The sequence below is a fragment of the Bacillus rossius genome, chromosome 5 (genome assembly GCF_032445375.1).
Source record: "Bacillus rossius redtenbacheri isolate Brsri chromosome 5, Brsri_v3, whole genome shotgun sequence".
In the NCBI taxonomy this organism is placed as follows: domain Eukaryota; kingdom Metazoa; phylum Arthropoda; class Insecta; order Phasmatodea; family Bacillidae; genus Bacillus; species Bacillus rossius.
Window position 1 is genome coordinate 3,480,495 of NC_086333.1, and position 72,089 is coordinate 3,552,583.

The following is a 72,089-nucleotide window of genomic DNA, read 5'->3' on the forward strand; positions in this document are numbered from 1 at the left end:
ATAATTGAGTGTGACGTGGAGTACCCTCCCGAGCTCCACGAAAGTCACAAAGACCTGCCATTTCTCCCCGTGAATCAATGTCCTCCCGGCTCAAAACAATCAAAGCTGATGACAACGCTGGAAAATAAAGAGCACTACATCGTCCACTATAAAAACCTCCAGCAAGCCGTATCGCATGGACTAAAAATCATAAGAATACATAAAGTTCTTCAGTTTGAGCAGTCGGCATGGTTGGAGCCCTATATTCGACTGAACACCAACAAGCGTAAAGCAGCAGCAAACGAATTCGAGAAGGAGTTCTTCAAGTTGGCTGTGAACTCCACCTTCGGAAAATTGATGGAGAACAAGAGACGAAGGCTCAAAATGGAGTTGGTGTGTTCTGAGAAGAGGTTCAAGAAGTTGGTGTGCCGCCCATCCTTCAAGGATCGCACAATGTACGAGCCGAATTTGTCTCTAGTCCACCTGAACCATGAAACGATAATATTTGACAAGCCGATCTATGCCGGACTGGCCGTACTTGACCTATCAAAGATTCTAATGTATGACTTCCACTACAATACCATGAAGCCTAAATACTCTGAAAATATTCATCTGGCGTACATGGATACAGACAGTTTCGTGTATGAGATCCAGACACAGGACTTCTGCCATGACCTCCAAGCCGACCCTATACTGATGGAGAAGTTCGACACCAGCTGCTACCCTTCCGGCCACCCTTGCTTCTCCCCCACCAACAAGAAAGTTGTTGTCAAATTCAAAGATGAATGTGGGGTAGAAGTGATGGAGGAGTTTGTAAGCTTACGAGCCAAACTCTACGCCTACAGGTGTGGTGGTAAGAGCAAGAAAAAGGCCAAGGGCATCCAGCGGTGCGTGGTCAAAAACCGCATCATATTCAGCGACTACCTGGTTGCCCTGCAAGAACACCGCACAAGGAGGGCGGGTGTAAGAGCCATTCGCTCCCGGCAGCACATACTATACAGCGAATATAGCAATAAGCTGGCCATCACGTGGGAGGACGACAAACGGCTGATCTGCGAAGATGGTATCCGCACGGTCCCCCACGGATATGTTGGCAATGACCTGTAAAATAATCTGTTGTATAGTTTTTCTGCTGTAATTATTTTCCGTTTTGTCGTTTTATTTTTTTGTATATATTTTCCATTTTGGTGTATAGTTACAGTTTAGCAGTATAGTTTTCTGTTTTTGCTGTTATATCTATTTTGTTGCAAATTTTCCATTTGTTGCATGGTTTCCCTTTGCTGTATAGTTCTGTTTTTCTTGTACGTTTTTCTCTTCATGAGATTTTATTTTTAATAAATACAATTTTACCCATATATTGTTTTACTATTTTAATATAAAACATGAATTCTCCTATTATTTTATTTAAAATTGGTTTCGGAAAAGTGAAATGATATTATACGCAAACATTAAAAAATATCTGCTTCCATGCAGCTTTTAAACATGTGTACGCAAACATGAGAAGAGAATATTACTTGTAAGTTAGGAGACTGAAAAATTTCTGGTCCGCTAAGATGGAGTGATAATTTTTTTTTTAATTATCATTACTTTAACTAACGCATCCACAACGATAGTATTGATAACATATATTTTAGTTAAAACCTATAAATGATAAGACTTTAAGAAAAAATTATGGTTACAACAACAAAATGACTGTGGATTTTGTAAATTTCGGTCTATAAGGTTCATAATAATGTTGGTAGAGAATTGAAACGCGACCTTATATACACTAACATACTTTAGAAACCTAAACCCGATGACGACATCCATCAGATGAAATCAAGATGGCGGTCTCCACTTAATAAGATGGCTGCCTCCAGCAGACAACGATGGTATATATATTTTTATTTTGATAATAAATTTATTTTAAAGAATGTGGTGTAACGAAAAAATGTAACAGGGGTTAGTGGGGTGTTCGATGACGATGTCATTGTAACAGGGGGGGGGGGCTAGTTGGTGTACTCGTAATGTAGAGGAGTGGGGTGTTCGATTCGCTGGTTTTTAATTAAAATTTTATTAAGTAATATATTTTTAAATTTTATTTAATTTTTTTATAAATTTTAAAATATATTTCATTAAAATCGTATAATAAATAAAGATTTTCAAAATGGCGGACGAAACTCAAATTGGCGGAATGTTCTAGTAAACAAAATGGCAGATAAAAACAAAATGGCCGCCGGAAGTGATGTAATCCAAGATGGCCGCCGGGGTCAAAGGTCAAGGTCGAATCCAAGATGGCCGCCGGAAGTGACGTAATCCAAGATGGTGGCCGTGGATCCCCGGCTCCCGACCCCCAACCCCCCTGCACCAGGACATACTATATATACCTACTTAATACATATGCGTAACCGCATCAATACGTGCTCATAGTGAACATTCAGTCACACAGTGGCGACACACCAAGAACGTCGTACTGCAAACTGTAAGAGATTCGTCAACAGAACTGACGGCACTGTCGCTTTCGCTACTGCTGTCTTGATGCCCAGGTTCACAATAATCGCCTCAACACTAAAGTGTCCCTCGCTCCTTCTTGCTCCCAGTCGTGAAGAATAGTCTGATGGGTGTGTTCGACAGCTTTGCGCCACTTGTCCGGAGTGATTTCATGAACAGCTTCTTGTAGCAGTTTTAATACTTTTGCCTGGGAAAATGGCGGCAAAGTATTACGTCTTGCAACGAGCCCTTTGACGTGAGCCCAGATAAGTTCTATGGCATTGTAAACAGGGTGGTACGGTGGCAACCTGATGACTCGGTGCCCCGCAATGCGAGCCACTTCATCTACTTTGTAAACAGTGTGTTGCGGTTTGTGATGTTTCACTAATTTTAGTTAGCTCAGCTTTCTTCAAATCACTGGTACATGTAACATTGTGGCGATGTAGCCACTGGATAATGTCATATTTTCTGTTGCATGTTGTTGTAGCTTTATCAACCTGGAACGAATGATAGGGGGCGTTGTCCATGACAATTATAGACGCGGCGGGTATATTTGGCAACAGTTTGCCTTCAAACCACTACATGAAACTGGCGGAATCCAGCTCTTCGTGATAGTCCCTCGTTTTCTTTGACTGGAAAACCCACAGTGCACCATTAACGAATCCATGAACGGAACCTGCATGACACACTGTAACACGACTACCCTTGCCTGTCGGTTGTCGCAGCAGTGCGGATAACGATTCATCGGTTTATGTCTTCGAGACACCATGATTGCTGTTTACCCACGTTTCGTCGATGAATATCACTTTTTCAAAGTCAAAGTTTGACATTTCCCGCAGAAACCTGCACCGCAATGCAATTACGTCTGTTTTTTCCATTAATATCTTAGTTCTGTTGTATTTCTTGTACTTGAACCCCAACGAATATGTTATTATCTTGAATGATGTCTTGCCTCCAGAAAATAAACCTGCCTCAGCCAACGATGCAAGTAGTTTCGTTACGGTTGGTATCTCTCCACGTGTGTAGTACTGATATATGTGCCGTCGAATAGCATCTTGATCGAAGTTGTCAATGCTGGTCACAGGCTTGCGTCTATTACGATGTTTCCCTGGCGTCGACAGTCTTTGGTTTTGAGTATCGGCATAATCTTTCTCGTTGCAGATCCGTATAACAGTTGTCTTTGCAATTCCAACTGCTTCTGATGTTCTGTTTACTGCTTGCGAAACAGGTAACGACGGCCCATTGTTTCCTTTCTCACGCTCGAAATACTCGCGCACTCGAGTTACCACCTCTCTGCTTTGCAACCGCAAAACGCACCGTTTTCTACCACCTTCCATCCTTGTGTGTCAGCACACAGCAACTGGCCGTACGCCCACGACACTGCATGGAGCGTCACTGCTGGACGCGGCCAGCCAGCGGGTCGTCTCCGGTTGGCTCTGGCACGCGTCACTCTGTCTCTCTCGTTCACTGTTGCAGGCGGAGCCAAGTCCGTTCCTACAACGGCCCAACTATAGTAACCATTATTAAAACAATATGGTGGTGAAGTCTTATAGCGGGTATTGTATTAACTAGCGCTCCTGGTAGCGAGTACTGAAAACATGATGGCGGCTCGGTATTGAACATATTATAATATTTATTATTCCTTCGAATTAAAAAAAAATATTACAAGTCTGAATATGTGTGTTTTCATATTCCTTTTTTTAATTCTCGGTCTGGTAAAGGTATTATAGTCGTTCAGCCAAAGGCGTATGTTTTCTAACCCAGAAGTGACAGCGCTTGCAATGTAGTAAACATAAAACATTAAATTTATAATGTTGATAAGGAACATAACCGCTCAGGTTGGTAATGGGACATCGACCTTTTGTGATGAGACAGAGCGATGCTGGCGCTCTCTAGAAACAAACATAGGAAACAAATATGTGGATATCCAAGATGGCGGCTTCCAGTGGAACAGAAAAAAACAAGATGACGGACCTGTCGTCATCCAATGTGGTCTCCAGCAGACGAAAACAAAATGGTGGATATTATGTCAGAATTAATAATGACGATCATTACGAAAAGAGCAGCATAGTTAAGCGGGGCGCTCGATTTAAATATGGTGGATCCAGTATTGCCGCTGGGGTCAAGGCCGAGCTCAATGGTCCAATGTGAAGGTCAAATGTCAAGTTAGAGGTTAAAGGTCCAGGTCAAAGGTACAAGTTTAAATGTAAAGTTCAAGGTCAAAGGTTAGGTTCAAGGTTATCTAATATTCTCGCCGTGACGACACAATCAAAGATGGCGGACACCGACACCTCACGAGATTCTGTGCTCGGAGGGACAATGTAAACAATCATCAATCAACAGCCAGAAGCCAGAGCTCGGAGACCCATTTGTACACTACTAAAATATATATATTTTTTCTCTGGACTTTGCAAAACTTACAAATCTCAGATTATCATCCATTAGTTTAATTTATTTTATTTTTTCTGTACTTTCGGAAATCATACACTGTTTTTTGTCAAATCGTTACTTCAGGAGTGGGAAATCAGAAAACCGTATTTTAATTTGTCTTGGTCTTTTTATAAAAATGCGTGTATTGTATACAAGATACAACATGATTTTTCCTAACAGCATCAGTTGTGATTCTTTACGACATAATAATGCTGAAACATATTTCACCTTTTTTTCCAAGTGTTTGTATGGTGGTGATTATGAATTTTTAAAACACTGTTGTGCCAATTTATTTAGGAAATAGCTTAAAGTACTTACACTTAAGTAAAAAACATTTAGAACATTTTGTTTCTAAAATCTATAAATTTAATTTGGTTTTAACATATAGGTACATATGCCAATTACTTCTCATTGATTATAGAACTATCTTTAGTGAACTTAATCGCTTTTTTTAAAATTGAAGTAATTTTCTAATCATTGTCAGTAAATACACAAAGCAGGTTCTTTTGTCGGAGGACTCAAAGAAATCGTTTTGGTAGTTGAATTCGTAAGAGACAAAAGCTTAAATTGACTACACATCGTCTTAGAATTCTTAATTCCGTGCATTAGTAATTTTAATGCCTGCATACAAATAACGTTTTATTTATATTAGTTTTCTACAAAATTATTTATAGAATTTATATTTAAAATAAATTATCATCCATTCAAAAATTAGTGCTTTATTTATTTTTTTGTAAACTTTACACAGCGTCTAAGCATTTGTTAACCTTAAAATATTATGTGGCTGACACATATCGGAACTTAGCTACTCCAAGGATAACATATGAAAAAAATCTCTGCTGATTATGAATAATATTATAATAATTGCTTTCAACTCTCGCTATTTACCTTTGAATATTAAATGATATATTACTTGTCATGTTTGCAGTACTATATTTTAACACGAACGGTTCATTGGTTTTAAATAATGACCTAATTAATATTCTATGTTCGGTGTTGGTAGAGAAAGAGAATACTTTTTTGCATTAAAAATCATTACGTTTTATTTAAAATAATTGAGCTGAATCCAAATTATTTTATCCTTAATGCTTTATTAATTTAGTCAATATAAGTAAACATTTATATATTGAAAATTTTCCCTGTGTTTTATTTATCTCGTTTAGCTTTTGAGAATAAAGTATCCTAATATAATGAACTCCACGTGTTCTCATTCTTAGACGACTGCAACAAAAGTATTTGATTGGATTGCATTTGAACCAACATACGTAGCCTTAACGTTGCAGAAATACACAAGTCCCTCAGTAACGGAACGAGACTGAGAGGCCGCCCGTACTGTGACGGATCTTGGCTTTGTTGCGACAGCTCTGCCTCTCTAAAGTTGCCGCGAAGCCGCGCTCACAAGTAGTTGTGCTAGTCACGCCACTCTGCTATTTTAATGCCTATTTATTCAAACTTTACCTATTTATAATATAAGTAACAAAACAATTCTATATTACTTCATTAATAACATTTTAATATTATGTTTTATCTTGTAAGTTGCACGTTAAATTTATATATTTTTTAATATTGTCCTGCAGCTTGCTTTTCCGTGCGCAAGCCACACTGGTGGTTACAAAGGAATACCTGTCTCGCCGATATCGGGCCACGAGACAAGGATTCGTCCCCGACATTCAAAATATGCAAGGATTCCAATATGAGGCGCTGCTCCAAGCCGGCTCGCTGCCATCACTACCCGGCAGGAGCCGCACGTACAGCACACACCGTGTTCCACGAGCGGCAGATGCCTGGTGGCCGTGCAGACCCGGGCAGGAGCCGCACGTACAGCACACACCGTGTTCCACGAGCGGCAGATGCCTGGTGGCCGTGCAGACCCGGGCAGGAGCCGCACGTACAGCACACACCGTGTTCCACGAGCGGCAGATGCCTGGTGGCCGTGCAGACCCGGGCAGGAGCCGCACGTACAGCACACACCGTGTTCCACGAGCGGCAGATGCCTGGTGGCCGTGCAGACCCGGGCAGGAGCCGCACGTACAGCACACACCGTGTTCCACGAGCGGCAGATGCCTGGTGGCCGTGCAGACCCGGGCAGGAGCCGCACGTACAGCACACACCGTGTTCCACGAGCGGCAGATGCCTGGTGGCCGTGCAGACCCGGGCAGGAGCCGCACGTACAGCACACACCGTGTTCCACGAGCGGCAGATGCCTGGTGGCCGTGCAGACCCGGGCAGGAGCCGCACGTACAGCACACACCGTGTTCCACGAGCGGCAGATGCCTGGTGGCCGTGCAGACCCGGGCAGGAGCCGCACGTACAGCACACACCGTGTTCCACGAGCGGCAGATGCCTGGTGGCCGTGCAGACCCGGGCAGGAACCGCACGTACAGCACACACCGTGTTCCACGAGCGGCCGATGCCTGGTGACCGTGCAGACCCGGGCAGGAGCCGCACGTACAGCACACACCGTGTTCCACGAGCGGCCGATGCCTGGTGGCCGTGCAGACCCGGGCAGGAGCCGCACGTACAGCACACACCGTGTTCCACGAGCGGCCGATGCCTGGTGGCCGTGCAGACCCGGGCAGGAGCCGCACGTACAGCACACACCGTGTTCCACGAGCGGCCGATGCCTGGTGACCGTGCAGACCCGGGCAGGAGCCGCACGTACAGCACACACCGTGTTCCACGAGCGGCCGATGCCTGGTGGCCGTGCAGACCCGGGCAGGAGCCGCACGTACAGCACACACCGTGTTCCACGAGCGGCCGATGCCTGGTGACCGTGCAGACCCGGGCAGGAGCCGCACGTACAGCACACACCGTGTTCCACGAGCGGCCGATGCCTGGTGGCCGTGCAGACCCGGGCAGGAGCCGCACGTACAGCACACACCGTGTTCCACGAGCGGCCGATGCCTGGTGGCCGTGCAGACCCGGGCAGGAGCCGCACGTACAGCACACACCGTGTTCCACGAGCGGCCGATGCCTGGTGACCGTGCAGACCCGGGCAGGAGCCGCACGTACAGCACACACCGTGTTCCACGAGCGGCCGATGCCTGGTGGCCGTGCAGACCCGGGCAGGAGCCGCACGTACAGCACACACCGTGTTCCACGAGCGGCCGATGCCTGGTGGCCGTGCAGACCCGGGCAGGAGCCGCACGTACAGCACACACCGTGTTCCACGAGCGGCCGATGCCTGGTGGCCGTGCAGACCCGGGCAGGAGCCGCACGTACAGCACACACCGTGTTCCACGAGCGGCCGATGCCTGGTGGCCGTGCAGACCCGGGCAGGAGCCGCACGTACAGCACACACCGTGTTCCACGAGCGGCCGATGCCTGGTGGCCGTGCAGACCCGGGCAGGAACCGCACGTACAGCACACACCGTGTTCCACGAGCGGCCGATGCCTGGTGGCCGTGCAGACCCGGGCAGGAGCCGCACGTACAGCACACACCGTGTTCCACGAGCGGCCGATGCCTGGTGGCCGTGCAGACCCGGGCAGGAGCCGCACGTACAGCACACACCGTGTTCCACGAGCGGCCGATGCCTGGTGGCCGTGCAGACCCGGGCAGGAGCCGCACGTACAGCACACACCGTGTTCCACGAGCGGCCGATGCCTGGTGGCCGTGCAGACCCGGGCAGGAGCCGCACGTACAGCACACACCGTGTTCCACGAGCGGCCGATGCCTGGTGGCCGTGCAGACCCGGGCAGGAGCCGCACGTACAGCACACACCGTGTTCCACGAGCGGCCGATGCCTGGTGGCCGTGCAGACCCGGGCAGGAGCCGCACGTACAGCACACACCGTGTTCCACGAGCGGCCGATGCCTGGTGACCGTGCAGACCCGGGCAGGAGCCGCACGTACAGCACACACCGTGTTCCACGAGCGGCCGATGCCTGGTGGCCGTGCAGACCCGGGCAGGAGCCGCACGTACAGCACACACCGTGTTCCACGAGCGGCCGATGCCTGGTGGCCGTGCAGACCCGGGCAGGAGCCGCACGTACAGCACACACCGTGTTCCACGAGCGGCCGATGCCTGGTGGCCGTGCAGACCCGGGCAGGAGCCGCACGTACAGCACACACCGTGTTCCACGAGCGGCCGATGCCTGGTGGCCGTGCAGACCCGGGCAGGAGCCGCACGTACAGCACACACCGTGTTCCACGAGCGGCCGATGCCTGGTGGCCGTGCAGACCCCGGCAGGAGCCGCACGTACAGAACACACCGTGTTCCACGAGCGGCCGATGCCTGGTGGCCGTGCAGACCCGGGCAGGAGCCGCACGTACAGCACACACCGTGTTCCACGAGCGGCCGATGCCTGGTGACCGTGCAGACCCGGGCAGGAGCCGCACGTACAGCACACACCGTGTTCCACGAGCGGCCGATGCCTGGTGGCCGTGCAGACCCGGGCAGGAGCCGCACGTACAGCACACACCGTGTTCCACGAGCGGCCGATGCCTGGTGGCCGTGCAGACCCGGGCAGGAGCCGCACGTACAGCACACACCGTGTTCCACGAGCGGCCGATGCCTGGTGGCCGTGCAGACCCGGGCAGGAGCCGCACGTACAGCACACACCGTGTTCCACGAGCGGCCGATGCCTGGTGGCCGTGCAGACCCGGGCAGGAGCCGCACGTACAGCACACACCGTGTTCCACGAGCGGCCGATGCCTGGTGGCCGTGCAGACCCGGGCAGGAGCCGCACGTACAGCACACACCGTGTTCCACGAGCGGCCGATGCCTGGTGGCCGTGCAGACCCGGGCAGGAGCCGCACGTACAGCACACACCGTGTTCCACGAGCGGCCGATGCCTGGTGACCGTGCAGACCCGGGCAGGAACCGCACGTACAGCACACACCGTGTTCCACGAGCGGCCGATGCCTGGTGGCCGTGCAGACCCGGGCAGGAGCCGCACGTACAGCACACACCGTGTTCCACGAGCGGCCGATGCCTGGTGGCCGTGCAGACCCGGGGAGAGGTGCCGTCCACGTCTTCCGATGTTTCATCTGGTTATTAGCGTAGACATGTCGTGTTTGGCATTTTATATACTTAGCAGAAATATTGAGTATCTCGAAAACTTACACTTCACTTGATAGCCTGAATTTTGCAATCGTATAATTACAGAAACCTGGTGACAAAATAAACATTTGAATTTATGATTAGTGTATGAAATATAAAATAAATAATTAAAAAGTTTTTATTATCGCTTAAATGATTCTGATTAGATATGGCACCATGCATGAACAAGTCGGAAATTGCTTTAAAAACGACATCGCAAGAAAAAAATTAAAGGAAAATATGTTATACTTTTTGTAATTATTACAAAAGTATACCAATTAATAACATTTTTAAAACGATTAAAACTGTCTTACACTACCTTTTCATTAAGTACTTAGTTTATTAAATACTTCCCATCTCCCTCAAATAATTTGGGTGGAAGTAGGCAGGCAAACAAAAATAATTTAATTCGTCCTTCTTATTCTATATCATTATATATTATAATTCCAAAAATTGTATTTAATGAAGATTTTTATAAAATCAGAACTTAACCTTTTTAATATTTACTAGCAGTATACCACTTCGTCACACGGGATGATATATGTTGTTACGAGTGGGGAAACAGTTCCGCGAAGGAGAGCACAGTTTGATAAATTTAGTTTTATTCATTAGCCATTTACTACAATTTTCTTTAAGTTATAAAAAATGAACTGTCTTTCCACAAATTAATAACTTTTTTATTAAGTCCACTATTAAATCTCCCTACAGGAGCTAGACACTACAGTAGCTCTCTCTCTCTCTCTCTCTCTCTCTCTCTCTCTCTCTATCACTTGCCCCTTAACACACAACTCTGTCTCAACACACTGCCTCGCATTACTCACTCGTCCGCCGCACGTACCTTCATCACTCGGATTCTTCCGTCGCAGATGCACCAACCAAGCAACACGAAGTCCGTTACTCGCCATCCGCTATGGCTCACAAAGAGGTTTTTCGTCTTCTTCACTTCACTTCACTCGCCAGCCAATCTTTTCTTTTTATACATCCCAAGTCCATCCCTGGAAAGGTCTCACAGAATTATTGGCTAGTGCAAGAATAACATTATAAGAGGTGGATACTAAGAAATTTGAATACCCAGACGAGATATGTTACGAATATACTAGAAATTTATTATACTGAATTGGCCGACATTTGAGAAGACTGTTGGAAGCTAATCGTATGTCAGAAATGTCGTTAAGTGGCGTTAAGCTCTTACATTAAAAAAAGCCTGGACATATTTGTTAAGGTATGGTATATTTAAGGGAAAATGAAATAATACGGAGTGATGTAGCAAAATTTGGCTTCCACTGAGGAAATCTGCCGTTGTAAGGGAACAAACGTCTCGTGATAACGATTTCTTGTTACCCACAGATAGGCTTCAAGGCTTCAACCATACGACGAGTGTTTACGTAATCCCCGCCCACAGCCATCATAGCTACGCTCCAGGTGCTGCCATTCACCTAGTTAAGCAAGGTTTAAGATATCTCGCACTGACTCTCACTGGCACCATGATAACCCCGGGGGAATGGGGGGAATCTTGCAAGAGAACATGGGAAACGGGTGAAGTCAATTTTTATCAGCTAATGGCCTGCACCATGTTCGCTATACGCTCAAAGCATTGGCTCAACTGCATTGAGGAAACAGTTTTAAATGGCTGTATTTTATATAAGTGACTTGTTTAACAACGAATCCATACTTTCTAACCAGTATCAGACACGTTAAAACACCTATTCTGCAATGTTATTTAAGGTGATGACAAGGTAAAAAGTGACTTCAACTACTTTAAAGCATGCCGACTCATGAAAATGGGAGTAATGATTTGGGATAATGATATCCACATTCATCTCATGGTCCCATTTTTTATTGAAAGTTGACTAATATAATTATCACAATAATCTGATAATTTTATACATAAGCTGAACTGCATTTGTCTAACATCGGTATACTCACAAAAACACGTATCTTTATGTTCCAAAGGTGTAAATAGTGTTACGATTTACCGCGGGTTCGTAAATGATAGCCCAATTAAATATTTTATAACACACAGTTTTATTGATGGCCACTACTTATGTCACTTACAATTAATATTATTATATTGCTATATAATCAATTGCATTTAAAAATGTTGCTTCACCAGTCAATCGGTTCTTACAATCCACACACCTCGCTAGGCTGCACCTCTAGCGCAACTCTCGCCTCAGCGCCCCCTGTGGATCTCAGCCGCGGGACTCCATCGCCGCACTCCGCCGCCGACGCACTTGCCTTCGCCGAGATCCCTCTCGACGCCTCGCTCGGAACTTCCCTTTGAACTCCGCCGCGCCCGCGACACTATAACCCGGAACTGAGCTCTTCGCCCTGGAACCTTCGTCCAAGGACTTCGCCACTCTGCCGCACCCGCAGCACTATCGCCCCGGAAACTCCGCCGCGGGAAGGCTCCCGCCTGAACTCTGATCTGACACTGAACTCTCTCTGCTCAGGCCGACGTCCTCTATTTATATATCAGCCGCCATTTCTGGAACTCACGAGCGCGGCCGCGGCCAGTCGCGTCATTCCGCACCGACACGACGGCAGAAATCTCTTGAAACACGTGTCGGCGGCTCGCGTAACTCCGCAGCTGTCAGGTTTCAGTTACATGTCAATGCAGGGCGCCGCCCGGGTAGGGGAGAGAAGGAGGGGGGGAAAGCGACAATCTTTGTTATCTTCCAGGCGCGCGCAGCGCATATCATATTGCGGCAGCCGCCAGCCAGCTCTGCACCTGCACGTATCCCGGCCCTGCTCACGTTCGTAACTATATGTAATCTAATGGAGTGCTCTCGAATTATGAATCATATTTTTCTTTAAAACTAAAAGACTGTAGTGAAACGGAATTACTATTATTAAATAATAATGCTTGTCCCTGCGCAGCTAGAGTGCATGTTCACTTCCCCCCCCCTCCCAAAAAAAGGTCCATCTGCAGAGCCACTGTCGCTCGGGCTACACACAATGTCACGAGCGACCCTCTGGAACCGAGGTGTTGCTATAGTTGCTACAGTTGGTATATAGTTGACAAGCACTGCGACAGTGCCCCACAACAGAGTCATTCCATTCCTATTCATATGACATGCAATACACGCAATGATCACACAATGTACGCGTATGTACATGCTATTGACACGCAATACACGCAATGTTCACGCAATGTATACGCTATACACACAATGTCCACGCAATGTTTATGCAATGTACACGCAATACACGCAATTGACACACAGATCAAGCATTTATAAAAAAAGAAGGTAACATTTAATGAAAAGGAGGTGCATTTCCGTAAACATTCAACTAAGTAAGATCGTATACGATCGTCATTGTTAAGTTAGGATATAATACCACCAACAGTCATTTAAAGCCAACAGTGTTCTGGCTCCAGCAATCAATTACGTCCAAAATATTTGACTCCAAATCGTCTTAGGCCTAGCTGCTATTTAATTACAAGACTAGGAGGCTACGAAGATACGAGACTACAGAACTACTTGACTACATGAGTATTTGACTACGAAGCCGCAGGTCTACAAGGCTCCAATTGCTGCAACTGTCTTCGGTTGCTCCAGCAACATTATGTTATAGGATTGCAATGGTACTTGGTTACGTAGCTACAAGTCTAAGAGGCTCCAATACATCATGACTACGCGACTAGGATTCTACAAGTTTATGAGATGTGCCGTCAATTATAATTTTTTGACACAATTTTAAATTTTAATTTTGAACCATTCTTTTACCAGTCATTTTGCAGCTGAAACTAAAACTTTTTCCGCTCTCTCTACACTCCCATTTAATCATTGTCAGGCTAGCCTTCCCAATCTGTTGCCAGTGCTAGATCTGATTTTTACTGAGACTTCGCGAGCCAGCCTGTGTCTCGTCTTATCCCTGCTTTGATGCACGCCCGTCGCCTGTAAGTCTCCTCCGAGTCGTGATCAATATGGCTTATCCTTGCATTTTCCCAGGGCCCTGTTTTACTTGAGCTCTCCTTAGGCTAGCAACTCAGGCCACACGCGCGAGTCATTTTACTAAACTCTCAGTCACATCTCCGAGCTCAGTAGAGCCTCGCTCCCACTGCCATCTCAGTTTCCATCACACCTGTTCCTGCCTTTTCTGGGAACACAGCCTAGAGCACTGACAGGTCCTAAACCCCGGGCAGGGGCAACCTGTCCCAAGGTCTGAACACCAGTGTCCAGACGTACCGTCTCTGCCCTCTTGAGGCGAAATTAGCAACTCTTCCCAGCTGTGGATAAGCTCAGCCTGCCACCTGGTAACTCACGCTACAAGCAGTGCTCTGTAGTTCTTTTGCGTGCCGCCAGATAGCTACACCAGTCTCTTCCCCCTGGTACTAGCAGTGCACTCGTGCGAGCTGCACAAATTCGATTTGTGTTCTGCATCTGTCACCACCCAAGAGATGGTGCTCCGCTTGGGCCGGTAACACCAACGTCGTGATATCGAAGTGAGTATTTCTCGACCACCTCCTCGGAAATCTTCGAAACCTTTCGGTCCGGAAGCCAAAGTCCCTTTTTTAATTAAGATTCGCTCCCGCCAAGCAGGGACTCCGCGCCGCGCTAGCAGACTGACCATTTCGGATCCTCGGCCAGCACACAGCAAGACTTCAGTCGGTCGTTGTACGAAAATGAAGCCGGCTAGTCAAGGGATGTTTTCACAAACTTTTTTCTTAACCTGTAATAAGTCAGTCTGTGTGCCTAGTAGAAATTGTTATACCTTGCTAATTTCCTAATTATCCTAATTTATGAAAGCGTCTGTGGTAACCATGCGTGTTCAGCGTTTGTCTTATCCTCGCATCCTTGCAGGCTACCTCCCTGAGCGCTATGAGCTACACCATGTATGGTGAGTTTTTGCCAACTTTTTATTCCCCGACCATCACAGTTTTCGGGTGGGCATTTTTGCCCACTTACTGACTGTCTGTGAAGCAGTTCTGACCATGTTGTATTCGGGGTTGTTCACAGACAGGGTTCACGAGCCTGAAGCGGGCATCCTCGTTCCTTCCCTCGGGGACCCAGGACGGCTGAGGCGCCCTGGTAGCCTGTAACACATCACCTTCGGCCAGCTAATTTCATATCTCCATACCTCAATTCTCAGTGATGTCTACAATGTGACAATTAGGTTACTACTTTGAAGAGACTGGAACATCGGAGACTATTACTTACAGGACTTTAATAACTCTAAGCACTATGAATTAAAACTCTGGGATTGTTTATAATAACCTGTTTTGTTTTTTATTTTGTTTAACTCTGCCAAATGAAACCTAATAATAATATTGTAATTAGGGCCGGCCCATGCACCAAATTTAATAGTTTTAATATATTGGCCAACGTATATAGCATACATATTTGGCAAGACATATATGTAAGTTAAGTTACTTTTTAACCTTTTTACTGAAATCATGTTTTGTTGGTTTATGTTCACTAATTAAAAGTTAAATAAATATAAAGGCACAGATGTATAGACGAAATAGCATTTGTTATATTTTTGTATTTGAAACTAAAAGATCCACCAGGTTCCCAAAGTTTATTTTTTAGGGGATATTTACATTACATCAAGATAAGAGTGTGACTAGTGGTAGCAGAGCGTGTTTTCTATTGTAGTTAGCCTGGTTTCGTCTATAAGCAAACCCATTAACATAACAAAACAAAAAATGGCAAAAATATATATTTTAAATTATAATATTATATATATATAAGTACAAATATTTAAGAAGCTGGCACTACATGTTTTTGTAGCACGAATAAAAGTAACTTTTCCATTTTAAAATCTCAAAGTGATATTGAGACTAGTCTCTCACGTCGCACGATGCGGCCCAGTCGCCAAAGCTTCCCCGCGCCACAATTGTCTTATCTCCCCCCTCCTCCTGTAAGTGGCGCGGCGTGGCCTCGCAAGGACACCGCGACACACGTACAACTGATTACATGCGGCCATGATCCCCTCTCCCGTTCCTCCAGAAGTTCCAGAGGGCATTCCTCCTTCTTTCCCGGCGGGAACACAACGTATTGTTACGATTTTTCGCGGGGGTTCGTAAAGGATAGCCCAATTAAAAATTTTTTCACACACACAGTTTTATTTATTACCCCTACTTGTCACATACAAATAATCTTCTAAATTGGCAGAAATTAATTACAGGTAAAGAAATGTCAATTCACCAGTCACTCGTTTCACACACATCGCTGGGCCGCACTTCCGGCGCAACAGCACCCCTCGTGGGTCTCCGCCGCGGGACTCCGTCGCCGCACTCCGCCGCCGCCGTCACACCCTTCGCCGAGATACCACTCGACGACTCGCTCGCAACTTCACTCGGGACTCCGCCGCGCCCGCGACTCTATCGCCCGGAACCTCCCGACTCCACTGAACTCACTCACTCCCTGCCCTGGAACCTTCGTCCAAGGACTTCGCCACTCTGCCGCACCCGCGGCACTATCGCCCGGAAACTCCGCCGCAGGAGAACTCCCCACTGAACTCAACTCGAAGGTCGGCCTAACCTCCTTATATATCCCTTGGGTTCCCGTCCAGAATAATCGGGCAGGTCTCCGAGATATCGCGCGACCTTCGCCGTCGAAATGTCCAGAAACGCGTCGTGAATCCTCGAAGGACGCGGTGGCTGCTCAAAGAATGCCGATAAACGCAACAAGCATTGGGTTCCCACAAAACGCGCCGATAAACATGTCTGAGTCGTTTTATGCCGCAGTGCGGCCTCTTTTACGTAGCTCGATCTGAGGCAGGTGCGCGCTGCGAAGGTCAGGATGTCGCGAGATAGTATGGCACGAGATACCAGGGAGAGGATGCGGGTGGAAGGGGGCGCAGACAGGCCGAACGAGCGCGGCGACGCCAAGCACTGCAGCCAAGCGCGATCGTAACAATATTATAAGTACGCAACCCACTGAGCATGTAGAGTCAGGGTGCGACTACATCATTGATATTGTGATTTAGGTTATAGTTAAGAGTGTTCTGTGCATAGTAAGTAAGCCTAGAGTAATAGTTTACCTGAAGTTATATTAATTGCGAGCTGTTTCACATCTGCTCTCCTGAAATGTTTAGTGTTTATTAAGAGTACTTAAAATAAGTTTAATCACGATCACTCCAGAGTATCTTCTTAAGGATGAAGTAATATATGAGCTTGCCCTTCGTGGCCAACCCACCCCAAGATATGCCCAAGAGCTGAGGAAACGACTTAGAGCCGTTTGCCAGTCGCAATGGCAGCCAGATTCATCGAATTTAAACATGGACCCCATAGAAGACTTTAATATTGTGTGCAGTATGTTTTAGGACATTACTACTTATGTTAATGGTTTGCACAACGAGACAAACAAAGCCAACATATTGCGAATCCTCACGCGACTTAACCATGTCGTCTGTCCATATTATCAGCAGATAAATTTAACAGTGTCTACCGGAAAGAAATATACAAATGCTGACAGCCAATCCTCGACCTCGCAAATAAGTGTTTCCTGATTATTACTGGACTAGACATCTGGTGTTTTTCTCAGTGTGCTCCTGATTATTCCTGGCCTTAAACATCTGGTGTTTTTCTCCGTGTGCTCCTGATTATTTCTGGGCTAGACAACTGATCGTTTTCTCCGTATGCGCCTGATTATTTGTGAGGAATCGATCTCTGCAAGAATTTTTTTTTTTACTTTAAGAGTCATGCCATTTTATCCAGACTTACAATTAAATTGTGAATTTCTGCCACCAAATTCCCTAACTAAATTAATTTTTTTAATATCTAGAATTCATACAAAAAAACCATACTCAGTACAATAATATGTGATAAGATGATTGAGAAACACTATTACGAAGGACGAATTTCCTTCTCCTTGGTGTATAGCGAAGTATTCCTTCTTTTGCAATCGTCAGTGAGCATCCCGCATCCCACATTAAAAACAAATATTTTTTGCCTCTACGAAACATTTGACGAAATCTGTTGGCAGGAATCAAGACTAATGAAACAAGTTCTTTTGCATGAGATAAATTAATTCTCATTGCTAAATGGTGTTATTGTAGTCAGTTGGAGCATTGTATTATCGAAACCTAGCAATCTCGTAATCACGTAGCCTTGTGTTGTGTCTTACAATAATTTTATCATTTAGAATTCAAAAAATAAACCTCCGTTACACAGTCTAATAAAAGGCCATCAGCCATCTGAGAAGCACTAACATGCAATACGAACAACCTTCTCCTTGTGTCTAGCGAAGTTATCCTTCTTTTGCGATCGTTAGTGAGCATCCCGCATCCCACATAAAATAACAAGAATCGGGACTGCTTACATCAAGTTCCTTTGCATGAGATAAATTAACTCTCGCGCTAAATGTAGTCCAAGACAGTTAGAGCCAAGTATTCTCGTTGCCACGTAGTCCTGTAGCCTCGCAGCCTCATAACATTTTGTTCTGGAAGCTTCGTAGTCCTTTAGCCACATAGTCTCATAACTCGTAGTCGCGTAGTCATGATGTCTTGGAGCCTCGTAGACTTGAAGTTACATAACCAAGTATACTTGTAATCTTATAACATAATTTCGCTGAAGCAGCCGAAGAGAGATGCAGCAATTGGAGCCTTGTAGACTTGTAGCTTCGTAGTAAAGTACTCATGTAGTCAAGTAGTCCTGTAGCCTCGTATTTTCGTAGCCTCCTAGTCTTGTAGTTAAATAGCAGCTAGGCCTAAGACTATTTGGAGTCAAATATTTTTGAAGTAATTTATTGTTGGAACCAGAAAACTGTTGGCGTGAAATGACTGTTGGAGGCATTATATGCTAACTTAACAGTGACGATCACATACTACTGAGTTGAATGTACATGAAAATGCACCTCCTTTTCATTAAATGCCCTTCCAATTGGTAGAATATTTGGTGAAATGTGCTTCTATTTCAATAAATGCTTGACCTGTGTGTCAATTGCGTGTATTGCGTTGACATTGCGTAAATTTTGCGTGGACACTGCGTGTATTTTGAGTACATTGCGTGAATATTGCGTGTCAATTGCGTATATTGCGTGTACATGGCGAATACATTGCGTGAAAATAGCGTGAAAATTGTGTGTATTGCATGTAATTTGCGTGTATTGCGTGTACATTACATGTATAGCGTGTACATTGCGTGCACACTGCCTGTTTATTGCGTGTAGTGTGTGTTAAGACGTGTATTGTGTGTTCATTTATATTGTGAATTTTTTTTTCAAATTTGCTATATTTTCGGTGAGCTTTTTTATATGATATTTTGACTCGTTTATAATGTAAATTGTTTTAACTACGATATTATTCCGACGGTTGCGGGTATATAAGCAAGTCCTCAGACGGCGAGACCTTAAGTATGTTACAGTCGTCGACGGTGTAAGGATCACCTAGTTTGTATCATCTGGTGCGTAAGTTGCGTAATTATCTGTTTTTGTTAGCTCGATGGCATCTTTACCGTCATTAACGTAGAACTCGATGGACGTTGTACCATAGACTACGGGAACCCTGACATAAGCGACGTCGATGACGGCGTGGATCCCGTTGGCAACGTCGGCGTCAACACTAGAGGAGATTTCAACAGTCGTGGTACCACCAGCAGGAGAGAGTTTGATGACTTCAGTGCTGGCTGAACAGGAAACCACTATGCACACTGTTTCGCCCTCGATGAAGACTTCAATGGATGTGTGATTCGACAACAACTACCGAGCATCGATGCTGTTACTGTGACAGGATTTTCTCAAACAGCAGCAATACTCGACGACGCGAGCTTGGCTGTGAGTAATGTCATAAGCAGTTTACCAGAAAAGATAATATGAAAACGCAACTAAAGACATGCAAATGTCGTGCTGTACGGCAGAAGGTACGGGTTTCGCTACAATATCGATGCATTGATGTTCATAAGAGTATGACGGGAATTGGTACAAATGTTGCAACGATAGTATCTGGATCGGGTCTGACAGACTCGTCTTCATCACCGAGTATCCTTGCAGCTACTGCGATATGTCGTACGCATTTTCCAGTTTTGCGCGAAGTAATGAACGGAGTAAATGTGCAATGAATCCTTCTCGTACCAAGATTCGCTGTGATGAGTGTCATGTTTGGTTTAAACGTACCTACTGACAGTTTGCAACGGCATGCGAAAAAATTTAAACGTGAAATCCGTGTGCCTACTGATGAGCTACCTGCAGCAATTTCGACTCCTCATTTTAAAATAGAGACTTGTGAGCGTACAGGCAAAAAAAAAAATGAGCAGCAACCGAGTGCTACGACGTCAGGACATGAAATTAACCCAAGACTGTGTTCGATGCATTATAGGTGAATGATAATGGGTTATACTTGGCAGTCTGCATTTCGTGGAACATTCAAAGACTACTTTTATCTAAATATGTTCATTGATTCGAAATACATGTGTACTTTTCTTGATGATATTAGGCAGAACATAATTAATTAGCTTACTGATGACATAGCAAAAAACGGTTCTTAAAGATATAACTTGTTTTGGACTGTAAGTATATATGGAAAGCCATATCCGTTTGATGACAAAGTGAAGAAGTGTGCATTCGAACATAGGCTGCAGTAATATACAGTTCTGACGATATGAAGCAAACTTTTTAACACGATATCCAGAAACTCTGTCAAGAAGAGGAAGACTATGTTGGTAAAGGATCTGGCTGGTCTCTGTCTAGTTTAAACTGATTATAACTAAGAATATGTCATTTCACGCATATGCAGGTTTAAATGATTATAACATTGCTAACCTTCGCAAGTGATTATGTAGGAAAATAGAAATTATGTAATAAAATTTATTTTGTAAATGAACTTGCGGTCTGTTATTTCTCGAACCTGTAACTTTTGTGATATTTAAAATATATTATATTTTTGCCATGACCAAGGATAAAAACCTAGGACAGGAATCAATCGGTTTCGTTAGTAAAATGATGACTGATTTTTTAGAATAATTTTGGGAATTTTTACCGAATTTCTAGTTTAATTATTACGAATGTTCAAGATGCCTAACATAACAACTTATTAAAGGTTGGTTGGCAAGGAGTCTATGCTGCTTTTAGTACTTTCCATAATATTTATTGAAATTATTATTTTTGAGATAAAATAAAATATTTGCATTACTCAGGGATCAAAACATTAACAGGAATCAATTGAACCAATCATTGAATTAACGAGTGATTTATTTAATGAATTTTAAACTTTTACCCGAATTTATAGGGTAATTATTACGAATTTTGAAGATGGCGGACATAACGGCTTATAGGATGTTATTTGGCAAGGAATCTAAGTCTATTTTAGGACTTTCCTTCATAGTTATTAAAATTATTATTTTTACATAAAAATATTTTTTTTTGCTTCGCCCAGGGATCGAACCAAGGACAGAAATCGATCGTAATAATCAGTATATTAGTTGCATATTTATTTAATGAATTTTGGAATATTTCCCTAATTTCTTGTTAATAATTACGAATTTCCAAGATGGCTTCCCAAAGTTAAAATGATTATTGCACTCTCACGGGTAAAACTTAAACTAATATGACGGTAGCGTGCTCTAAGAACGAAATTAAGATAGCTGCCTCCCGCAGACGAAAACCAGATGGCGGATATGACGTCGCACTAACTGCTGATATATATACCATGGCATTAGTGGCGGGACGTCAGTCTGCCAGCGGCTTCCATGGAAGAAGAAGCTATCAACATTTTTTTTAATTGTTGTCCTCACTGTGTTGGAACTGAGGACTCTATGACGTAAGTGCATTTAAAAAATAGTATTTTATTAAATTTTTAATATTCAAATTTTTTTATAATTTTTTAAATTTTCCCATTTTTCTAGCATAAAAATTAATGTTTTTCAATATGGCGGCCGTAATGATATGTGCAACGGTGTTTTAATATTCTTTTTTATTAAAATCTTATTAATTATTTTTTTATAAATTTTGATTATTTTTTTCCATCTAAATCGGATTTTAAATAAAGATTTTCAAGATGGCGGCAGTAATGGAAATTGAAACGGTGATGTCATAATTCAAAATGGCTTCCATGTCAACATAATTTTATGGTCATGTCCTCGATGGCTTCGAGCGGCTTGATCTTAGGACTTTTAAGCCCCTTTTAGGACTTTGTGTTCTTTCTAAGGCAACAAGTCTTTTGAGGTTTTCCGAATTATAATTTTCGAATTATTAATTTTTTTGAGTTTTTTGGGCGTTATTGTTTTTCCAAAGATAGCCGCCGTGACGTCATCGGAGATGTATTTTCCAAGGCAGAAGCCACCACCACTGCCACCACAGCCTGAAGCCTGTGCCCGCAGCCCAATTTATATACTACTGATCTTATTGTTGTGCATCGCGCCAACGGCCTTATTCGCATAAAAAAAAAAATTTTTAAACACGCATTATTTAAATTACTTGTATAAATCACTAATGTTAATCAGTGTTGTATGAGTATTGTTTTAGCTGAGTAACAAAATATTTTTTTTACTGGTAAAATGCTTTCCACGTTTTAAATTGACAGGGTAATTATTTGTCACGAAATAATTATTTTTTTAACTAAATCAAACACCGTATTATTATGTATTATCATGAACCAACGAATGTGAAAATACTTTAAGTTCAACTAAGAATAGGATGGTTGAAAAAAAGAGCGTGTGTAACTCAGTACGGGATAGAAGTGAAACTTCTTTGGCAGTTCTTAACTTGAAACATTGTAAGGGATAAAACGCAGCGGAGAAAAAGAGAGAGAGAGAGAAGACAGTTTTATAAATAAACATTAATTAACGAAATTATTACTCATTTCAAAATAACAGCTCAGGATATCAATAGTTATTTATCAATCAATAATGATTAATTAACAATAAATATTACTCACTGTTGAAATAATCACACCATAAAATGTTAAATTAAGATATTCAGGACCATAACTAGAGCACGAAAATAATTATAAATACAAACTATACACATTTTAAAAATTAACTCAGCTTCTATAAATTTTATTCTCAACCACATTAATAATATTACTTAATATTATTTAGCAAAACCATTGATACAATTTAATACGAAGATAGAGCACAGGAATTTTGAATTTTTTTTTCTTTTTCAAGTAATTAAGAATCCTAACTTTTTTGTAATTATTATGTTGTCCCTGAGAGTGGAAGCAAGGGAATGAGCTAGAGCGAACAAAAAAAAAAAACTCTGTTTGTGAGTCACAATTTTCTTAACAGCAAATGTTTAACTCAAGCAATAATATGGTCTTGTAAACATGGGCATTCTTTCTTGAAGTATTCAAGTTCGCCACAACATGTGACTCTCAACAAACAAATTTCAAAGATTAACAAATCATGAACTAACCTTAAAATAGCACAAACAAGGCGATTGAAAAACATTTTTTTCTTACGTGAATAAAAAAATGGATACATAATTTTAAAACAATGAATGTCCCCTAAATTCACAATAAATAAAAACCAACAATGAACTCGCTTGAAAATTAAGAAAAAACTGCACAGCGAGTAATACAATAAGATGAATTTGTCCATGAAAAAAATAACATGCTCGTAAACGAGATATTTAAAACATCAAATTATTTACAATATTAAGATTACCTCAAATATTTATAAAGCGTATGTATAATACGCCTCGATGGTGAACATGGTTCCAACAGGGATGCCAACTTAGGGGTTTTATTTTATACTCCAAATTTAGGGGAAACCAATATGTTTAGTCTTTTTTTAGGGGGTACATTTGTTTTGGGGGATTCATTAGGGGGATCTTTTTAGCGAGTACATTATTTAAGAATTTTTTTGGGGGCGTGAAATTAAAGTGTATATCTTGAAAAAAAAAGTGTACAAAGAACAGCAACTCAATTGGCGCTGGTGGCGGAATTTCGCAAGTCCAAAACTTGCTGATCAAGAGAATTCCGTTTTTACTTTTACCTTTAAACGTTATCACGTTATCAGTTGTCAGGCGGGAGTGGACCTGACCCTGGGGGGGAAGGTGTTTGTCCCTTGAGGAGTCGGAGCTTTTGCCGGCTCTATTATCCGAGACATGATCCAACAAGTTCACGAAATGGGTGCATGAATGCGAATACATAGCCTCTCCGGACCAAGTGGCGATCCTCTGCCTCCACGTGGGAACCACCATTGGGGGTGAATCGTGGTGACTATGTTGGCATGGGTAGCCTCAACCTCTAGTCATAGCATCGCCTTAACTAAAGAGGACAATGCCGGGCGTAACCCTGCCGTAATGCAACCTCAATTGCATGTATGGGACCAGAAATGGTGAATTGGCTGAATCTGCGGGCAACAGCAGATGCGTTTGAAACATTTCTGGGGTGTTCGACTGCCGACCCTCGATGTCTTGGTCCCAAAGGGCCCCATAGTGTATGGATTAGGCCTATCGTAATGGAAATGTCCGAGAATGGCACCGGCGTGATCGGGGGCACCCGGGCTTCAAAAAGAGCTGTAAACTGCTCGAATAGGTGTGATACGTTTTCCCTGGTCCGGTGTTCGGGGTATTTACCGAGGTAACGCCGAGGACCTCCAGCCCACGCACGACCAGATTGTCATTACTAGGCAGGGCTCTCTGCGGTCGCAGCTGGATGAGTCCAGGCACGTCCGGGTCTTAATCGGTTGTAAATCTATCGGACCCAAGTATGGCAGATCGGAGGGTAGTCCGAGGAGACGAGGACATCCAGTGGAGTGATTCTGAAGAGTGTGGTTGGTCAGCCAGTTGGCGAACGGTATTGTGCTGCATAGACACCAAGTTGGTAGTAGTATGGGAAGAATCCATTAAAGATTTAATATTGTCCCGCTGAGTTTTTCTCCAAGGTCCAGGATTTTTATTGGGTAGGACTCATACTTGGTAGTGGTGCTCCGATCGCTTGGAGCAAGCTCCAAAGGTTCTCTAGTCTAATGCGGAGTCAACGTGGTGAGCGACGACACAGCTCCGGTACTAGCCTGGACAGCTATCAGAGGTTGGATAGGCCTCCACTGGACCACGGGTTCACTGGGTGTTTTGAGGGGTCCAAATGTGATGTGGGAGATCGGGGAAGGCGCCAGCAGTGCTGATAAAGTCTCAGGACACAGCCAACTGTCTGGTTAGCTGAGTGAGGTACCGGGCTGAGGCGGTGACTATGCTGGGTTGGTGGCCCTAGCCACTGGTCATTGCCAAAGCACTAAAACCTGCCCGATCAAACATGAGGGAGTGATCCCAAACAGTTCTATTTAAATTATGCTTTGGAATGTAAATAAATTGAACTGGAAATTTCTCCCACCATACCCTGATAGGACGCATATGTGGGAGGGGAACATGAGAATGCCGGCCGAAGGTCGGAACAATCTTTCAGTTGTCACGTTGAGGTTGTGTCCGTTAGTTTGTTGTCTACTTGCAAGTTTTATTGGATTGCAAAGCAAGTCGTTTATGTTTTTCTGTAGTGCCAAGGAATAAAAAAAACACGAATAATTAATTATCCGTGTCAAATCTTCTCCAGAATGCCAAAAGAAAAGAAAATATCAGCAAAAATATACAAAATGTTAAGAGACCGATCCAGGACTTCAAGTTTATTAAACATGTATTCTTTAAACTGAAATGTAATTCGTACGTATATAAAATTGTAGATAGTAAATTTTTTTTTCTTAAAAATTTAGGTTCCCTGAAAAGAAGCAAATCGTACAGAATTGGTGTCCTTTATATCTTAAACCTTTCTACACATATGGTATTTGCTGGTTAAAAGTCCATTTCTTTAGCACCAAGGAACCAGTTATTATGTTTTCTGTACTCCCATAAGGCGTGTCATTATTCCGACTCTTGAAAGATCTCAGGAATATAATGGCCATAGAGTTAACTAGGTGTGGAATGGATCTGTACACGTAAAGAACTCTTCTTCTGGAGCTTGTTCATATGTCCTCTTTTTTTGCGGTAGGCATCTCATCATTAAATTCTGTCTTCACCGAGATGGCTCTTTCTTATTTCTAAGTTCGTCGAGACTAGTAATTGGTTTAAATATCTCTTTTCTTTTTCTATTTCAAGTGCAAGTCTGGCTCTTCTAGAAAGTATATATTTTTCACGAACATACTGTATCGACGATGGAGGTCACTGGCCAATCCGACATTGTAGTGACTAAAAACATATTGCAAGACTTCCTTTTATACTTTTTATTCGTCCGAAGAAACTTCTTCGCTATGGTTAGCAAGATCTTTTTTCATTGTCAAGCGAGTTAGATATGCATTCAGACTACTATGAAAAGCCCTCAAATCGTCGCGTCTTAGTGCGTTGGATACTTCGATCATGTCGCGAATCCGAGAATCCGAGGCCTCCTCGCGCTGGTCGATAGCTAGCAGGTACTCTAGTAATTCGTTTTTCACACTTTCTACTGTTTGACTAAGTAGCGAAATGTATTTGGGATATTGCCGTGGTGGGACTTGAGAGCAGTATGCATTTCGCTAGTGCAACTACTACAACCAAATTTCAAAATGCTATGACTCATGATCGACGATAAACTGATCGAAACCTTGTCTGTACCTGCCCTTATATGAAATCCAGTTCTTGACTATAACAAGTAATCCATTCTCGTTTTTTCAAGGAGCACATGTCTTTGCATTTCTGGAAATCCATGTCTGAGTTTATGTGATCGTCATAAGAATGACGTAAATTAAGTTCATCCATGCGGAAAATTACTATGAAGTTCATATGGTCTAGTAGGAGATGTTTTGGAATACGACTGTAGGTCTGACACAAGTAAAAGCAGTTTACTTTGGCGTGTCTGCTCATGAAAAAGTACTCTTGTATTATGCCTTGCTCCTTGCACACGACGTCGTTGAAAATAAACAGGAATTGGCTCTTGCATTGCTAGGAGGCATCACATATTCATTATTATTAAATGTAAAATACGCCAGGCTATACACTGATCGTAGAATCGTAACTAGACGCAGAGCGCTCGCTGAACCAGGTCCCGCAAGACCAATTACAAGACTGGAGCAGGTGTGCAAAAATCCAAGCTAATAAGTCAGTCTCTCGACCAGAAGATTATTGGAGGATTTCTACCGCTACATTTACATTCATTGGGTGCTATTGGGGTCTTCATCGGTGCTACTAGAGGTATAGTGCGGGCAGTCAACACTTCGATAACGAGTGCAAGAAGTTAAAGTTAGAACAAAGACACAATGCCAGCATAGAAGCCCTTTTGGCATGAGTAAAAAAAACGCTGCGCAGGACTCTATTTGCAGCTTCACAAATTAGATCGAAGCATGAGAAAAAAGAGTGAAAAAATCATACACTCTTTGCCAAATCGGCAGCTCACCAATATAGATGTAATTAAATATGCTTGAAAACTGAAAATATCACATTTCCGAGGAGTGATTATGTTTGACATGTTACCTATCAAGTCAAAGACTTGCAAGTGTACCATTATTAAATTATATGGGTCGACAGGTCATGGCACACACTGGGTAGCGTACATAAAGTCTGAGGAAAAGGCAGTATACTAAGACAGTTTAGATAATTTGAGACCTCTGCCTGAAATACGACAGTACTTGCATGGGACAGTGCTGATCTACAGTTACGAAACCGAACACTTGCCAAACCAAATTAAATTAGCTACAAAAAGTTTTATCTTACAAAAAAATATGTTGTTTTTAAAGACTGTATGTTATGAAAATAAATCAGTCATGTCGATAACACGTTGATAGTTCACACATCAGTGCTGCGGGCAGTAAATTTCCCATTTCTGTGTTAAGATGGTGAATTGTGTATTGGACTAGTAGATAATCAAATGTACCTATAATGCCATGCCGAATATCGACAAAGATAACTACAAGATCAACATCCTGAAAAGTGATGGAACCACTCAACATCAACAGTTATCTTTTGGCTCTTACGAATTTAATGACATTGCAAATTTGATCAGGGAAACATTGCAACAATATGTAAACTTTTTAACTGCGTGGAAATCCAGACACACAAAAAAGCATTCTAACGGGCAGTGAAAATGTCGTCTGGGACCATAGGCACGATGCTCGGATTTGAACTAAAGAATTACGATGCAGGAGATACGTAAGTATCTACGCGAGCAGTAAACATATTGTCCGTGAATGTCATACGAATAAACTGCAAGTTGGCAAGTGGAACGCATCTCAATGAAAGACTAAACAACATGTTACATGATTTTTCGTCAATGGTCCCACGATGATATAAACTGGTTGATGCACCACAACGTATCATTTACATTCCAGTCGTGAGTTCGCAAATCAAGTCGTCGTCAGAATCTTGAACCAGCGAGGACTCTTGGTGAATTTTCGAAACAAGTTAATTACACTTTATCTGCACTTGAAGCGATGGGCATAAAGTTTTTGACACCTAACAGTTATAAAAGAAATCGCATTTGTGTGAAAAAGAACAGTTCTCTACCAGAGGTCGGTGCAAAACACCTCACAGTGTAAAGTTTCTTCTTAGTAATGGACAAGTGCCGAATAATAATATGGAAGACGAAGTCCTCAACGTGAAAGGTACAGTTATTTTTGATGTCAGCATTACGAAAATGAAAATGCACTAGCACCAGCCTTTCCTACTTGGGCCATACGCGATACCTTACGAAGTACGCATCGTTGTACAGCACCAAGATATCTGCACTTTACCATCGCAGTCATTTATACATATAAGAGGAACACTAAAAAAATGCAGACGGCATACATCCAACGACAATTTCCTGCAATGGCATTTTTCACCTAATCGAGCGCATTAAATATTTACTCAATGTCATCGAGATGGACCAGACGAGAGATGTAGGCATAACATCTGATATGAACAATTATTTTTTGCTGATGCCAAACAAACTGTCTGCTGAAAAGAAGGCAAGCTGGGATCTCGAGAATGAATACAAGCTACCTATTTATGATAAACGCAAATTTAAGCATGTGTTTCTTTGTCCATGCTTCTTGGATTTTCTGAAGATTACAAGCATATAATCGAAACAAGATCGCGCACTGCTTCTCGCCAAAAAAAAACATTAATGCAATTGTCGCTGTTGTATAAAATCTACAGCATGTCTCGCTAACACTACAGTCTATCGAGTGGACGCTACCTCAATGTCAAGTGAGGACAAGTGAACGTGTCAAGATGCTGAAGAACGTAGAAAATGTCAAGAACATTGACGTACCATTACAAACCTGGAGCCTAGAAACATATCCTGTCCTGCCTCAAAGTCAGCATTTCAATTGGACAGTAAAGTCCAGCTTCTGTATAGAAAAACCAAGATACATCATCGTCGGTCTTCAGACTGGAAGACATCTCAATGCATTAGTGAGCCACTCTATGTAAATGAACTGTCAAATCCGTAATGTAAAAATATTTTTAAACAGCAAAAGCTACCCATACATGGACACGAACAACGACTTTGAAATAGGTAGAGATTTCTTCTCTTGTATAAAAGTATGCCAAGTTTCAGCAAGTATATTATAGTTGATGACAGTCACCATTACTGAGTACTAAAAATTTTAAAAACAAGGCTCCATTAATGGTGTTTGACGTTTCCAAACAGGATGATCGAATAAATTCAAACATCATCGACTAGGGTCACGATATCAACGAGCGAAATTATTCCAACAAACACCCATGCTTTTTGTCTGATACTTCCCGATCTACTTGCATCGTACCATTGCCTAGAAAAACTTGTGAAAATTCTGTCAAATATACTGTTCCGTTTGCGATATTAATTTAGTTACGACCATGCATTGCTAACAGCAAAATGTAATGCAACCTGCAAGGTTTTTAATGACAAAGTGTATTTTTACTCTAGGAGATTTACGTCACATACGGGGATGACAGCAGGACTAGAAACCACGCCTTCCGGCATCCACATAACTGGGAATTATTGGACAAAAAAAAGTAAACGTTCAAATGAATGGCTATGCAAATATTATCATAGCCTGGAGTGGCACGAAGGTAAAATTACATATCACCAAGTGAAAAACACTCTAGACGATTTGTTACTGCAGAATACGTGTGACATTATTTATGTTGTCAGAACTGAGCAGAAGAAATGGCTTAGTAATCTGGTGAAGCACCAGTTGAAATTGTAGACCTGCATACCGACTACAGCTGTTATTCTCTGCGCAAGTTTAGTGCAATGCATTATGGGAAGCCACACCTAAAGTTTGAACGAGTATGTGCATGCAACAATTCGTGCCTTCAGTTGTCGTCCGATCTGCAAGAAAATGTTTTCGTTTTATCCTTCCAACGTGTATGCGAGGATAAGACCTAGCTTCAGAAGCATCGAGTACAGCTACTTGGATGCCAGATATCTGGGCACTTGTACAGAAACCTGTGATGTAGGCGCCTACACTTGCGGTTTTTACACTTTCCTGTGCTCTACGAACCGACCCAGAAACTTATAGACTGATGCGAATCTGGAAACTGTTCGTTTATCACATGAGACCACACACGATCATTTAAGTCAGCATCGAAGAGATAGAAGCTTCGTCTGCACATGCAACGCCAAACTTGGACGTGTTGCAACCTTTTGCAGCCTACAATGCACTACTCAGATTCCCAAACGACGTGAGTTTTGTCGTAGTTCAGTCAGTTATCCTGCCCAACAAGCACTGAGTCAAAGGCAAGTCACAGATAACTTCCATGTCTCACTGAAACAGTCGTGGCCAAAGGTATCGTCGAAGAAGATATCCAGTCCGACACATATGTTCCTGTGCCCGAGACCGGCGAACCAGTTGCAACCGGAATCGACGAACCAGTTGGAAACGGAGTCAACAAAGCAGCACCCACAGTCCGTGCAGTGTAAAAACTTTGCTTACGAAAATGCTTCATGCCTTAACCTAATATGTATTAGTAATTCATTTAAATATTTTTTTTTGAAATTTGAACATCGTGTTTTTATTAATGGAACTTTAGAATACCTGCATTTTAAACTAGTAAAAAAAATAATTTAAAAAAGTCATTGTTTTGACTCATGTAGTACACCAGAAACTATGGGTACATAAGCGAGTCCAAGCGACAGGACCCTCAGTCCACTTCTGATCGTGGTGCAGTGACGATCGGCACTCTTCAGTAAGATTCGTGAGATTAAGTTGGTGTTCCAGTGTCGACATTGATGGGCAGTTAACCATCAGCAGTGAAGACCATGATGGCAGCGACGTTGTTGGATTCGGAGATTCCGATGCCAGCTGCAGAGGAGGCCAAAACGGATGCTGTTTCATCGGCTGAAGTTTCGCCAGCAACATTGAAGACTTCAATAAACAACGAACGTTCATCGCACCAGTAAAAATACTGTTATGCATTATTCAATGCAACTTGAAATTCTCGTTGGTATGAAAAAAGTGGATCCCCAAATATGGCTTAAAGAATACTGTTTCAGCGCACAAAATATATTACACTAATTTCACATTTCGATAACTTTAATCGATATTATGAAATCTGCTCTTGACAAAGTTAAGTGCAGACATAATGTAAATGGATGTTGTTTTGACTAATGTATTGCACCAGCTGCTGGGAGTATATAAGTGATGCTCAATATGATGATACCCTCAGTCCACCTCTGGCTGCGGTGCTGTGCGGATCGGATAGATAGACTTGTCTAACATAAAATTTCAGTATCTGGCTATTCTTGAGAACTTTATGGCATCATTACCACTATTAATGTTGACCTGAATGGAAGGCCCACCACCAACAGCGCAGAGCTCGATGACAACGGCGTTTACAGTTTCACCTACTCTCCCAACACTACAGAAGATTTCGACACGTGCAATATCTTTCGCAGAGCAGATCCTGAAGACTTCCGAGTTTGATATTTGTTGCAATGTTTGTCAACAGTTCCGGTGACATCTAAAAAGGAAGCAACAACGGCGGGGTTCCATCGCCCAACTGTACGTACTGTAACAACATCAAAAATTTGAAAATTCGTGATTATGTTATACACAATCGTAATAATAACACAGAACACATTAAATATCAGTTCATCAGATGTAGGTAACCAATTTATTCACTATAGAAAATTGAAAAGGTACACGTGGTTTTACAAAGGACTAGTTACACATTCATCAGAATTAAACTGTATATTCTGTTGAAAACATTGACAAAAATTTCAAGTGCCAAACATTTTGAAATTTACCACTGTCCTTTTAATGAAATCAATAATTATTTGCAGTGTAAAAAATGTGGTGTACCAATGAGTCAACTTGATAAACTGAAAATACATGTCAATACATGTAAAGGACTCGCATTAATTCATGGGTAACCGATTAAGAAATGAAGAAATGCTAAAGAATGTAGTAATTTAATTGCTTTTTTTTAGTAGTTTAGAATTTATGTAATGAATTTTATTAGTTAGTAAAACAACTTGTGATTTATTTCTTGAAACTTTCACTTTACGGTATTTTAAAATTAAATTATATTTTTGGGATCTAGCAAAAAAAATTTCAAGATGGTGGTTAATATGTCATCATTGGCTTACTGAACATTGGTAGATGAGAAATTTAAACCTCTTTAAAACACTTTCTAAAATAATTATTTTAAAAAAATATTTTTAACATAAAATTATTATTTTTTGCATCGGCCAAGTATTGAAGCGAGAACAGAAATCGATCAAATCAATCAATGTTTTAACAAGTGATTTTTTTGGTGAATTTTGGATTTTTTTCCCGAATTTCTACCTAAATAATTATAAATTTCAAAATGGTGGCCAAGAGGTCTAACAAGATGGTGGTGCCTTGGCAATAAATTATTAGTGAACATAAAGTGGATAAAAATTAATCTAACATGGTGGTAATGCACTCTGCAGACGATGTGACACTAGCACACCTGGTAGCAAGTCCTGATAATAAAGATGGCTGACTCCAGCAGACAAAAACAAAATTGCAGCTTTTATGTCATAACACAACATGGCTGCCTCCAGCAGTTGAAAACAAGATGGTGGCTATTATGTCATAATCAAAGAAGTCTGTATCCAGCATACTTAAACAAGATGGTGGCTATTATTGCATAATCCAATATGGCTGCCACCTTCAGACGAAAACTAGATGGCGGACATGACATCATACTAGCTGCCATAATATATACATTGTATTAGTGGTGGGAGGTTAGTCTGTGGGTGGCCTCCATTGAGAAAGTAACTGTCGCCATTTTTATTTTGCCCTCGCCATGTTCTAACCAAGGACTCTGAGCTCAATAAGATATGAGTTTTTTAATTAAAATTATACTGAAATTTAAAAAATATTTTTTTTTTATGAATTTAAAAAATTTTCCCATTAAAAAGGTTAATATTTAAGGATTTTCAAGATTGTGGCAATAACAAAAATTGCAACAATGACATTATAATACAAAATGGTGGAAATTTATAGAATCCAAGATGATGTAAAACAAAACAGAAATTGTTAACTTTGACGTCCCTCGGCTTCTGGTCCCTATTTCCCTGTTTGCTAAAAATGTCCGTTATGCCCGTACTGCTCTCGTCGGAGAGGTGTGGGTCCAGGCCGACGTGGCCGGGACCTGGAAATGTGGGACCTGGAGGGATGGTGAGGTAGAGTGACAGGTAGATCGAAAGGACCACTCGCTGTTAATCGGTTCACGAGCTCTTTTATTGCGTTCAGAGAGCTTGCCGCGGCCTGGCAGATCCGTCGCGGGTTGCGCGCCTCTCCCACGATGACCCGGACTCCCGGTGACCGTCTCGTACGGCCCACTCGTCCCGACGCGTACCGGCTCTTATCTATGTAACAAAGTTCCTGATAGTCAACTATGTTGTAATGGCACGTGACGCGTGCGCGGCCCCTACGTACTGACTCGTAACGTCTGCGAATAGCACGGCAAAGGTTAACTACGCCCCACACTAAGACACGTGAGGCGTACGCGGTCCTTACGTACTGACTCGTAACGTCTGCGAAAGTTCTGCGACGCGTAACGAAGCTTACGCTTCCCGTAATACGTGATGCGTGACGTAACTTACGTACTCGCAACTCAGGCACCCACTCGCGTGGGCGGCTCGTCGTGGGCAGCACGGCTGCTGCGAAAGATGCTCGTCCTACGGCTGAGTCGCCGGACCGTGAGCTCGACACCCGTCTCGCGATCAGCGCGGAGCGGAGCGCACGTCCGCCGCTGCTCGAGTCCTGAGTTCAACTACTGCTCTCCCCCGCTCGTCCGCGGACCGTCGCGCGTGGGCGGCGGGGTAGTGGAGGGGAAATCGGCCGGCGTGGGAGAGCGCCACCCCTCGCGACGCGGATGAGCGCCAGGCCGCGCTTACATACAGACACTGCGATACGTTTACAAGAATTACACGATAGTTGCCGATAGTTAATACATACATAACAGTTACACTATTTACACCCTTAAACAAAGTCACTGTCATTTAGAAAGAAACATATATACACGGAAATATTTACATAAAAACACTGGCGTGCTAGGGCGCACGCGGTTGCGTCCCTAGCCGATGCACACACTGGGGTTCACTGGGGTTCACTGGGGGGGGAAACAGCCCCCCTCAGGCCCGCGTCGGTGGCCAGGTACGGCCTCTGTATCTGGAAGGGTACGACGACTGTCGTCATATGCCCCCCCTCTCCCGAGGCCGTCCTGGCCCCCGACGCCGACCTAGACCGGCAGCCGCGTCCGCGTCCGGCCACGTGTCTGGTCATCGGAGTCCGTCACATCAGTTCGTCTGGGTCGGGCAAACTGGGGCAGGAGCCGCATCACGCTGCAGCGTAACCCCCCGTCGGCCGTCTGTCTCACATCTCGGGGCTTGTGATGACTCCCCCACTCGTAATCTCGGAGGTAGTGGGGGGCCGTCTTCTCACGCGTGGACCGGCGCAACGCCGGTCCCCTCCCCGTGTGACCGGTCATCATCGGCTCCCCGGAAGGCAAGTCCAGGACCACCTGCTGGGCCCTGTCGACATCGCCCTCCCCACTGAGGAGCCGGACCGTTACCCCGTCTGTCACGTCCTTGCTCACGTCCGTCCCCGTCACCCGCCGTTCCCAGGGGTGGACGTACCTCCGTCCACGTCTCTGGATAGGCTCCGGCAACGTCACCACTGGTTCACTCAGGTCGACCAGGTCGCCCTGTGCAGTGTTGTCATGCATCACGTCCTCGATGAGTGGTCCGTCTGTGTCATTGGCGTAGGCGCTGACGTCATCAGGCGGGAGCACGCGGTCCACGAAGCGCTCCAGCTCTGCCATGCTTGCGCCACGCGGACCCCTTCCGCCCCTTCTGACGGGCGTCCTTTCCCCGCCCCCTCCTGACAGTCGCCAACCGCCGTCCCCCCCTTGCTGTCCCCCCGTAGGAGGCTGAGTCGGAGTCGTCGTGTGGGTCCGTTCATGTGTCGTGCCCCAGGTGTTGACGTCCCCGTCAACGTTCCTGCCAACCCCCCGCTGTGAACTGGGGTGGGCGTGTCCCCGTCGACGTCCCTGATCTAGCTCCAGTGGCGTCACCACGGGGTCACCGAGGTCGACCAGTACACCTACTGCGACGTTGTCATCGGTCCTGTCCCGTGTGTCGTCGTTCCCGTCAACGTTCCTGCCAACCCCCCGCTGTGACCTGGGGTGGTGGTGTCCCCGTCGACGTCCCTGATCCGACTCCGGTGGCGTCACCACGGGGTCACCGAGGTCGACCAGTACACCTACTGCGACGTTGTCATCGGTCCCGTCCCGTGTGTCATCGTTCCCGTCAACGTTCCTGCCAACCCCCCGCTGTGACCTGGGGTGGGCGTGTCCCCGTCGACGTCCCTGATCCAGCTCCGGCGGTGCCACCACAGGGGTGCCAAGGTCGGCCAGCACACCCTCGGTGACGCCATCCTCGGCCCCGTCACCGTCCACTGGTCCGCCGTCGTCGTGGTCGTACTCGTCATGCGGGTCGCCTATCAGTCGAATGTCGTCCCTGTGTACCTTAGTCGTCCGTCCGTCGGCGCGACGCACGAGGTATGAGGTGGTCCCCAGTCTGTCTACGATCTCCTGAGGTCCTGCCCACTTAGGGGCCAGACTGGCGCTAAAACCCCTCTCGCCAGCCGACAGGTGATGACACTTAACAAACACCTGCTGACCAGGCTCCAAACGTTCAGGGGGTCGGTGCGTCTGCGGCATGCGTCTAGTCAGGTAGTCAGCTTGGCGACGTCGGGCGTCTTCGCGCAGATCGTGCGCGGTTACGTCGTGTGAGTCGGGGGGTGAACGCGCCTCCCCGGGCAGGGCGAGGTTTCTGCCCTGCACCAGTTCAGCGGGGGAATGGCCCGTGACCGCGTTCGTCCGACGGCGCAGGCAAAACAGCAGCGTCGGCAGGTGCAGGTCCCACTTGGTGTGGTCCTCGTCCAACCGGATGCGCAGCTGAGTTTTAATGTCCTGATTCCGCCTTTCGGTCGGATTCGCACTCGGATGGTAGGTGGGCGTCGTGTGATGCTCCACCCCCCACCCCGCGCAGGACATTCGCCAGCTTCTCCCCGTGAACTGCACCCCGTTATCCGTCAGCAGGACCGCGGGGTACCCGTATCGCGGGAAGAAATCGCGCTCGAGCAGGGCAATCACGGTGCCGGCCTTCACGTTTGGTACTGCGAACACCTCCGCCCAGCGGGAGAAGACGTCCGTGACCACAACAATGAATCGCCGACCACGGGACGTGCGCGGGTACGGCCCCATAATATCCACCGCCACAGTGTGGAAGGGATCTCGGGGCCGCCGTGGAACCTGCTGCTCCCTGCCGTCGGGTCGCCTGGACTTCCGCTCCTGGCAACGCAGGCAGGCCCGCACGTAGCGTCTCACTTCTGCCGCGTCGCCAGGCCAGTGAAACGTCCGTCTGACCTCCCGCAGCGTCTGTTCCGCACCCGGGTGTCCTGCCAGGGGGTGGTCATGCAGGTAGCTCAGGACCCAGCGCCTCGCCTCGGGCGGCACGTGGGTCCGCCACCCGCTCGTCCTGTGAGCCCCCCTGGTCTGGAGCACCCCGTTCAGACTTCGGCAGCCCGGTACCACCCCCTCCCCGCACTCTGTCAGTCGAGTCTGGGTGTCGGGGTCCCGGAGTTGCGCTGCGTGGACCCACGCGAGCAGGTCAGTCATTGTCTCAGGTCGCGCGTCGGGTGCAGGAGCAGTGGAGCTTGTCAGCGCGTACAACACGCACGGTCGCGGCACCGAGTCCTCTACCCCGCGCCCACGCTCAGGGAGGAGCACTTCCTCCCAGCCCTGATCGTCGTGGAACTCGTTCTCAGGATCCGGATTCCGGGACAACTCGTCAGCCAGCTGATTTTCACGTCCAGGAATGTGTTCGACCGTGAACGAGAATTCCTGGATCAGCATGGCCCACCGAGTGAACTTAGACTTCCGGCCCTGAGTGGAGTCTAACCAGCGGAGGCACTGGCTGTCGGTTCTCAGCGTGAATGAGCGCCCCTCGACGTGGTGACGGTACCTCTGCAGTGCCCAGACCACCGCCAGGCACTCCTGCTCATTCACGTGATACCTCCGCTCAGCCTGCCCAAACTTAGCACTGGCGTACTCGATCACGCGTCTCACACCCCGGTCATCCACCTGATACAGCACCGCCCCCATCCCCTCCTGACTTGCATCTGTCTAGATGAAGATGGGGCGGCTGGGCACCAGGTGTGAGAGCATGTGACAGTTCCTGAACCGGTGCTTTACCTGTCGCAAGGCCTCGTCCACGGCGGGGGTCCACCGGAACTTAGTCTTCGGCGACAGTAGGTCCGTCATCGGGGTCGTCACCGTGGCGAAGTCGGGGACGAAGGACCGCAGCCAGTTGAGCAGCCCCAGCAGCTTCTGGAGCTGCTTCCTGGTCTTCGGTGCCCCCTTTCCCTCAATCAGCTCCAACTGCTCAGGTCGGGGGCGGCACCCCTCCGCCGTCACTATGTGTCCCAGGAACTCGATTTCTGTGGCCCCAAGGTGGCATTTCTTTGGGGCACACGTCAGTCCGTGTCTGGCCATTCGTTCTAGCACCAGTGCCAGATGGTGCGCGTGCTCCTCCCACGTCCCGGACCATATGATAACGTCGTCCAGATAGGCACTGGCGAACTCACCAATGTACCCATCCAGAACACGTACCATCAGTGCCTGGAACGTGGCAGGGGCGTCCATGAGACCAAACGGCATGGCACAGAACTGGTAACATCGGCCGTCTGGCGCTGTAAATGCCGTCTTGGGGCGGTCCTCTGGGCATACCGGCACCTGCCAGTAGCCCGATTTCAAGTCAAGTGTCGTGAAGATAGTAGCGTCCCCCAGTCCTGCCAGAGCGTCTGTGATGTTAATCTGTGGGGGCGGGGCGGGAATGGTCAGTTTGTTTATTGCCTTGAAGTTTACGCAAAAGCGTAGACTTCCGTCTTTCTTAGTGGCCAGCACCACCCGCGAGTTGTACGGCGCGGTGCTGGGTTCAATCACCCCGTCACGTAACATCTCGTTAATTTGAGTCTGTATGGCCCCCCGTTCCCGGATGCCAAATCCGTATACCTTCTCAAAGGGGGGCGGTGCGGTACCATCGGTATCCGGTGCTCAGTCACGTTCGTCCGTCGTAGCCGGTCCGCGGCCGCAAATACCTGTGCCTGGGAGGCGAGGACATTGTTGATGACGTGGACGTACTCCTCAGGGACACCGTGCTGAAGATCCTCTAGGCGGATGACTGACTGAGGGGGACTAGGGGGGACCTGGTGCACGCCGTACACCATCCAGCGCCCCCGGGTGCCGAAGTGTATCCGGCCGGCTCGTACTTCCACGGTGGCGTCGACCTCGTGCAGCCACGGGACCCCCAGGATCAGCCCCTCGCGGAGCTTGGGGACCACCCAGGCCTCGATGTGGCTAACGTGACCAACGATGCTCAATGTTACCTGAGTGATGCCCCCTGCTGCGACGACGGCGTCCCTGGTGGCCAGCTGCACCAGCTCCCTCCGCGGTGTCACTGCCTCCGCTCCCACCAGGTGGGCCGCGATGTAGGTACGGCTGGCGGCGGTGTCCACCAGGGCCAGCATCTCCCGCCCGTTAGCCCGGACAGGAACACGCAGCAGCTCCGGCTCCTCGGGGCCGACCTGCCCCAGCTGTGCAGTCGTCTGTCCCCCACCGCCCCCGGCCGCCTGGCCGTCCGGGCGTGGGGAACTCGCGGCGAGATCCGCGGCTCGCTCTGGCGTCGACGTTTTGACGTTCCGGTGGTCCACCTCGTCGACGACAGGTCGACGAGGCAGCTAGTCCGGCCCCGGAAAAACCTCCGTCGGGGCCGCTGTGATCTTGGCGGCATCCAGTTGCCCCCGCACGGGGACTGCTGGCGGGATGCCTGCGCTGATGCTCTGGTGGCCCACCTCGCCGACGGCATGTCGACGAAGCGGCTGGTCCGGCCCCGGGGTCCTGGCGGCATCCAGTTGCCCCCGCACGGGGACTGCTGGTGGAATGCCCGCGCTGCCGCTCCGGTTGCCCACCTCGTCGATGGCGTTTTGACGGTGCGGCTGGTCCGGCCCTGGTATAACCGGCCTCAGGGCCGCGGTGGTTGTGCCGGCCTTCGGCTGTCCATGGGGTTGCCCCCGCACGGGGACAGCTGGCGAGGAGCGGGTCTGTTGCCCCTCGCTCTCTTGCGGCGTACTCGGTGTTGGTGTGGTAGGCTCCGGTGGTGGTCGACGAGTCCTGTCGGTTACTGGGTCTGCCTGTGACTGGTGAACCGGGGAGCGGCACCCAGTTGTCCCTCCGCCCCCGGTCCTGCGTTTCCCGCTTGCGACGTGCTGCCTTCGCGCGCCTCCTCCCACGCGGCTCTGGTGGGGCAGAGGCGATGCCAATGGTACGCCTCCGGGCAAAATCGGCATCGCGGCGGACGTTCATCCCTCTCTCTCGTAGCTGTCCGCTCGTTACGTCCCCCTCCTGCCGCAGCTGATTCCGGACGATCCCTGGTGCCACCACGGTCTGTTGTCTTGCGCGGTCCCGCGCCGCCGGCATAGCTCACCACGGCCAAGTCACTGTCCGTGACCTCCGTGACGGTCACCCCCCGCGGCCTCGAGCGGGCACGGGGGGTCCTCGCGCCCCTGAGCGCCGTCCTCCACTGCGAATTGTCACGTTCGATCACGCGGGCGAGGGCCACGAAATCCTCCGTGTCACGACCAGCCGCCGTTCTCATGAAGGGACGGAACTCTGGTAGCAATTGTTCGACAATAGTTGGCAACGCCGCACTCAAGTCCTCACTCATTCCCAATCGGCAGAACATGCGTAACTTCTCGTAAATGAACTGCTCCGCACTCTCGTCCTCCTCCTGGTATCGGCAGTAAAATGTCCGTAAACACATTGCCCGCGCCTGATCGTTATCAAACCTGGTCCTGACTTGGCGTACAAAATGTCCCCACTCGGTATCGAAACTCCCAGCCATTGACCACCAGTTCCTTGCCTCGCCGCGGAGCTGTCCCGCCTGTCGCGATGCCCACTCCGCCCGTTGCACTTCGTACAGTTTTAAGAGGTGTTCACACTCCCGCAAAAACTCCCGCGGGTCCTCGTTGTCTCTCCCCGCAAACACTGGCAACTCGAACTGCGTGTTCACGTACCGTACTACTGGCCCCTCCATGTCCGCGGGCCTGCCCCCCTGTTCCCGTTTACAGTCCTTGTCCGTGCTATCCGTGCTCTTCGCGCCTTCGGCCGCGCCGCCGGACCCGCACACTTCGTCTTTTACGTCCATTTTCGCGGAGCCTCCTTCCTCATGCAAGTCTGTTTCGAAACTTATTAGATTGTCTCTCCCTTGTCCCGCCTGTTTCCACGCCATTCTGTCCTCTCGGAGCTACTGACGCGCGGATCGTGAACACAATCTCTCCCAGTAATACAATACGATCCTACCCGGCGCGTTATCTTCAGTCCGGGATACCGCTGCGCCGCCGTCTTGTATTTCTGTCGCCCTCACGACGCGTTATCTCTCGCCGAAACGTCTCGTATTCGCGCCGTTCCCGCGCCGCGATATCTCCCGCCGAACGTCTCCGGTTCGCGACGTTCCCGCGCCGCGTTATCTCCCGCCGGCGCGCCGTCTCGAATTCGCGCCGCTCCCACGCCGCGCGGCCGCACCTGCTTCCGTCCTGTCCTGCACCTGCGCGCTTGCGTGCGCTTGCGTGTGCTTGCGTGCGCTTACGGCCACACTAGTTGGGCGCCAAATGACGTCCCTCGGCTTCTGGTCCCTATTTCCCTGTTTGCTAAAAATGTCCGTTATGCCCGTACTGCTCTCGTCGGAGAGGTGTGGGTCCAGGCCGACGTGGCCGGGACCTGGAAATGTGGGACCTGGAGGGATGGTGAGGTAGAGTGACAGGTAGATCGAAAGGACCACTCGCTGTTAATCGGTTCACGAGCTCTTTTATTGCGTTCAGAGAGCTTGCCGCAGCCTGGCAGATCCGTCGCGGGTTGCGCGCCTCTCCCACGATGACCCGGACTCCCGGTGACCGTCTCGTACGGCCCACTCGTCCCGACGCGTACCGGCTCTTATCTACGTAACAAAGTTCCTGATAGTCAACTATGTTGTAATGGCACGTGACGCATGCGCGGCCCCTACGTACTGACTCGTAACGTCTGCGAATGGCACGGCAAAGGTTAACTACGCCCCACACTAAGACACGTGAGGCGTACGCGGTTCTTACGTACTGACTCGTAACGTCTGCGAAAGTTCTGCGACGCGTAACGAAGCTTACGCGTCCCTTAATACGTGATGCGTGACGTAACTTACGTACTCGCAACTCAGGCACCCACTCGCGTGGGCGGCTCGTCGTGGGCAGCACGGCTGCTGCGAAAGATGCTCGTCCTACGGCTGAGTCGCCGGACAGTGAGCTCGACACCCGTCTCGCGATCAGCACGGAGCGGAGCGCACGTCCGCCGCTGCTCGAGTCCTGAGTTCAACTACTGATCTCCCCCGCTCGTCCGCGGACCGTCGCGTGCGGGCGGCGGGGGAGTGAAGGGGAAATCGGCCGGCGTGGGAGAGCGCCACCCCTCGCGACGCGGATGAGCGCCAGGCCGCGCTTACATACAGACACTGCGATACGTTTACAAGAATTACACGATAGTTGCCGATAGTTAATACATACATAACAGTTACACTATTTACACCCTTAAACAGAGTCACTGTCATTTAGAAAGAAACATATATACACGGAAATATTTACATAAAAACACTGGCGTGCTAGGGGGCACGCGGGTGCGTCCCTAGCCGAAGCACACACTGGGGTTCACTGGGGTTCACTGGGGGGGAAAACAGCCCCCCTCAGGCCCGCGTCGGTGGCCAGGTACGGCCTCTGTATCTGGGAGGGTACGACGACTGTCGTCAACTTCAAAATGGTGGAATCCAAGATGGTGGATCGAAGATGGTGGATTGAAATGGCAGCTGGGTAAAGGTCAAATTCAAAGACCAATGTCATCCAACGATTGTGACTCTCAACTTTGGGTGCAGTAAATTGTAACTTATCTTTGATAACAAAAAAGGCCTGGAAGCATGTTTTGCACTAAGTAAATGAAACACAGTAGTGTGCAAAGAAAAATTATGAAAAATATATTTAGCATAAATCATACAAGCATTAGCTGCAGAGTTACTGTGGATCTTAGTTTTGGTCTATTATTCTGTTTTAAGAGATAGAGAAGTGCAGGAATAAAATTATTTAGAGGTAACCCACTGGGAGAGGTTTTTAAGTGGCAACTACCAAATGTTTAGATTTGTTCCCTGGTTTATTATATTATTGATTATTATTTTTCTTATTCTCTTTTTGGGGCAGCAATATTACAGCAATCACATTAACCTATATGTGTTTATATTATCTTGAACAGAAAGATCACCATGACTTGGTAATAAAATTAAACTTAATATTACACACAGGAGTTACGAAGTAATATTTACAAAGAGCTGGCAACATTATATTCAATTAATATCTTTGTTAGCTGCAATGACATTAAGTCTTAATTTTTATAATATTAACTTAATCACATTAGTGTTCACATGTGCTAACATGTCATTACTTAGTTTCCTTAGTTTTTCTTATAAAATTTTCTTCTTTCCAGAAATGAATTTTATGATGGAAAAACAGCATTTCGTAAGCCGACCAAGCCGGCAGGTGAACAAATATGAGGGGCTGTCCAAATTATGATGTGAGAGCTCCTGCATCGGTGATCGCGTAAGACCACCGTTCTAAACAATGGGCCGGGTTTCGGAGGTACAGTTCAACCCACACTATGGTAAGAGACACATCAAGCGTAGTGAGTCCAGATGTGAAAGAAAAGAGAAAGAAGCCAAAAGATGCAAGGAAGGACAAGAAAAAGTATATCACTTACCATTTGGTGGGTACCACAGTATATAAGATAAAGTTAGCACGGCCACGGCAGAAGTGTGGAACCGAAATTAAGTACTCCTGTGGATTGGCAGTGCTAAATTTCTACGATGAAGAAATGCAAACAGGACAACAAGGCAATAGTATTCCCAAATAAGTAAGTGACTACATCTTGCCACAGGCAGTGATCGGTTTCTATATCGGCGCAACCACAAATTCCGAGTGGTGGTGCGAGAGTTACAGCTGCGAGCCAGCTGGTGCTCGTATTGTTAAGGTGCCTTCCATATGGTTCCGAAAAGGGGAAGGGGAAATGGTCGGAGCTATGCCGAGGAGAAGGGAGGAGATAGTAGCCTCTGATTGGCCATAGGTCCTTAAATAGTAGGGATCCACAAAATAAAAGGGATCTGGGCCATGCCGCCCAATGGTATCCAAGACTGCCGGCAGATGGCGAGCATGGGCGCTAAGACTAATGACAATCCCGTGGCTGATGGCTCTGGCAGCAGTCGCCACTTGGCGGTAAGTGGAAGAACTATCTCGGTCTTAGTACTACATACGACCAAATGGTCGCGCATGAGGCGCTAGCAGCACATAGGGGCTTGACCTTTTTTCCACCTGCAGGGTAACTGGATTTAGAAACAGTGAGGATCGTTGCTCCAGACATGTGGTTATAGGAACACCTGCGAAAAAATGGTGAGCAATAGTGTGCGGGAGTAAGTGCTGGCGTAGTGGAAACTTGACGAACTTAGCCTCTTCGACGTGCTCTGGCAGTGGCGAAACAGACCTCCAGGCCTGACCCGAGGCTCGGGCTCCAGTAGTGGCAGACAGGAGCAGTGACTCTGAGGAGTCTCTCTCGGAGCTAGCGTGAGTCAGAGGAATAACTTCTAAGCTTTGATCAGGAGCGAAGAGTTGCCGAATTAATGTGGGACTGCTGGAACATCAGTGTGCGGCGCGGCGGTGGTAAACACACACTGAAACCTGTCCGGCAAAGTTTAAGTTGGAGAGTTCAGTAAGGACAAGAATTTTAAATTAGGTGGATCCAACAATTCATGAAAAATAAAAATAGAAAAAAATTTACAATTTTCCACGCGGCTACTGATTCGCAGCACAAGATAGCCGCTGTAATGTCAGAATCCAATATAGTGGACATCGGCACTCCTACTCCTTTCAAGCATATATTTATATACTAATTGCAATATATTATTAGGCATTGATATTGTTTTCCCATCGAATGAAAAATGATTAACACGTTCACCGCTCCGCAACGTGAAAACTATATGGCACAGACCTTCCTCACAGAAATTTTTTACATTATTTCACTTAATAAAAACAATATTGCATGCACGGGATTTGTTTAAACATTTTTGAAGTGAAGCTTCTTTGAGCGCGATGGGTGTAATATTTTAAGGCCAAATTTTAATGGATTATTTCCAAGAAATATTGTTGCCAAACAATTTCTGACACTAAACAGTTGCGGACGGTGTAGAGAGCTTGGCGGGCCGCGGGCTCCACGTGGCGGAGGCTCAGATTTAACCCTGTCATGCTGCAGGGACACGTGGATCACACTGGTTGGAAGCCGCATGAGCCTGACAACACCCCGACTTGGGCAGAGGGCAACCCCATGGCGCTTACGTTACTGTGCACCGCGCCACTGGTCATCTGCGCAAGAACATTTTGTTTTATGCCCCTCGTGTTCTCTCAAGTACACGACTAAATAGTTCATGTAAATCCCAGGAAGCTGCTCGGGCAAAAATGGGAAGTAAAAGTAAACCCGAGGTGAATATGAGGGCGAACATTAAACAAATATAATAACTCTCAAAAAAGGAGAATAAAGTGAGTCATGTGGTGTTTCAGTTAAATAAATATAATGTGTTTTATTTAAAAGTTTCCCTGTTATTGGGAATTACAGTTTATATTTTTTATAGTGGTTTGGTACTTTTTCATTTCTTGCTTAAAAGTTTTATTTACATAAAATCGTTGTTGGAACTGTATATTTTAACAGTATTAGAGAACCAGTAACTGATTAAATGATAAATTGGACCTCGTTAGTTTCAAAAATTACAAAACTACACAGAGCAAAGTTACTAGGGCCCCGGCCATCATAACTATCGATTACAAATAGATTATTAATTGAACCTGAAATACAAATTTGACATGGATAGTTAATGGTTAAAATACTGCCTTAAACCATTTGTTAGTCGAACCAGTGCGGGACTATGTATAATTTAGGTAACAATTTGTGATTAAAAATTATCAGATATCAGTTACTGTTCGTTGGCGCTGACTAGAAGCGAGGAGAAGAGGTGGCAGCTCAAACGTTAGCTGGCTGGAGAGACGCGTGGAATTCATATCAATTCAAGAAAGAAGAGGATTAAACTAGTGGTTGAATTTAGCGATGGATTGGAGAGCCAGAGAAAGACCCGAACTCTTGGACCATCTCTTGGACCCCACTGGAACCAAACTAAATTAAAAGAGGCCTAGTGGTTAAGAATATACATAAAGGGGACAAGAAACAAGGATCGTGAAATCAGGGCAAAAAAATAAGTAAATGTCCTCTATAGGCGAAAGGAGTAGAACTTACCACTTGCCATTTGGGGGTGGAAGGATGAAAATCACTCCCTCTGGAGATGCACTACTGCTCGCGGGAGGTACGTGCTAGTCATACTAAATGATTACCTAGTAAAACAATGACACGATAATGAACCAAGAAATAAACAAGTTAGGGATCACCCCGGGACTCCGTGGGATCCAAGTCAGCGGCCAGTCGCCGCAAGACTGATGCGCGGAAGGCTTCGTGGGCGAGAGGCACCGGAAGGAACCGACCTCGGTGATGGCAGGATGACCAATCAATTGTCCCATAGACTGCATACAGTTACAACTCGTGCTAGAAGTCCGGAGGCCTAGGAAGTGGGGGAACTGGCTTCTGATTGGCTAGAGGTTGCGGTCAAGAGATCGCTCCGACGACCAAAAAAAAAAAATAAAGTGGCTGGTAGCCTTACTTAAGGGGCATCGGAGGTAACTTGTTGCGCTCCAAAAAACGCGCTCTGTTAGGACACAGGCCAAACAGACTTGTAAGAGGGAGGGCGTAGTTGACAGCCGTAAGCGTGGTGCTTATGGGCCCAACTGGGCTGCGCTCTGTCGGGCTAATGAGGGAGAGTGGGGGTGGCGGCCGCGCTAATCGCCGAACTAATGTATAGTATTTTGCGTCTTCGCCACAAGATGGCTAAGGCAGACCTCTCACCGACCAGCGAGATGTCCTTGATTTCGGCCTGCCGAGAGCCGAGGTTAAGGCCCGGTCAGTTCTCTCGGTGAAGTTCATTAAGGCAGGAAAGTGAACTGCTGTCCTGTTGAAAAGTGGACTTGATCGTGCCTAGCAGGTCGGAAACCCTAGAAAGGACCGTGACAAGAGTTGCTCACCTCAGGTTAGCTCTCGGAACGAAGCTTCCCTGGGAGGCACTAGGGAGCATGAAGTTAGACAAAGTTACACGAAGTGGTCGTGCATCGAGACGGGAAGATGCTTGCACCGCAAAGGGTTTGCAAACTCTCAGTTCAGGCACTGGGAACCTCTCGAGGAACCCGGTGGTAAAATATTTAATGGGAGAGAACACTAAGATAACTAAGTTGAAATTGAGCTATAAATTCTCTGTCAAAATTAAAATGCAAAATTAAATTTTAGTTGCCGATAATCCCAAATTTAGGGCACATAGTGTTCTTTTAAGTATTTATTATTTTAAATACTTGTGTAAATCAGTATTGGTAACAGTGTTATATGAATATTGCTTTATCTGTTGTGACAGTGTCTGGTCACAAGACGTTAAATTAAATTTTCACCACAAAACATTTAAGGCCATGAAGAAGCTTACCTTCTATGTTGACATGTGGGAATAAACTGACCTCTTGTGACGTCACGACTCATAGAGAAGCTACGGCTGTGTGCGGCAGAAAGACAGTGCAATTTCAACAAAATACCATAGACAAAGTGGAGACTTCATTCCTACACAACATCGAATTCAGTGTTACCAACTCCGGATTTAGCAAGAAGAAGAATAAATCCCGGAAATTGGTTGTTTATCTATTATGTGAACTGGTATGAAGATCTTTCTAGAACATTCGAAAATCATCTCTATTAATCCCGAGATTGGAGGGGCAATAGGAGGGAAGGGGGGGTGAGAAATGGGTATATAAGCCCGGGATTTTGATCAGTTAGGGATGTAGCAGCAGGACCATCACCAACATCATCATGAGGCATTAGAGAGAGAGAGAGATTGACAGAAGGCAAGGTGTTTTGGAGAGCTAAGTATGGGTGTTGTAATTATTTGTTATGATATGGCCAGTAGAGTTTAAAGTTTTGATAATGATGTAAACAACTGTGAGTAGTAACCATTGGACTTGTGTTTTGTGCGAATATGATGCACCTGTTTAAGCTTAGTGTTGCTTTAGGTGTTCATAATGTGGATTGGCACTTGGTAAATTTTGTTGCACCTCCTGTGCATTTTGCTGTTGTTGGCGGCCATATTGCTTTCAATAATTAATTGATTTTTAGCTCTCCAAAGACCTTTTCCTTGCGAGTTGATTAATGGTTTGTTTATTTTTGGTTTAAAGTCATTAAGCATTTAAATGTACTCTTCTAGCCTAAAGTTTTGAAACCAAAGAAAGTATCAAAGTCAGGAATATTTATTGTGTGTAAAGTATAAAATATTTTGTTATTTATGAGATCTAACTATTTTTGTATTATTTATGAGATATCTCTAGTCAGTTATAAAACATTTTTGATATTATTTATGAGAACTCACTATTTTTGTACTATTTGTGAGATATAAAGATTAACAATAAACTTTGAAAATATATTTGATGTGTTCGGTCAATGTTTTTGCCACCTTACATTTATCAGCATAGGTTTTGATGTTCACTTTGATTTTGAATTTTAATATGCAGGTTAGGCCCCATCTGGGCAAGTATTTACCTTGTGGGAAGTAACAAGGATTTTGTGCTTGCAGTGGGAGTTGGGACTCTGATGGGGCCCGGCCTCACTGTGTAACAATTTTTGTTGTTATAATGCTTTAAAAGTTTTTGTTTGACAGAGTAATTATTTGTCACATAATATAAACATAAACTTTAATGATAAATAACATGTAGTATTATTTTTAATCTAATAACATTTCTCTTTACTGTTACAGATATTGTCAACCGGCAGTTTTGCAATATGTCCCTATAAGGTATGCGTAATTAATAATATTTTAATATCTATCGTAACAATATTTAGGTTTTTTTTTTTGGTTTCTCTGGAAAAAGAATTTAACTTTATTTACAAATCTGCATTTAAGTTTACAGATGTAAGTGAAGCGTTTCAAAAGCTTTGCCTTCATACATTTTTGGTTTATGAAAATTATTGTTTCAAATATTTAGAAACAAATTTTTAAAAAACTTATTTAATATTTACTTTTGAATGTTATTGCTATCCTAGTGACAAAATGTTAGAAAATATTAATTTTGTATAAACTGTTTAGTAATTTTTATGAGTATTTTTCCTTTACTTGGAAGTAAAACAGTTTATAAATTGTAGTAGCACCTATGGTGATTAATAAGGAACAAAAATTTCCAAGTTTTCCAGTTTTCAATAGGGAAATTATTTTATGCTATCTTTATATTTTAAAACCATATTTTAATTTTGATCACAAAATAAGTTTATGTGAATAAATAAATCTTTCTACTAATGAAACGTCTCCGATTTCAATAAAATCGCAATTTCAAGGCTGGCATCCAGAGACGTGAACAACTCGTTCTTAAAAGTTTTGAAGGAGTCTCGTAACTTTTACCTTTCGTTTGGAAAAGTCAAGCGAATTATTCTTAACTCTGTCTTAATCTTTCTCTCGTCCAGAGAGTTTTGAAACAGGTAAAATTAGGTCGTTGCGTGTGAGAAAGAGAGTAGAACTCAGGACATTATTGGGCGCTGAGGAAATCAATTAATAAAACATAATTTATTTTATGCTAATACATATTTTAATCATTGAGTTTTTTAACATGGTTAAAGCGTTGTCCCTCATAAATTGTATGCACTTGCTAATTATTTCTCCGTAATAATTATACTTTTGACAAAATATTAATAAGTTGAATCTTCAATAGTTAGACCTCGGTATTCAAAGACACAAAAATATCGGTTAAGGTGTTGAATATGATACGTCTGTTCTCTAACCGTATTCCTAGAGCACGATAGGACATGACTAGTCCCTTATTTCTAGGGAACGGATTTTGGTGCCTAATCCGTGACCTATCTGTTGCCAAAATTCCGCGCAAGCGCAGAGTTCACTTTTTCATTGATTTCTTCCAGTGTTTACCCACGTATGGTGCCATTAACTTGATTATATTAATTTCGTGAACATCAGGGTATGTACCAAACGTATTGGTGTACCAAAATAAACTTTATGGTAACGAAACTAACCTGGGATATATTTAGTACCTTTTGATGATCATAACAAGAAATAATTGCAAAATAAAAAGTACTTGGGAAAATTGGAATAACATTTTTTGATTCGTGCGACGGTACAGCTATCTCAAGAATATTTGCCGTACCAATTCTATCAATGGTTATCAAACGTCCGCTAGAATGCGTTGAAACCAAAGTATAGCCTCGCGCAAAGACATGTTGCTGATCTGTTCCCATACTGGAATTCGGTTTTGGACACGTTCTGGAATACGACCGGCGAGTTATTGTAGCCCAACAAAGCACTACTTATTCCCTACCTTACTCGGATATCTGGGAATGCAGCCCTTAGGCAGTTTTTTCTTTCCAGAAGTGTCACTTTACTTGCAACTAACCTTTTGTGATAGGCAAAAACGGTTTTTTTTCTGACTTAAGTTAAAATTCAATGAAAAGTTTTAATTTTCTCCTTTAATAGTGTGTTTAAAATGTATTTGAAAATTCAATTATATATTATTACCAATATATTAATTACAATATTTAGTTAAACACTTAGTTGATTTCAGAAATTTTACCATAATACTTAAATAATGTTGTTATTGATAAAGATACTATTAGACTATGTGATAATATTTTAAGCACGTGCAAACTGAATCACGTCTCTGGAAATTATCTAAATACGGCTGAAAATCTAACCTGCGTTTTAAAGTAGAATAGTTAAACTATTAGCAGCATATTTTTTAATTATACATTCTATTTCGTATGCATTTTTTATATTTGTCTCCACGTGCCTTCCAGTAAATTTTAAATTTACATTTTGTGTAAAATAAGTTCACTAGCACTTGCGCAGCTCCTACGGACTAAATGGAAAAATTGAAACTTTCAATTAAGAAATGTTGTGATCAAAAATATTAGTATGCCCTAAAATATTTTGTAAATATTTGTTAGAAATTACGGAAAACACGTTTAAGTTTTTGAGCATTAAAAAGAAGCTTTTTTTTTAAAAGTTACGGAAGTAAAATAAATGGTGAATATGATGTAAGGTTTTCAGAAACTTCACCAAACAATCTGTGGTTAATTCACAAATAAAGTTAAAGTTTCAAATGCAAAACATTGTAGATTGTTGTTATTATTGTTGATGGTAGAGTAGAAAAGAGTCTCCTGCGCCTGGGTTCCGGGCGAGGAGCGAGGCGCCGGGTCAGTGACCGACCTCTCTGACGTCACGGCGGCCATTTGGGACTCAAATATGACTGAAAAGTCTTAAAACTTTCCCATTCTCAAAGGAAAAATTCCTGTGGTGAGGGAAAGTTTTCCGTTTTTGTCTTTAAAAATGCCAACGGCATCGAAATACCTAAAAAGGCTTAAATTCCTTTAAACACTAGTCGCTCTCAGCCGCACCTTGACAATTATAATGCTATGGTCACCATCATGGATTGTAACGTCACCATTGCAATTTCCATTACACCCGCCATCATGAAAATCTGTAATTGTTTTGCTAGAAATTTTGGAAAAAAATTTAATTAATAACATTTTAATAAAAATTATTTAAAAAAACACCATTGCACATATCATTACGGTTGCCATCTTGGATTATAGAAACATTGCACATTTCGTTACGCTCGCCATTTTGGACTGAATGACATAATTGTTGCGCGTTTTGTTATGGACACCATTTTGGATTCTAGATCGTTGCATTTTCCGTTACGGTGAACATCTTGAAACTCCTTAATTATTATCGGATTTTAATGGGAAAAAATTGTAACATATATAAAAAAAATTATTAATCAATACTTAATAAAATATTATTCATAACACCGACTAACGCCTTTGGTTCAACCCGGCGAGGGCAAAAATAAAAAAAAAGTGTGGAAAGATCCTTCCACCACGGAAGCCACCGGCAGACTGACCACCCACTACTAATGAAAAGGTAAATATCGACAGCTAGTATGATGTCATATCCGCCATATTGTTTTAGCCTGCTGGATGCCACCATATGGTTTTCGCCTGCTAGAGTGCACTACAATCATGTTAACTTAATTTTCGTTCACAAGACCTTTAATCTTGGACTTGAACTTTGACTTTGTCCTTGACCTTGATCTTGTCCTTGTTATTGGACCTTGATCATGTCCTTGTTCTTTGACCTTGAACTTTAGACATTAACTTTCATCTGTAAATTGGACCTTTACCTTGAACTTTTACCTTGACCTTTCGAACTCGACCTTTGATCTTGACCATGGTAACCATCTTGGATACACCATCTTGAATTCAGTACTTGCTACTATGAGTGATAGTTCACATACATGGCATCTTCTAGAGAGTACTTTCGCCATATTGTTTCCAGTAATCGATACAAGGAACGCTACTGTCACGAAGTACATATGCCATCTGCTAGTGTGCATTACCATCATATTAGTTTAATTTTTACCCACTAGAGTGCAGTATTTATTTATTATTACTGTGGCATCCGCCATGTTGATATTTGAGTGCCATCTTGTAAATTTCCAATTATTCAGCCAGAAATTCGGAAAAAAATTCCAAAAATCATCAAAAAATCACTCATTAATTTATTGATTGATTAGATCGACTCCTATCCTTGTTTAGATCCGTCACCGATACAAATAATAATTTTATGGAAAAAATAATAATTTTAATAAAATAGGGTTGTAAATCCTAAAAGAGACTTAAGTTCCTCATATACCAGAATCTAGTAAGCCTATATGAATGCCATTTTGTAAATTCGTAATTATTAAGCTAGAAATTCGGGAAAAATTTCAAAATTCATCAAAAAATTCACTTATTAAAATAATGATCGGCACGATGTAAGATTTTCGTCCTTGGTTTGATTCTCGGCCAGTGATAAGGATAACTTGAGCTTGAAATAAATTTTATAGCCTGTTTCCCATTACCTTTAGTGGAGTAAATTATTATTCACTCTATAAAAACCAATCTAGACAAAATACCTGTCCAACAAATTAAATACATTGTCGTTATGCCTAAAATGGTTGTATAATTTTTTCAAAGTTAGAATATAATCCGACCAGTTCTTATAAAATTCTATACATATAGGCCAAGTGTCTTCAGACCGCGAGACCAGGACACGAACAGTGCCAGTCGTATAGAACAAACATTTACGAACCTCACGACCATCTTCGTCGATAACTTATATAACTTTATTTCAGCCAGTAAGGACAAAGTCTTCAAACTGTCAGACCTAAATTATTGATAAAATCAATTACATGCATTTAGAATAACGGATCATGTTTTTACACTTGCAAGAGGACCCAGAATCCCCGAAGAAGGTGTTGCCAAGACAAAAAGATTTTGGACTAGTAATTATTAAGAGCTACTACAGATTTAACTACACGCATTAAACGAAACGACACACGTTCAACAAAAGAAAAGAACACACAGTACACACGGAATGAGCACACAGTACACACATGAAACAGAATAAACACACAATACACACACAGGACATGCAATGGGCATATATTACAGACATTGAACATGCACAACTCAGGCCTTGAAATCATAATTCGTGAAATAACAAAAATCACTTTTAAAACCTTCAAAATAATTTATTATTTTTATTTATAAAAATGCAGGAAAAAACATGTCATTATAGTATGAAGCCAGCTTTCCTCAGTTCTTTGAGTATAAGGGCTACTTCTTTGATGTGCTAATAGTTTCCTGCACAAAACGAAGCATGTAGAAGTCTTAACTTGTCAATCAATATGTTAGGATCTTTCCATGCTGACTATTAATTTTATTCTGCTGCCATCGTCCATGCATGTTTATTAAAAAGGACTTTTAATATTGCTTTTGTCCCAGCGATCCTCGTAAACTTTATCAGAATAATTAATTAAATTTCAATGTTTCCATAGTTTTAGTCCATCACAGTCATCGATGTTGCATTCTTATGGTTAAGTCTTCGATCGCGTCACCAGCTTCAGAGTCTCTGTCAAAATTTCCATAGAAGTCAGCGTATTCACCTGAATTACTGTAAGAACTTGAAATCGGTAATGTAGAATTTTCATTATTGTTTAAAATCTTCTCTTTTAAGTGTCCATCATTATTAAAAAAATGGAGGATCTACTGAATATAGGCTTCATTGTCGTGAGAGCTAATAACACCACTCTTCCTTAGTGTATAGTATCTTTATCAATATTCTGTATCCCGTTCTACAGTGTATTTTTAAGCTGTCAATTGGTGTTAACAACCTGCTTCACCGAATACAGCTTAACAGTTTGCGTAGTGGGTTTTTAAAACAATAATTCTTATCGTGAAATCTAGCATTCCTTCATGGGTCAGATTCTTGCTGCAATATTTGCAGCTGCGTTCTTCCGATTCAGTAGCAGACAAAACCAGGATCCATGGTAGTCTCTGTGATTAATGTTAGATGCAAATTAAGAGTTTTCAATTGAAATAATTACTTAAATATATATTTCTTATATTTCATCAGTGAGAGTTGTTTATCTTATACAAGAAAGTTGTCGCAAGTAGTTCTGCTTTTCAACAACAGATGACGCCACGTGTTGCATAGTAGCAAATATTCTTCTTTTTCTTATGTGGGATGCGGGATGTCTCGTCATCGCAAGAGAAGGAGGGCTTCACTAGACTTCAAGGAGACGGATGTTCGTCTTGCATTATAGTGTTTCTCAACTGTCTTATTACATATGATTGGACTGAGTAATGGTATTTTTGTTTGGATTGCACCTGATAAAAATATTTTAAGTGTTTATTTAGTAGCAAAAATTCACCAATTTAATGTAACATTGAATAAAATTGCATGAATCATTAAGTAAAAAACATTTCTTGCAGAGATCGATTCCTCACAAATAACCAGAAGATAACCAGAAAAACTTGGAGATCATCAACAGATTTCTAGCCAATAATAATCAAGAGCACTCGGGGAAAACCAACAATATATTGGCAGAAATAATCAGGACCACACGGAGAAAACTAACGCATGTTTTCCTTAACATCAGAAAAATAAAAAATATATAAAAAATAAAAAATAAATAAATTATAAAAGTAATAAAAATTAAAAACCAAATTTAAAAAAAATACAAAAAATTCTGGCTTGTACTAGAACTCTATCGTTGCTCAACAAAGGAGATGTTTAAGGACAGAAACGGGAAATATTCCCTCAAAACGACAATTTTTCCCTTAGAAATGAGAATTTTTTGAGGAATTTTGAGTCAATCTTGCGTCCAAAATGGCCGCCGTGACGTCAGAGCGGTCGGTCATGACCGGGCGCCTCGCTCCTCACCCGGAACCCAGGCGCAGGAGACTCTTTTATACACAGTTATTAATTATTAAAACTTATTATTTAAATATTGACATTTTACTTCCTCTCAAACTGATAGATAAAAAAAAAACTCTTTTTGTTTATCCCAAATACATAATATTCTTAAAGTTTCTAATGTACAATTCTAAATTCTGGACAACGGAGAAATTAATTACAAAATTTATATGTTAGTAATTCCATATGCTATTTGAATAATGCATTGTTTCTTAACAAATGTACACTTCATTTTCAGTAAAGCACTTTCAAAATTTGGACTTTTTTTAATAAAACATTTTCCAGAGTGATAAATGCTTGGGTAGCAATACATAAATAACTATTAATAAATATACAAATTAATTATTGCAAATTTGAATATTGACTTGATGGCGTAACCCATAAACAGCATCTGTAAGCAAAAAAAGAACTCAAAATCAAATTATTTTTACTATATAAGGAACTTAGAATTTCTTATGAATAAATAGAACAGTTTCATAGTCAATTGTATCAATTTTTAAAATAATTTAAAAATTAATAAAAATCATTTAAAATAGGGGATTTAAAGCGGCACGACATCATAATTTGTGTAAATCCACATGTACAAATGTCGCTGTATCTTGGGTGTGTTAGTTTGTGTTTAAATTATTATATGCAGTGTAATAAATCTTATGGACACATCATATTTCATATTTAAATTAAAACTAGCTAATAACCCGCGGTTTCGCTCGTGCAAGCTCAGAGAATTTCTGAAATAAAACTATTGAAAAAATGTATTAATTCGAAACAATTTTACGAAATAAATAGACACAATAAATTATCAGATGAAAAAAATCGTTTAATAATGATGGGTTTTAAAGTATTAATATGTATGCCATTTTAGTTTTTGTATAGATTAAACATCTGAATTTAAAACTTCGGTTTTTAAGAGTGTTCGAGGATATATTTCGCCTTGATGAAATACACTTAGAACCTTTTCATTTCATTAGTTAGACAATAAAAAAAAAATCGCAACTATTTAATTTTAAGTATGTTTATACCATTCTTTACACTATGGTTAAAGCTTTGCCTTAGAATAGTAAAGTAAAAAGTATAAAAAATGTCATGAAATCATTATTTTGTACGTTTTACTTGTTCAGATTCTTAACTTCATCTTAATCTGCTTGGATATTTGATTTTTTACCATAAAAACTAACAAGCACCAATTTAACTGCTTTTGGGGTCGAATATCGAAAAATGGTAAGAATACTATAGATACGTAATTAATTATTTAGTTTATTAATGCTCCAGGTTTATTTGATATAGAGATATTCATTTTGTTATTCTAAAACAAATTGAAATCTTTTTATACTCTTAAAAGACGAAATACGGGAAACAGAAAATATACAATTAGTTACACTGTATGCTTGTTGTTCATTCTTAATGATACGTTATAAATATAATAGAATATTTTTTACTTTACTAATAGAAATCTGAATAATTATATCACAATATTAAATAAAATAAACTGTAAACATTTAAAATATCTCTAATTATTACATCAAAATGAAATTTATAAATGCCCGGGAAAGTAATGTTTAAGTAAGAATTCATTTTCAAAGCTTCTTGTGTGTGCTTGGAGACACCTTAGAAGAACGCAAAAATAAACTCTGAAGTCGGCGGAAATATTTCGTACATAGTTAAAAGGCATTATAAATAAAATACGTTAAACAGTTACCTAAACCAACTTGATAAACTTCTTTTTACAGCAGCCACGTTACAGTTAATATGTCTACTTGCAATATTTAAATCGCCAATCCTCAGAGACAAAAAGGGGCGTTAGTTGCTGTTATCTTTTCTTCAGCAGAACAAATTTCTTTATCGGGTGGAGCCAAAACTTTATTGGAAAACTCCTCCGCAAGCAAAACCAAAATTGCAAATACCAGTTTGCACGAGGCATGTCATTAGAAATGAAATTCATTAAATTACTGCAAACTATCTTTAAAAATGCAGCCGTCTCCAACCACAAATACGTCAGGCATCTTGTACCACAAATTACCAACGAGACAGTTTAACAAATGTAACGTACGGCCTCACAAAATCACGTAAAAAACGGGCTCGGGCCGCTGTCAAAACGCAACTCCCTTCCAACTGTCACTCACGCACTCACCTGCCAACAGGAACCTATCTAACAACTGCTACTACAAAGCATCGCGCACTCATCTGTCAACAGGAAATTCTACTCCAACTGCCATTCCTACTCATCACGCTCTCTCCAGCCAAAAAGAGACTCTCCTTCAACTGCTTCTACCATTCCTAGCGCACTCACCTGCTGACAGAAGACTTTCTTCCATCTGCCACTCTACTCCTCGCACACTATCATGCCAACAGGAGACTCTCCTCCAAAGGCCACACCAACTCGAACACTCGCCTGCCAATGCGTCACTCTGAAACCACTCTCCACACTCACCTCGCGCATGCGCCAGCAAACAAGAGTCTCTCCTCCAACTGTCATTGACACTCATCGCACACTCCTCCGCCAAAAGAAGCCCCTCCTTCAATAGCCAACCCCACTCCCCACACACTCGCCTGCTAAAAGTACATTCTTCCGAACTGGCACTCGCACTTCACATGAAATCTCCGGCCAACAGGAGTATCTGAACACACTGCAACTTCCACAACTCGCTCACGCACCTACAAAAGGAGACTCACTTCCAACTTCCAATACTACTCTTCGCGCAATCGTCTGCCAACAGTAGACTCTCTTCCAACTACCACTCCTACTGCTCGCCCATTCACCTGCCAAAAGGAGACTCACTTCTAATTGCCATCCAACTCCACGCGCACTAGCCTGCTAACGTGAGACTCTTCCAGTTGCCTCTTCCACTCTTCTCGCACTCGTCTGTAAACAATAGACTCTACTTCAACTGCCAGTCCAAATCATTGCGCACACACAGCAGACAGGTGACTCTGATTCCACTGCCATAACTACACTCACTTCGCGCAAGTGCCGCAAACAGGAGACTCTCTTTTAACTGCCACTCCCACTCTCCTCACACTAATATTCAACATGAAACTCTTTTCCAACTGCCACACCCACTCTTCACGCACTCGGCTGCCAACAGGAGTTTCTCTTTCAACTGACAATAACACACTTTGTGTACTCGCTTGCTCTCAGGAGACTTTCTTCTCCGCTTACAGTAAACTTCTCACTCACTTGCTCGGCAACAGTTGACTCTCCTCCTTGTGAAACTCACACTCCTCGTGCACTTATCCGTGAACAGGATACTTTGTTCCAACTGCCACTCCCACTTTTCACTTACATACCTGAAAACAGGAGACTCTCTTCTAACAGACAATCAAATATTCGCACACTCGCCTGCCGACAGGAGATTTTCTTCCAACTACCAATCTCACTCCTAGGGCACTCGCCTGCCAACAAGATACTCTCTTCCAACTGCCAAATGTTCTCATCGCGCACTCGCCTATCAACAGGAAACTCTCTTACAACTGCCACTCCTCGCGAACTCGACTATCGAACATAATCTTAATTCCCAACTGCCATTCCCACTACTCGCGCACTCGTCTGCAAACAGGAGTCTCTTCTACAACTGCTAACACTAATCTTCGCACTTTCACCTGACAAGTGGGGAATCACTTCCAACAGCCAAACTCACTTCTCGTGCACTTGCCTTCAAACAAGAAAATCTTATTTATCTGCCACTCACACTTTTCGCGCTCTCGCTTGCCTACATGAGACTCTCTTCCAATTACCACTTCAAATACTCGCTCACTCGCCGGCAAACTGGAGCCTATTTTCCAACTGCCACTCCCATTACTTACGCACTCGCCTGCCAAAATAAGACTATCTACCACCTGCTACTTCCACACCTCGCGCAGTCACCTGACGACAGGAGATCATCCTTCACATGTCACTCCACTCCTTGTGCACCTTCCTGCCAACTGGACACTCTCCTCAAACTACTACTCCCACTTCTCACGCACTCGTCTGTCAAAAGAGGACTCACATCTCAACGCCACTCCCACTTCTCGCATAATCGCCTGCCACTCCCTCTCTTTGCTCACCCGCCATCTGACCACAGACATTCGTCCAACTGGCAATTCACTTCTCAGGCACTTACCTGCCAACAAGATAATCTCTCTTCTAACTGCAACTCCCAACCCTCACTCACTCATCTGATAACTGAAGACAATCTTAAATCTACCTTTCACCTTCCTCGCACACCTATCTGCCAACAAGAGACTCTCTTGTAACTGCCTTTACCACTCCTCGCGTACTCACCTTTCAACAAGAGAATATTCCAACTGTCACTTCCTACCATCGCGCAGTCGCCTGTCAACAGGAGATTCTTTTCCAACTGCCTCTCATACTACTCGTGCACTCGCCTGCCAACATAAAAATCACTTCCAAATTCCACTCACCATCAACGCGATCTCTTATGCAAACAGAAGACTCTGAGCTCACTGACACTAACAAGTGTAATACACAGCACACTGGGAAGATCACCGGCTACCGCGCGAAACTTTCTGGCTCACGAGACATATATATTTGCGAGTGTTACCAAGTGTAATAAGCAGCGCTCTGGGACCAATCCCGCCTCTCGCAACAAAATAGTAAGGTAACGGGACAGCTCTATGTGCGAGGATTTTACAAAATGTAATACGCAGCGGTCTGGGGCCAATCCCGCCACTCGCACGTAAATAGTTAGGTAACGGGATATCTCTATGTGCCATGTTTTACCAAATATAATACGCAGCGCTCTGGGACAAACCCCGCATCTTGCACCTAAATAGTTAGGTAATGGGACAGCTCTATGTGCGAGGGTTTTACCAAATGTAATACGCAGCATGCTGGGACGTGCCCCAGTTCCCGCATCTATCTACCTACCTCACGGAACAGCACCCATTTTGACGTAACAACGTCTAATAAATTGATGAACGGCGGCTGCACGCACCAAAGTGTCCCGTTACGCACATTGTTCCGTTACGCTGTGTCCAGTTACGCTCATTGTTTTGTTATGCTATGTCCCGTTACGCTCATTGTACGCTTGCGCCGCACCGACAGAAGTGAAAACTTAAAACTTTGTTTATAAATGTGTTTCTACGTCAAATGTACGTAAGAAAATGAATCTGATTACTAGTATAATTTCAAGTATTTATTCCATTATTATTAAAAAGAAGTAGCATCTGTCGGCGAGTGCAGTAATAATAGGTTATGTTATAATTGACTAAAAAATTATGGTGATTCATATAATTGATGATATATATTTGATTAGAGTTTATTTGTACAAGAACGTGTTCATAATTGTATTTTAACTTTATAGATAAACGCCAGTTTTTAAAATTAATTACAAGTCATCTACACGTAAACTGTTTCGTCGACTGTTTATAAAGTGAAGTGAAAAGTTAATAGGGTTGTCATTGCTTATTACAACAACAATTTCGGCAATAAAGGTTAATTTTTCTTGCATTTTAAAAACCTGATTATTAGTATAATTTCAAGTATTTATTCTTTTTTATTAAAATAAAAATGGTTCAATTTTATTCATAAAAGTATGCAATCATTTCACCAATGTTTTGTTATGACGTTGTCACGTTAAACTTTATTCCGTAAACCGACTTTACGGCAACCAAATTTTTAAGTGTTACTAAGTAATATATTCAATTTATAACCAATTTGTCGTTTTCTAAATCAATGAAGGTCGTCCTGAGTAGATAATATTTCGGGGCCCTTGATTTAATTTCACCCACTGCTTCTTAGCCACATTGGCCAAGTAACCTCTCCTGGACTTCTTTGTTTCTCTGATCACCCACTTCCAGTATTTCTTTTGTAGGGTTAGCCAGGATTTTAAATAAAATCTCTGGTTGTTTATCATGTCTTTCTTTGATTAGAAAAAGTTGAAAAAGCTTAAATTAATCGTGAATACTCTATATTATATGAATAATAAGTTATATGTATGTATAATTTTCAAAATATTCTATTTACATAAGTTACTTTATGTTTCTTCTACTTATTAAATAATTTTGGCTTTGTACAAATGTAATTTAATAAATTCTTAACTAAAAGTATATCGGTTTTAACTAAATATAACTTTCATTACCTTCAGTTTGCTATTATAAAATTTATATAATTTAATTATTAACTAAAATTGGATATTTTATAAATTACATATAGTATTATTATTTAATAATTTTTAATAACTTTTTTAAAATTACTAATTTTATTTTTTGTTGTTTATGTTGTGTTCTCAAGCTTAGTTGTTTTTATTGCTCTTTAAAGTAAATATTTATGTTTCGTGCCTATAAGTAGATGGAAATAGCCGATTCTGGGACAGGCGCAGGATCCAGGATCTGGCGGCCATCTTGGATGACGTCATCGGCGGCCATCTTGGACTCAAAAATTCCCTAAAATTCCTTAAAAATGACTCAAAATGACTCAAAAATTCTCGTTTTGAGGAAAAATGTCCCGTTTTCGAGGGAAAAATTCCCATTTCGAGGGAAAATTAGGATTTCGAAAAACCTCAAAAGTCGTTTTGCCTTAGAAAAAACCCAAAATCCTAAAAGCGGCATAATAATCCTTAGAGCTAGCCATCCAATTAATAAAATTTTAATAAAAATAACAGTCCTGGGTTCGAACCCGACGAGTGCAAAAATAAAAATGGCATCCGATCCTTCGCTTTTGGTGGCTGCTGGCAGACTGACTCCCACTACTTTGTTCATAGTATATTTATCGTCAGGTAGTATGATGTCATGTCCGCCATCTTGAAAATCAATAAATTTTATGTTAGATAAACGGGGAAAAAAATTAAAAATCATTAAAAAAATAACTAATCGAATTAAAAAATAAAAATTAAATAAATTATTACTTAAAACCACTGTTGAACATATCGTTATGGTCGCCATCTTGGATTATATTTAATTGTTGCATGTTTCATTATGCCCGCCATCTCGGTTGAGTACGATGTTATCGTAACACTTTACATTATGACCGCCATACTGGATCCTATTAATGTTGCATGTTTTGTTATGGCAGCCATTTTGGAATCGCGTAATTATTTAGCTAGAAATTCGGGAAAAAATACATAATTCATTAAATAAATCACTCATTAATTAACATATTGATTCGATCAGTTCCTGTTCTTGGTTCGATACTCGATCGATGCAATAATGTTTAATTTTATGTAAAAAATTAATAATAATTTTAATAAACCATGTTCAAAATTCTTAAAGAGGCTTAAAATCCTCTACTACTATCATCTTATAAGCCATAATGTCCGCCATCTTGGAAATTCGTAATTTCAATGCTAGAAATTCAGGAAAAAGTTCAAAACTCATTAAATAAATTTTGCAACCAATAAAATGATTATTAGATCGACTTAGGTCCTTGGTACGATTCTGGATGCTGAAGAAAAAATAAATATAACAACAATTTAACATAATAGTGACAGGTTCGTAAATAAAACATCGAAAATTCTTTCACAAAATAAATTTTATTACAAAATCTATATTTTACTACAGGATCACTTGCGAAAGCCCTGCAAAGGCGTGAAATGAATAATTCTTAGCTCCAATCGGTTTATACTAGTCAGAAACCAACCAGAACCTTTACAGACATAGTCCTCCTCTTCTTGACAGAGTTTCTGGATACCATTTTTAACAGTTTGCTTCACATCGTCAGAACTGTTAATTACTGCAGCCGATGTCTTAATTGCACACTTCCTCACTTCGTCTTCGAATTGATACGGCTTTCCATATATACATATATACAGTTCAACCACAAGTTATATTTTGATGGACCGTTTGTTGCTACATCATCAGTAAGCTGATTGATTATGTCCTCTCTGATATCATCAAGAAAATTACAAATGTCTTTTGACTCACCTAATGTATTTAGATAATAGTAATCTTTCAATTTTCCACGAAATGCAGACTGCGCCAAGTAGAACCCATTATCATTCACTTGTAATGCACCGAACACAGTATTAGGTTTATTTTCATGTCCAGACGTTATAGCAATCGGTTGCTGCACATTGGTTTTCTTGCTTGTACGCTTACGAGTCTCCAATCTAAAGCGAGGAGTCGAAATTTCTACAGGTAGTTCTTCAGTAGACACACTGACTTTACCGTTGCATTTTTTCACATGCCGTCGCAAACTATCAATACGTGTAAACCATTCATGACACTCATCACAGCGGAACTTCATGCGAGATGGATTCTTCTTGCATTTACTCCTCTCATGTCTTCGTGCTACATGAGAAAAAGTGAACGACATATCGCAGTAGCTGCTAGATCCTTGCTGATGAAGACGAGCCTTTCAGACCCGATCCAGATACTGAAGTTGCCGCAGTTGCGACATCTCCAGGCATACTCTTATGAACATCAATGCATCGTTGTTGAATGGAAAACTTTACTTTCTGCCGAACAGCAGGACCTTTGCATGTCTTCATGTGCGTTTTCATATTATCTTTTTTGGCAAACTGCTTATGGCATTTCTCACAAACAATCATTTTACGATAAAGGTTCTTGACACATTCTCTCTTTTCGTGTCGTCGAGCATTGCTGTTGTTTGTGAAAATCTTGTCACAGTAACAACACCGATGTCCGTTAGTTGTTGAATCACCAGCCATTGAAGTCTCCATTGAGAATGAGACGAAGTTCGTCGTGTTTTCCTGTGTATCCAGCACCACCGGCATTAAATTCTCTTCTGCTGGTGGTACCACGACTGTTGAAGTCTCCTCCAGTGTTGTCAGGTGCGTTGCCGTCGAGATCTGCTCCTTCCTCGTCGCCGTTGATGTTAGGGTTCCTGTAGACGATGGTACATCCTCCATGAAGTTCGACATTAAAGTCGGTAAAGATGCCATCGAGTTCACAAGAACAGGTAATTACGCGACTTATGCGCCAGAAGAAACAAACTAGGCGATCCTTACACCGATAACGTCAGTAACAAACTGAGCATCCTGCTGTCTATGACTCGCTTATATACATGCACAGGATGGAATAATACGCTAGTCAAATCAAGAACCATCAACAATAATACTCGAGTCAAAACTACATTAAAAATAGAAGCCCACTCAACGAAAAAGGCAGCACATTTGGAAGCAAATTCGACAAATGAAATGGACACGCAATGCACGCACTTGCAGATTTCATCACAAAGTTAACAGTTAAATTTCATTCACCGAAGTAGCAAGCCAATTTCACATCATCATATTAACATCTTATTGGTCATACTATCCTCAAAATTTCACAGTATTATAAATCACACCAGTTATAGACGGACTTATGGTTTCTAACAAACAACATTTCAGTCATTTTTCTTTAATACATTTGTATTTTAAAATGCAAAATTTACATGGTAAACGAAGAACCAGGTACGTAAATATTTTATATACTTTATGTACACTGTAGACGTCAAGAGCTTGAAAGTACATATGTAAGAAAGATATTTAATAAAACTCATATTAAATTATTTATTTATTCCCATTAATACACATCAGATCAAAAAAAGTAGGTTTTATTATATAAACTTCGAATTTCTTAGATCATGTTTCTTTGAGGACGTATAAATTTTCAGCATTTCGCGAACCAAGTAGAAGTTTTAGTCTATTCTTCAATCATTTGGATTGTCTCTCGATGAACAATTGGTCTCATGTTCTACGGCTTCCATCTTCTTTACATATTTGTTATTATTAGTCTTAAAATCCACGCATCCGTGTCACTATCCAGACGCAAAGTTATCATCATCATCATCGTAGCTGTCATCAATATTATCATGAGCTGCATCAATATCACTCATTTTATGATATCGTTTCCGCATTTCAGTTGTCAGAGATTTACCACAATGTGAACTTCACATTATTCTCTATTGTTTTGTAGACATGGTTAGTTCCATTCTCGTTTTCTATAAAAGCCCGTATGTCCAGTTTTATTATTTAATCCTTCAACCCATCATCTTAAACACAATTAAATCATCGTAGTATACAGAAAACAAAATCAACAAAGTTCCTTCATTTAATCTTAGGAACCGCATCATCCTTTCCACCTATAGTATTGTTTCTTGAACCCAAGAGTCTTTCATTATATACCATGCAGTGTTCTTCAAGAGATGTGGTATACTTCTAGTTCTACATACAAATCTATCCTATCATTAATTTGTGGACACATAAGAAAAATACCTTAAAGTTAATTTTAACGTGTTTTATTAAATTATCACTTCGGCTAAAAATAATTACCACACATAGTGTGTTATTACATTTCCTTCTTCATCTGCAATGCTAAGTTCCTTGATAATAAATCCATACTGACTAGAGAAGCCTTGGAGGTTTACACATTTCGTCATGGTGGTCGAGACGAGACTAAGCCGGTAATGTACTGTCTGGTATTAGATAATAGACGACACAATCTACCTTGTTGCAGGATGTCTCGATGATGCCCGGAGCCTCCTCGTCACAATCACTGGTGCAGTGATGACCGAAGTTGCAGACTTCTAGTTGGAAGTAACCATCCTCGGTGACGTAGTGCACACGGCGGAATCCGGGCGTTACTTCCGCGTACTTTGCAGTTGGAACGAACAGCATTTGCTTGAATTTGTAGAAGCAGCTCTATACCCACACGACTATGTGTTGACTGCTGTGTCTAGGGTGTTGACCTCAATTTATTCCGCTAGGACCACCCTCCAGTCCAGTCACATGTACCGTTGCTTCCGTTGTTGTCCCCCGCCTTGCTGGCGACCTCCAACATTCCAACACGGTGATCAACCATCCAAGCCCTAAGCATGCTAGCATTGTGTCTTGAGATCGGACCTGGACATCCAAGTTACATAGAGTATAATATACTCTGAAATACATAATAAAGAGAAAATTTATATAAATAAAATTATACTTTGCTTAATAGTTCCAAAAGTAATGAACGCACTGCTTGACCAGTGACAGGTGTAACTAAATATTAAATATATTTAATATTTTATTTTCCATTACCTTTCGTGGTATTTATTAATCATTCACTCTACGAAAAACAACTCAAGACAATAAACCTGACCAACGAATTAAATACAGTACCGCTATGCCTTACATGAAAGTATAATTTTTCGATAATCTGAATAACCTATAAATCGTTCATGTACAAAGCCACACATACAGACCAATTGTCTATGGACAATGAGACCGAGTCATCACAATATCAGACGTATAGGCTAGTCATTTCAGGACCGCAGGACCTTCTTCGTCTTTAGATAATAACAGTCATTTAGACCATCATGAAATTTTTATACATACTAAAGGACCAAGTGTCCTTGAAAAATATTTTAGTAACACCAAGAGGTTTTGAACTAGTAAATATTCAGTCACTACATATTTTACTACGCGCAATCAACAAAAAGGAAGCACCATCAACGAAAAGGCAGCACAATCAAAAAAGGCAGCACATTTGGAAGCACCATCAACAAAAAGGAAGCACATTTGGAAACACCATCAACCAAAAGGAAGCACATTTTGGAAGCACCATCAACGTAAAGTCAGCACATTTTGGAAGCACAATCAATAAAGGCAGCACATTTGGAAGCACCATCAACAAAAAGGATGCACATTTTGGAAGCACCATCAAACAGGCAGCACATTTGGAAACACAAGTTACGAGAACTAAGTCTTAGTTAGAAATCAGAATGCAAGAAATAAAAACATTAAATTTTTACTTTTAATATTTAATTTATTTCTTAACATTATACAAATAGAAGTAAAATAAGTCATTATTGTATGCAGCCAGCTTTCCTCAGTTCTTCGAGTATGAAGGATATTTCTTTTATGCACGAATAGTTTCCTGCACAAAGCGAGCCATGTAGAAGTCTAAGCCGGTCAACCAATAAGTTTGGATCTTTCCACGATGTGTAATCAATCTCTTCTACCACCATCTCACTTGCTTGTTTATTATAAATACTTTTAATATCACAATCGTCCTAGTGATCATAATAAGCGTTACTAGATTTATTTATTATAACACGTCGTTTCCATCGTTTCGGTCTCAGGACACCGTAACATCTTCGATCTTGTCAGCTTTAGGTGCTTCATCACAGTCTATGCTTTTGTCAACAGCCTCAGAGTCACTGTAACAATCACTGTAGAAGACATCCTCTTCACCCAGAATACCATATGAATTCGATATCGATGATGTCGAAGTGCCATTATCGTCTTCATGCTTCCTTTTTAGGAGTCCATCATTTTTACAAAGTAAGAAAGATCTACTTGAATTCGACTGGAATGTATTCTCAGTTTTCACGTTAGGATTCTTCCATTGTCTTCATTCTCCCATAAATCATCATCGTCCTTCAATTTAAGTTCTTCGTCGAGATCGGAAGAGCCACGAACATAATCTCTCTCAAGACAAGGAAAATTATTGTCGTAATGCAGATCACTATTCCTTAGTCTAGTATATCCATCGTTGTCCTCTGGCTTGTACGCAGGCTTAACGTTACAAGTTCTGGCATGTCTTTTTAAGCTCTCTCTCCGCGTAAACGACTTGCTACATCGAACGCAACTTATCATATTGCATAGTGGAGTTTTAACACAGTCATTCTTCTGGCGTTGTCTTCCATTCTTTCTCAAGATAAATTCTTTGCTGCAAAACTCACACCTGTGTCCTTTCGATACAGCGATAGACACCGAATCAGGATTAATATTAGTTACTGTGACTAATGTTAGATACAAACAACAGTTTTCCAATTGGAACTATTACTTAAATATAATTTTTTAAATATTTCTTAAGCGAGAGTTAAGTTATCTCATGCAAAGGTACTTGTTGTAAGTAGTTCTGATTTTCAACAACAGATGACACCACGTATTGCTTGCAGGTAAATATTATTTCTTTCTTTCATGCGGGATGCAGGATTCTCACTAACGATCGCAATAGAGGGATGGCATCGCTAGACTCCAAGTAGAAGTTAGTTTGTTCTTTCAGTTAGTGTTTCTCAGAAATCTCAGGGTATATTATTATTTGACTGAATAATTATTATTTTTTAAATTCCACCTAACAAAAATAAAATAGAAGCACTCAGAGAAAACCATCAGAGAAAATTTCGTTTATAAACATCATAAATTAACAATTTTTTTTAAAAAAGTCCAAATTTAATCCTTCTTAAGCAATGAGTTCACAAGTGGACTTGTGCTAGAACTCTCATGTTGCTTAAGCAAAGAGTTCACAAGCGAGCTTGTGCTAGAACTCTCATGTTGCTTAAGCAAAGAGTTCACAAGCTGACTTGTGCTAGAACTCTCATGTTGCTTAAGCAAAGAGTTCACAAGCGGGCTTGTGCTAGAACTCTCATGTTGCTTAAGCAAAGAGTTCACAAGCTGACTTGTGCTAGAACTCTCATGTATCTTAAGCAAAGAGTTCACAAGCGGGCTTGTGCTAGAACTCTCATGTTGCTTAAGCAAAGAGTTCACAAGCTGACTTGTGCTAGAACTCTTTGCTTAAGCAGGATTAAATTTGGAATTTTTAAAAAAAATATGGTAATTTATGATGTTTATAAACGACATTCTCCCTGATGGTTTTCTCTGAGTGCTTCTATTTTATTTTTATTATGTGGAATTAAAAAAAAATAATTATTCAGTCAAATAATAATATACCCTGAGATTTCTGAGAAACACTAACTGAAAGAACAAACTAACTTCTACTTGGAGTCTAGCGATGCCATCCCTCTATTGCGATCGTTAGTGAGAATCCTGCATCCCGCATGAAAGAAAGAAGTAATATTTACCTGCAAGCAATACGTGGTGTCATCTGTTGTTGAAAAGCAGAACTACTTACAACAAGTACCATTACAAGAGATAACTTAACTCTCGCTTAAGAAATATTTAAAAAATTATATTTAAGTAATGGTTCCAATTGGAAAACTGTCTGTTTGTATCTAACATTAGTCACAGTAACTAATATTAATCCTGATTCGGTGTCTGTCGCTGTATCGAAAGGACACAGGTGTGAGTTTTGCAGCAAAGAATTTATCTTGAGAAAGAATGGAAGACAACGCCAGAAAAATGACTGTGTTAAAAATCCACTACGCAATATGATAAGTTGCGTTTGATGTAGCAAGTCGTTTACGCGGAGAGAGAGCTTAAAAAGACATGCCAGAACTTGTAACGTTAAGCCTGCGTACAAGCCAGAGGACAATGATGGATCTACTAGACTAAGGAATAGTGATCTGCATTACGACAATAATTTTCCTTGTCTTGAGAGAGATTATGTTCGTGGCTCTTCCGATCTCGACGAAGAACTTAAATTGAAGGACGATGATGATTTATGGGAGAATGAAGACAATGGAAGAATCCTTAACGTGAAAAGTGAGAATACATTCCAGCCGAATTCAAGTAGATCTTTCTTACTTTGTAAAAATGATGGACTCCTAAAAAGGAAGCATGAAGACGATAATGGCACTTCGACATCATCGATATCGAATTCATATGGTAATCTGGTTGAAGTGGATGTCTTCTACAGTGATTGTTACAGTGACTCTGAGGCTGTTGACAAAAGCATAGACTGTGATGAAGCACCTAAAGCTGACAAGATCGAAGAATGTTACGGTGTCCTGAGACCGAAACGATGGAAACGACGTGTTATAATAAATAAATCTGGTAACGCTTATTATGATCACTGGGACGATTGTGATATTAAAAGTATTTATAATCAACAAGCAAGTGAGATGGTGGTAGAAGAGATTGATTACACATCGTGGACAGATACAAACTTATTGGTTGACCGGCTAAGACTTCTACATTGCTCGCTTTGTGCAGGAAACTATTCGTGCATAAAAGAAATATCCTTCATACTCGAAGAACTGAGGAAAGCTGGGTACATACAATAATGACTTATTTTACTTCTATTGTATAATGTTAAGAAATAAATTAAATATTATAAGTAAAAATTTAATGTTTTTATTTCTTGCATTCTGATTTCTAACTAAGACTTAGTTCTCGTAACTTGTGTTTCCAAATGTGCTGCCTGTTTCATGGTGCTTCTAAAATGTGCTTCCTTTTTGTTGATGGTGCTTCCAAATGTGCTGCCTTTATTGATTGTGCTTCCAAAATGTGCTGACTTTACGTTGATGTTTCTTCCAAAATGTGCTTCCATTTTGATGATGGTGTTTCCAAATGTGCTGCCTTTTTTGATTGTGCTGCCTTTTCGTTGAGGGTGCTTCCTTTTTGTTTATTGCGCGTAGTAATATATGTAGTGACTGAATATTTACTATTTCAAAACCTGTTGGTGTTACTAAAATATTTTTCAAGGACACTTGATCCTTTAGTATGTATAAAAATTTCATGATGGTCTAAATGAATGTTATTATCTAAAGACGAAGATGGTCCTGCGGTCCTGAAATGACTAGCCTATACGTCTGATATTGTCATGACTCGGTCTTATGGTCCATAGACAATTGGCCTGTATGTGTGGCTTTGTACATGAACGATTTATAGATTATTCAGATTATCGAAAAATTATACTTTCATGTAAGGCATAGCGGTACTGTATTAAATTCGTTGGTCAGGTTTATTGTCTTGAGTGGTTTTTCGTAGAGTGAATGATTAATAAATACCACGAAAGGTAATGGAAAATAAAATATTAAATATATTTAATATTTAGTTACATCTGTCACTGGTCAATCAGTGCGTTCATTACTTCTGGAAATATTAAGCAAAGTATAATGTTATTTATATAAATTTCCTTTTTTTATGAATTTCAGAGTATATTATACTCTATGTAACTTGGATGTACAGGTCCGATCTCAAGACACAATGCTAGCATGCTTAGGGCTTGGATGGTTGATCACCGTGTTGGAATGTTGGAGGTCGCCAGCAAGGCGGGGGAGAACAACGGAAGCAATGGTACATGTGACTGGACTGGAGGGTGGTCCTAGTGGAATAAATTGAGGTCAACACCCTAGACACATCAGTCAACACATAGTCGTGTGGGTATAGAGCTGCTGCTACAAATTCAAGCAAATGCTGTTCGTTTTAACTGCAAAGTACGCGGACGTAACGCCCGGATTCCGCCGTGTGCACTACGTCACCGAGGATGGTTACTTCCAACTAGAAGTCTGCAACTTCGGTCATCACTGCACCAGTGATTGTGACGAGGAGGCTCCGGGCATCATCGAGACATCCTGCAACAAGGTAGATTGTGTCGTCTATTATCTAAGACATGACAGTACATTACCGGCTTAGTCTCGTCTCGACCACCATGACGAAATGTGTAAACCTCCAAGGCTTCTCTAGTCAGTATGGATTTATTATCAAGGAACTTAGCATTGCAGATGAAGAAGGAAATGTAATAACACACTATGTGTGGTAATTATTTTTAGCCGAAGTGATAATTTAATAAAACACGTAAAAATAAACTTTAAGGTATTTTTCTAATTTGTCAACAAATCAATGATAGAATGGATTTGTATGTAGAACTAGAAGTATACCACATCTATTGAAGAACACTGCATGGTATATAATGAAAGACTCTTGGGTTCAAGAAACTATACAATAGGTGGAAAGATGATGCGGTTCCTAAGATTAAATGAAAGGAACTTTGTTGATTTTGTTTTCTGTATACTACGATGATTTAATTGTGTTTGGGCTGATGGGTTGAAGGATTAAATAATAAAACTGGACACACAGGCTTTTAAAGAAAACGAGAATGGAACTAACCATGTCTACAAAACAATAGAGAATAATGTGAAGTTCACAAGATCATACATTGTGATAAATCTCTGACAACTGAAATGCGGAAACGATATCATAAAATGAGTGATATTGATGCAGCTCATAATAATATTGATGACAGCTACGATGATGATGATGATAACTTTGCGTCTGTGATAGTGACATGGATGCGTGGATTTTAAGACTTATAATAACAAATATGTAAAGAAGATGGAAGCCGTAGCACATGAGACCAATTGTTCATCGAGAGACATTCCAAATGATTGAAAAATAGACTAAAACTTCTACTTGGTTCGCGAAATGCTGAAAATTTATACGTCCTCAAAGAAACATGAACTAAGAAATTCGAGGTTTATATAATAAAACCTACTTTTTTTGATCTGATGTGTATTAATGGGAATAAATAAATAATTTAATATGAGTTTTATTAAATATCTTTCTTACATATGTACTTTCAAGCTCTTGACGTCTACAGTGTACATAAAGTATATAAAATATTTACGTACCTGGTTCTTCGTTTACCATGTAAATTTTGCATTTTAAAATACAAATGTATTAAAGAAAAATGACTGAAATGTTGTTTGTTAGAAACCATAAGTCCGTCTATAACT